Raw genomic sequence first — 71,466 nt, forward strand, 5'->3', positions numbered from 1 at the left:
ATCATAAATAGGACGTCTGAAGCCGACCTATGGAATCTGACTCAACTCCAGAACAAACCTCTGCGATCCTGCATCGAAATGTTCAAAACGACCAAATCAAAGATTGCTAACCTATATGAAGAGGTTTCCCTCGCAGCCCTCCGCAATGGCTTATGGTTCTCCTCTAGATTCCGCGAGGAACTCATAGTTCGACAACCAGGAACCTTGGACGACGCCCTCCATAGGGCACTCCACTTCGCTCAAGCAGAGGAAGAAACCGCGTACCTGGCCCTCAAATTCAAAGAATCCAAGGGACAGAATACCCAATTTATTGGGACCAAAAAGCCCTTCAAAAGGGAACAATCGCCCCAAACCCAAGGTCAACACACGTCATTTGCAATCGATAATCAAACCGAGGACGAGGAGGTCCCAGCTCCCAACCCCGAAAAATATTACAAATATCACAAAAAGAAAGGACATTCTATGGAAGAATGTCGAACACTATCCTGAATAATAGCCGCTGGAGACAAATCTAAATAAGCTCCCGCCGTCAAAGAGGCTCTTGTGCCAACTCCCGACGAGCAGGAGGAGGAGCAAGCACTAAAACGCAAAGCCCCCTCCAAAAGGGAATGGACACCGGAGAGCGACGAATCACCCCTTCCAGGTCCAAAACAATGCATAGACCTCGTCTTTGCCGACCTATTCCTTTCCGAAGGAGCGAACCAGGCAGCTCCCAGTCCACCCTTGTGGCGTCCCGTCCCGGACGTCTTCACGTCCGGCGACCATGGACACTCGTTCGTACCTCTTCCCGGTCGAACCTCCATATTTTTCACGATTTAACATAGAATTGCCTTTACGAGGCTTAATTCTATATTCCATTTCTTTTAACACAGCGGAAGTCTTTCTACCCTTGGTTTAATTCCAACCACCCCTTGTACCGGTTTGATCATCTTTGTCATTTAAACTTTAGATCGATTATTAACTCGGCCAAGACATGCAATTTGTTCGCTAATCATTCTAAGTCTAACGATTGCATATTCCTTTATCCTTAATCCAACGACCAATTCCCAAACGTCTATCTTAACTAATAAGTTAGATTCGTTTACATACCTTGGCCTACATGCGGATTCGATTCCTCTTCGGTCTGTCCATTGGTCCTTCTCTTAGCCCTTTTCGTCAGCTTATTCCACTCGTACAACGATTCTTAACCAATCATGTATTGATGGACCAATCTCTATCGATATTTAGCCATACATCCAACCAACCCCACTGGTCTAAGTCCCACGATAGAGATTGGGGATCGTACGTTTCCCTTGGTTCACGGTGGCTGAATCAAGCTCTTGACTCATTTGTCCATCCGTCCTCCAAACGTACGCCCCTTCGGTTTCATGGTGGATGATCAAGCCCTCGGCTTATCGAACCATCCATGTTTCCGATCCGGTCGTTTATCACTATGATCGCCCACGGTTTATTAACCGTTTACTCGTCTGGTCCATGGTGGTCGGTAAAGCCTTCGGCTTATCGATCCATCCATGTGATCCGAACAATATCATTATCACACCCAAGGGTCCGTGGATTCATCCATCGGATCATCGTAGGCTAGCCCATGAAATCATTCATCCGTCGGCCATTGGTTTGCTCGCGGGTCCAACATCCGTTTTGTCCAACGATTCTCACCGTGGACTTTCCCGTTGGTTATCCGTTGAGTCACCATTGGTCTTACCGATTCTCGATCGGTTTCACCAAGGCTGCGGCGTTTGATTCATAAAGGCGGCCGCGATATTTGATCCTTACATGGAAAACCACGTGCCTTACCCATTCTCGGTGCTTTCTCCCTTTCTCGGGAGATTACATCCAGGGCGACCCTTGGGTGTGTTCGGTTGCACTTATCCTCGTGCTTCCTCGAACACATTTGCCTTATACGCCTTCCCGATTAACTTCCCGTTAACCATATCATTCTATCGGTCTATCTTTTGATTCGTCAATACTTCCATATTCACAATCTGAGATTTGCCGATCCATTTCCTTTCCGTGTCCTTCTTTCGACGATATGATTTATAGAGCAAACGATCCATCGATCCCATAATCGAGCTATCGATCCGAACCATCAATCAAGTCATCAAACTCTCCGTCCATCCCACTCCTTGATCGAATTGTCATTCCATCCATCCGATCCATCGATCGATACCACGATTCGATCATTCGGTCGATCCGACCATCTTACCCGATCCATCCCGTCTCTTCGACGAACAATCCATCTGTTCCGATCAATCCATCCAAATATTCCATCGAACCGTTGGATCAGGAGGTAGCATGCGCATCAGTTCGGTTGAGGCTCCGAGAATCCGTTCCGATTCCGGAGATACTCGCCGAGCCGCAATCCCTTTTCGTCCAACAACTTTGTGGGTGTTTTGGGACTGTTTTTGGATTTAGATCGTGATTGTGAGATGTGTGAATGTGATTGTGAGGCCCTTGGACGTCCTCCCTTATATAGGGGCCGAATGGGTGTGTTTCCGAAACATCACATCCGTTCGTCGCACCCTTCCGATGGGTTGCATCTTTTCGATCGTAACCGCTCGGCCTTATCCACCTTTTGGCAAACGGAACCGTTCGTTTGTAACCGCCCAACCTTACACCTCTTTATCCCCGAGCAACCACAGTCCACCAGCTCGAGCGTCAGCTGACCGGACCACCCAGCTGGGTCAGTACTCGATCAGTTCACCGAGCTTGGTTGAGCTGTCGGTCAGCTCACCTAGCTGAGCTAGCTTGTCATGCAGCTGGTTCAGCTCACCTAGCTGAGCTACCTAGTTCATCCAACTTGTCCAGCTCACCTAGCTAGTTTAGTTCGAATGTTCTTTCACGTTCTTTCCGGCTAAGTTTTTCGGTCCATTTTCTCGGCCTTGACTACGCCATTCCCAATCTTTCCATGATCATTTCTCCATGATCACTAGATTATCCCGAAACCGTCTAAGTCATCTACACTTTTCATGACTTAAACGTTTCTTTCGTTCCTTAGGTTAACTTATTCATTAGTCTTTCTCGACCATGATCTAGTTTTCCCTAAAACAAACAGGCCCCCTTTAGGATCGCGGGACGCGGACTTTACAACCCCAGCTCCTAAAAAGAAAACGGCACCTTTTCCTCTGCGACTCCCTAAATTTTGTAGGAGCGTCACAAAACAGCTGTCCCCGTAGCGCATAGACTTCATTATGGGAGGTTCCCAGTTCTGCCGCGATTCGGTAAGCTCAATTAAAACGCACCAAAGGAGGGTAGAATCTAACGCAACCGGGAAAACGCCCATGCACGAACTTGACCACCAAATCACCTTCTGGGAAAGCGAAACCACTGAACTCGACAAACTGCATGACGACGCCCTCGTCATCCGAATCGACGTAGGGAACTGCAAACTGTAGCGAATCATGGTCGACACCGGGAGCTCCGTAGATGTACTCTTCTACGATGCTTTGAAAAAAATGGGACATCTCGATTCCGAACTGCAAAGGCAAGAAAACACCATTAACCGGATTCTCCGGAGAAACGACCTTCTCGTTGGGAACAATCCAGCTCCCCACTATCGCTAGAGGAGTAAGGAACCTTACGAACTTCATCGTAGTCGACAAAGTTGCTCCCTTTAATGCGATACTCGGACGACCTTGGCTACACGCCATGAAAGCCGTCCCGGCAACCTACCACCAATGCGTAAAATTCCCCTCTAACAGAGGAGTAGCAACCGTGTATGGCAGCCAAAAAATCTCCCATATATGTTATATGGGAGGATATGAACAAACCAAAAAAGCTGTCCCCTAGCAATTAATGATAGAGGAGGCTCGCTGAAAGGAAAGCCGCTAGGTCCTCTGACCCAACCCAACGAGGTCCCCGCAAAGCATTGCTTAACCAAATATGCATCGATGAAGCGAAGCCCAAACATTGCGTAGGCATAGGCTCTGATCTAGAACCCGCAATCCAAGAGGATCTCATTTCCTTCCTCAAGCAAAACAAAGATAGCTTCGCCTGGGATAGCTCGAACCTACGAGGGATAAGCCTCAAAATCACATCACAGGAACTCAACGTCGATCCGACCTTCCGTCCTGTCAAACAAAAACGCCACAAACTAGGTCCCGAAAGGGCAAAAGCCGTGAACGTGGAAGTAGATCGACTATTGAAAACGGGGTGAATAAGGGAAGTCAAATACCCCGATTGGCTCGCTAAACCAGTCGTTATGAAGAATAAAAACGGAAAGTGGAAAGTATGCATCGACTTCACGGATCTAAACAAAGCATTTCCCAAAGACAGCTTCCCACTCCCACACATAGAGCGATTAGTCGAAGCCACTGTAGGACATCAACTATTGTCCTTCATGGACGCTTTTTCCGGGTATAACCAGATACTCATGCGCCCGGACGATCAAGAAAAAATGGCCTTTATAACAGACCGAGGTACTTACTGCTATAAGGTAATGCCATTCGGCCTAAAAACGCCGGTGCAACCTACCAACGCCTGGTAAACAAAATGTTCGCCGACCAGTTTGGCAAAATGATGGAGGTCTATATCGACGATATGCTAGTTAAATCAGCCCAAGACAAAGACCACGTCCCCTAACTATGGGTATGATTCGAGATACTCAACAAATTCGGGATGAAACTAAACCCCGAGAAATGTTCCTTCGGAGTTCCCTCGGGAGAATTCCTGGGTTACATAGTCACCGAAAGAGGCATCGAAGCAAAGCCCAAGCAGATCTCTACGTTCCTGGAAATGCCATCACCAAAAACGGCACGTGAGGTACAATGACTGACCGACAGAATTGTCGCTCTAAACAGATTCATATCCAGATCCACCGACAAATGTCCCCCGTTCTATCAATTACTACGAAAAGACCGCAAGTTTGAACGGGACGACAAATGCGAACAAGCTTTCATTCAATTGAAAACATATCTAACCGAACCTCCCATACTGGCAAAACCAGAAGACGGGGAGCCACTCTACCTCTACACAGCTGTCTCCCAAACAGCAATAAGTGGTGTCCTAGTTAGGGAAGACCAAGAAGGGCAAAAACCCATCTACTACGTGAGCAAAACGCTAGTAGATGCCGAGACTCGCTTCCCAGCGATGGAAAAACTAGCTCTAGACGTTGTCATGTCGGCCCGGAAGCTCAGACCCTATTTCCAGTCACTCGCCATCATAGTCATGATATCCCAACCTATCCGGGAAATCTTGCATAGCCCTACCCAGTCGGGACGACTCGCAAAATGGGCTATCGAACTAAGCGAGTATGATATAGAATACCGAACCAGGACAAGCCTGAAGGCACAGGTCTTAGCAGACTTTGTAATCGAATTCTTGGCTACGGACCTGAAAGAAGCTAACCATAACAAACAGTGGCACCTCCATATCGATGGATCATCAAACCGACAAGGTTCTGGGGTCAGAATACAGTTCACCTCCCCTACCGGAGAGGTAATCGAACAATCGTTCCGACTCAGATTCAACGCCTCCAACAGCGAATCCGAGTACGAGGCCCTCCTCGCCGGCATAAGACTGGCCTTAGGCATGGGAATCAAAGCAATAAAAGCACATAGCGATTCTCAGCTCGTCACTAGCCAATTCCACGGGGAATACGAAGCTAAGGACGAGCGCATGGAAGCATACCTTGAACTGGTAAAAGACTTGTCTCGATAGTTCAAATGTTTCGAGCTAGTCAGGATCTCCAGAGGAGAGAACACCTTGGAAGACGCCTTAGATGCTCTCGCATCTACCTCCGATCCTTTCGTAAAAAGAATAATACCCATCGAAGGGATAGAAAATCCCAGTATCGACCTCGCAACGAAACATGTTGACACACTACCTCCTGCTACCTGTAATTTTACCCGCGTAACCCGACGAACCACTGTAGAGGTTAGAGCGTTCGCAGCTGCGGCGGAACAAAATGAACCACGAGAGGATCGTGCCCCCTTCGAACCTGAACCGTACAATGATTGGAGAATCCAAATAATAGAGTACATTAAACAAGGTATCGTACCACCCAACAAATGGGAGGCCAGGAAACTCAAAGCACAAAGTGCAAGATATTATGTCATGGAAGGCAAGCTCGTAAAAAGAACCATCTCCGGCCCCTACATGACATGCGTTTACGGGCAATAGACCCGAGACCTCATGACAAGCATGCACGAGGGAGATTGCGGTAGCCACTGCAGCGGACAAACCCTCGTTTTGTGAATCAAGAAACAAGGTTACTTTTGGCCAACAATGCTAGCAGATTGCGCATCACACTCAGCCAAATGCGACAAGTGCCAAAGGCACGCACCTATAATACATCAATCTACCGAAGAGCTCTCGTCGATATCCCCCCCCTACCCTTTCATAAAATAGTCTATGGATGTGGTAGGGCCTATGGAATCATCCGGTGGAGCTAAAAGACTAAAGTAATTGCTAGTCCTCACTGACTATTTCACTAAATGGATAGAAGTTAAAGCTTACCAGCAAGTGAAGGAACAGCAGGTCGAAGATTTCCTCTGTGAAAACATTGTATGCCGACATGGTATACCATATGAGATCGTCACCGACAATGGAACCATCCTCACCTCGGCTAAAATCAAGGCATTCTACGATAAATGGAAGATCCGCCTCACCATGTCAACTCCACGTTACCCTCAAAGGAACGGACAAGCAGAAGCCGCAAACAAAACAATACTTAGCAACATAAAGAAGAGACTCGATTCTAAAAAATCGTTGTGGTCTAACATACTCCCCGGAGTCCTATGGGCACATCGAACGACGCCTCGAAAATCGACCAACGAAACTCCTTTCTCCCTCGCCTATGGGCTAGAGGCAGTAATCCCTGCTAAAACTTCCGTGCCAAGCATGCGAAGAACGACATGCCCCAATAATCCGGGCCTAAACGACCAAATGTTGCAAGACAACATGGACCTCATAGAGGAACGACGAGACCAAGCAATGATCCGGGTTCCAAAATTACCAACAAGCCGCATCCCGCTTCTACGACTCCAAGATCAAAATTCGGAGATTCAACGTGGGTGAGCTTGTACTCCGAAAAGTATTCAACAACACGAAAGATCCAAACGCCGAAAAACTAGGCACCAACTGGGAAGGTCCCTATCGGATCACAGAAATAGTCCGTGATGGCGTCTACAAGCTCGAAAAAGTAATAAACGGGATACCAGAATTACGATCCTGGAATGCTATGCATCTAAAAATACTACTATTGAGTACTCAAAACAATCGAACTACGATAAGGTTTGATCCCTTTACAGGGTACGTAGGCAGCTCCCCCCAAGAGTGCAGCCACCACCATCATCGTCAACACGTGTACCTCCATCTAGAGAACATTGGCGGAGAGGAAGCCACCAAGCTAGCTACAACTCGACCAGCTCGCAATCAAGGGAATTTTTTATAGCTTATCTTATTTTCTATCACTTGTACATAAAACAAGTCTAATAAAGTCAATTTATTTTTACTCTACTCCTACTCATACATAATCGCGTTATTTCGTGCAAATAACCCACTCGTAAATCTTACAATACGACAAGCCCAATACTCGAAAAATTGGCAGATCCGTTCAATGATCTCGCTTCCAAAAGTCCCTAAAAACAAACGCAGCACGACCTGTTCAAGTTTAGACTCATCGGAGCTCACCTACCACAACCATGCCAGAATCCATGTCCCAACTCCTCGAATTGACAATCCTACTTAGCGAAAGGGGAAAGACACGGCGGTTTTAATAGCGATCTCGCAGCGTAAAAGCCCAAAATCTAAGGAATTGGCAGATCCCCTGAGTGATCTTACTTCGAAGTCCGCAACCAAGCAGTCTAAACAATAAAGGTTACAAGTAAGCAAAGCTTCCAAAAACGACTTCCCAAAAGAAAAAAAAAACATACCAAGTCTGAACGAATATGCAGACAAGCAACCTGACACCTAGAATCCAAGGTTTGCAAACAGGTCCGCCATAATATACTTACATATCAGGTAATTCCCTCCGTGGACCTCCAAAAGAAAGAAACAAAAAGTTGTAATCCTCAATATAACTTTAGCGTTTCGATTTTATCATTGCCCCGAATACTTCGTCATTCAATTTAAAAAAAAAAAACATGAAAGTAACAAAAGAGGCACTAATGATAAACAAAATTGCATCAATAAAAAAAAGGATAAAAGCCTTCTCAGGCACTAGATCCAAACGATAAAACCGAAAGAAAAGAAACAGAATTCAACCAACAAAAGCCTTCATAGGCAGCAAGGTACGAAAAGCAACAAAAAACAATGAAAACAAAGGAGGGGAAACAAAGAAATGCGCATCAGTCGTTGAGCTTCTCGCTGGGCGTGCTGAACAGGAGGTCGTTTTCCACCTGAAGGTTCCGACGGATATCCTCCCTGTTACTCTCGAATTCGTTTAGCCCCACTGGAGTTCCATTCTCATCGACATCTATTGGTTGTACCTCCGACGTCTCCGATATCTGAGGTAGGTCCAGTTTGCTCACAAAGAAGTCCGACACCGCAGTCTAGGCGCATTTTGCATTGAGCTCTACCAACTGCGCAGCTAGGCGAGGCTTCTCGACCTCGAGGTCAACCGTCTCCTTCTGAATCTGATCAATCAGCATCAAGTTCGACTCGACCTCTGCCGCATGTCCCTCGTGAAGGGAATGATCCTTCTTGGCGACCCACTTCTCCTTGATGTTACTCAAAACCTTCGCATATGCTGACATCAATCCCGCTTTGGCTTCTCAGACCGCTGCCTTGACCTCTTGAACCCTAGAATTGGTGAGAGTCATCACCCTCTGAGAGAGATCCGCGTTCTTGTTCTCAAGACGATGGACCTGGTTGGTAGGTATGTGCTTATCTGCCTTCAGGCTCCGACCTCCTCACCTAATTTGGCGATGTCTCGCGTCAGGTTCTTCTCCAAGTCCTTCGAGGAGAGCAGCTCTGCCTTCAACCTGTCGATATCCTCCTACAGCAGGTATTATGGTACATCAAGAACCGGAGATTGATTTAATAAACGTACAAAAGGAAATCTAAGAGCTACAAGTATTGCGTTGATTAAAAAAGACATACCTGCAGCACAGCATCACGTTCCTGATCCATCTTGACTGCAGTGGTGAGTTCAGTGACCAACTTGCGAGCTTCCTCGATTTCACAAGTTGAAGGGACCTTGCTCAATCGCTGCTCAGAGAAAGCAACAATCTTGTTTTGAGCCGCAAGAGCCTAAACAAACAAACGCATTTAGAGCAAAGTTTGACCAACATAAACAAGAGTAATGATATTACCCAAATACGTACATGTCCATTCTTCACCATCATCTCGATGAAAGCCTCAGTTTCCGTCAGGTTCTTGACCGTCGGGATTTGACAGCCGTGGCCCTTGATGTGAGGAAGCAGATAAGCTACCCCAGATTCATCCTCAGTAATCGGGTAATCCCGATTATGGTTGTATGACCAATGGAAGGGCCTGCTGGCAGTTGATCCACCACCAAAGTCAGTAGGCTGTCTCACATCTTTAGAACGAGCCAGCCCACCCCCCCCCCTCGAATTCGGGGTGATCAAAACTAGCCAACGAACTCAGCAGGAGCACACCCAGGTGAATGACTACTATGGAGAATGACTTATCCCCCCCGTGCCAAAGTTAGTAGGCTGAGAGCTACAGGTATTGCGTTGATTAAAAAAGACATACCTGGAGCACAGCATCACGTTCCTGACCCATCTTGACTGCAGTGGTGAGTTCAGTGACCAACTTGCGAGCTTCCTCGAGTTCACCAGTTGAAGGGACCTTGCTCAATCGCTGCTCAGAGAGAGCAACAATCTTGTTTTGAGCCGCAAGAGCCTAAACAAACAAACGCATTCAGAGCAAAGTCTGACCAACATGAACAAGAGTAATGATAATATTACCCAAATACATACATGTCCATTCTTCGCCATCATCTCGATGAATGCCTCAGTTTCTGTCAGGTTCTTGACCGTCGGGATCTGACAGTCGTGGCCCTTGATGTGAGGAAGCAGATGAGCTACCCCTAATTCATCCTCAGTAATCGGGTAATCCCGATTATGGTTGTATGGCCAGTGGAAGGGCCTGCTGGCAGTTGATCCACCGCCAAAGTTAGTAGGCTGTCTCACATCTTGAGAACGAGCCAGCACCCCCCCCCCGAGAGCTAGATCTCCCTCTTCCTCGAGATCCTCGCCCCCCATTAAGGGACCTGTAGTCGGACCTCCTATCATTAGAGGACACAACCTGGATAACTTGTTGATCCAAGACAGGAGGGACAACATCTGGAGAATACATACCTGTCCATTCTTCGCCATCATCTCGATGAATGCCTTAGTTTCTGTCAGGTTCTTGACCGTCGGGATCTGACAGTCGTGGCCCTTGATGTGAGGAAGCAGATGAGCTACCCCTAATTCATCCTTAGTAATCGGGTAATCCCGATTATGGTTGTATGGCCAGTGGAAGGGCCTGCTGGCAGTTGATCCACCGCCAAAGTTAGTAGGCTGTCTCACATCTTGAGAACAAGCCACCCCCCCCCCCCCCCCGAGAGCTGGATCTCCCTCTTCCTCGAGATCCTCGCCCCCCCATTAAGGGACCTGTCGTCGGACCTCCTATCATTAGAGGACACAACTTGGATAACTTGTTGATCCAAGACAGGAGGGACAACATCTGGAGAAGCTTCCACAGATGAGGCACCTGTGCTAACCCTCGCTTTTTTCAGAGACAGGGGGATATCCTCATTCATACTTCGGTAGTCGGACATACGGTCCTGAGTCTCCTGGCCTACGTTTCCCTGAGGAACTGCAGTGGTAGCTGCAACAGTTGGATCATTAGTACCTTGAACTCCAGAGGCCTGAGGTGATGAGGTAGAATTATGCGGAGCAGCCAGAGCATTCATGGCCCCAGCCACTATGGCTGCTAGGTCACCAGTGCGAGCTCTCTCTTCGCAACCTCCGGCGGCAGCTCGTTGAGAGCGAAGACTAGGTCTCCTCATGATTAGTAGTTGATGGGAAGTTGAAAAAGAATCGGGAAGATTTTTATCGCGAGAAGCTGAGATTAAAAAAAAAAATAATAATAAAAAATAAAAAAAAATGTGAACCTACACAAGACAGCAATCGTAGATGTGGCGTACCTGAAACCCGAACAAGAATTTCTCGGACCTCTAAAGGAGAAACTTGTGGAGGTGGACCTTGGAAAATTGGATCTTGAGGAGGGTCTTGAGGAACCGGATCTTGCTGAATGGCTGGAAGTGCTAAGACAGGTATTGCTTGGCCTGCTGGAACTGTTCCAAGGGCCGACCTAATACGATCTCTGGAGAAGGTTGCCCAGGTGTTCGTCTCCCTCTTGAGAAGAGCTGCTAATGCGAACTCGTCCTGCGTCGTTTTAGATGTATCTCTAGTTGTAGCTGCAAAGAAATGACATATAAAGAAGGGTTAGTAATAAAGCAGACTTCGTGTCACAAAGCGAAACAAGCGACAATGAGATGAGAATATCAGTCATGTCTGCGGCTGACCCAGACAAGAGGCCCAGGTGGTCGCAATTCTCGAAACGTTGTAATATATTTTGCTCGCCAATTGGTGTCCCGACAACTCTTCGTTCCCTCTAAAACCGCACAACCTAGTTTACCGGAAGGGTAATAGGTCCCTCTGTTGTTCCGGTTGTTGGTCTTGATGTAGCACAATCGGAGCAGCCGGTGATGATCAAAATCCCTACCTTCTTCGCGGGCCCTAGTAAATAGGGCCAGGATGTGACGGACGAAGTTCGGGGTCATCTGCGGGAACGCCAGTCGAAGGTGTCGCAATGTCTCAAGGACGCAGGTTGGGATTGGGAAAAACAGACCACACTTCTCGAAGAAGTTCATGTACGCGCAGCACCACCCCTCAAGTATGTTTTCTGGGTTGTGCTTCGACGATGGAATCATCATCTTGACCGCCGGCAGAACCTGACAAAGCTGGCGGAGGTTTGCCGAATCTGCCTCCCTTGTTTTTAGAGCCGGATGTTCTCTGACTAATTCGCGACTCCGTAGCCGCTTCCGGGTCACCGCCGCGGAGGAGGATGCTAGGTTCTCTGTCACGGCGGGGATTTCGACTATGTCGTCATCATCTGCGCGACGCGACATGGAGGCCTCCGAGGATTGCATCGAACTATCCTCGCCGTCGCCGTAATTGTGGTGGCTCCGATTCTTAGAGTCTTCGAGATCACTCATCGCAGGAAGCGAAGAAGAGAAAGAAAGGAAAGAGAGGTTCGGAAGTGAAAAGCTTTTGACTCGGTAACTCGGAAACGAAAAACAAGATGAGGGCAGAAGTGCAGAGACAAAGATAAAAAAAACTTTCCAACTTACTAAGGTAAAACGAGATCTAAAATTATAAAGAAGAGAGTGGTTACCTGGGAAGTTGCGTTGTGATGAGTGGATAGAAGTGGGAGACGTGGGCAGCTATTTAAAGAACCCATAATTACTGGCAGTTCCCAGATCTGCGAAATCTCTATCTCCACCGTTCAGCTGTGAATCCAAGCGACGCACCATCTCAACCGTCCACGTCATCATCCATTAAATGATCTGCCTCGCTCTGCGTATCTAACTGAATATTCTAAAGAGAGATCTCCGAATCTGTGCCGTATATCTACAGATCCGCGTAACAGAAAATCTTTGAAGGATAACTTGAGATCGGGGCTGTTTACGAGAATATTTTGCGAATCATATCTGACTTAGGTTATCGCACATCAAGTTCGAATGCTCACTTGATGGGCTGGGGGGCAACTGTTGGATCTGGATTTCGCACCTGCAAATCCATTAGCAAAATATTAATGGGCCTTCATCACAACAAGCCTAGCCCAGTATGAGAGAAGAATAGCGATGCGACCTGATAAGAATGATTGATTAGGTCAACTATATTTTCGGAACATACATGATTTCTAGGAACGGCGACGTGGATTTCGAAGGTAGCTGACCTAGCTTGAAGACCTATATAAAGAGAAGAATGACGACTTGGAAAGGGGATCGCCTACTTACTATTTGACCTAATACTTACAAGCATTTGTATTTTCATACTTCTCACTTGTAAACTGTTGATTCACATCAATAAATCTATTCGTTCTTTTGGCAATTCAACTCTCAAAGCATCATTGAAAATCTAGTCCTCTTTACCCATAAATCTAAGAACATATTTCTAGTGTGGATTTTATCACCCACAACTGGGTTAAGAAAGTAGCAACGACAGCCTCTGCTAAAACTAATCGCTGGAAAAAGAAGTGATTCCGATGTCGCCATCGTAATTTCACTTTTTTAAGCAAGTAGCGATTCCAACGCCTGTTTGGCATTTTTTCTTTGCTAATTAACTTGTCGTTGGCGACACAGTAACGAAGAAGACCGTAGTAACTGTTAAAAGTATAACAAATTTTTAACAACGAGTATTAGTAATATATCATTAACTTATCTTATGTGGTAATCATTAACTAATATAGCTTATTCGTTCATCTACAAATATGCAAAGAAGAAAGAAACTAGATACATACTCAACTTGCAGTAGCTAATATTCTCAGCTAATATTCTCAATTAATGATGCTTTTAGAGAACTTGCTTGAGAACATGCTAGCTAATGACAAAACCAAAAAAAGATAATGCTTGTTTATATGACCTAACTAGATTTTAACCCTCGGTACACCGTTATTTTGTCCCACTATTTTAGAGAAATAAAAAAAAAATCTATAATGCATGTTTCTTATCATATAGTATCTCAATATATATATCAAAAGCAAAAAATGCTCTCTCCTCTCTCATTGTTCGCCCTAGCCGTCAAGCAAAATTTCTTCTCCGATGGCCGGCGATGGGTGGCTTCCACAACACCGTCGTTGGTACCGTTTCCTCGTTGTTTAAGATGCTTCTTTTCTTTGTTGGTTCTTGTTTGTCTCTTTTGATTTGACAAACCGTAGCTTCGTCGACTCCTTCCTTCTTCCTTTTCTCTCGGCGATTGTGGTTCCTCCCAGCGTGGTGACTATCTCAGCGATTTGGTGGCGGATCGGTGATGTTCATAGAAGGATCTGTTCCCCGGTGGTTCCTTCTTGTCTGATTTGGTCTTGAAGTTTTATGGTTCCCGATCTGGTTCTAATTTCTCGACAATCTGGTTCATTGGCTTTGTTCTCGTTGGATTGGGAGTCGGTGGTGTCTTGTCGTATGCTTTGGTTGCTTTCGAGGTGGATCTGAAGAGGTTTGTTCTTGGAATTTGTTGGCTTTGCGGTGGTGCTGTCTCGTTTGAGGCTTGTATTTAGTTAGCTTTTGTTTCCACGAATTGGCTACGAAGATCCATTTGGTTTTGTGACAACGGCTTCATCGTTTTGGGTTATTCCTCTATAGGTGTTGAGTGACTTCTATGGTTTGTGTTGTGTTTTTCTCTACTTGTTGTGGTTAGAAGCCTTAGGTTCTGCTTTTGGGAAGGCTTGTTTGACTCTTTGCTCGGCCTCTCTCTCTCTGTCTTCCGTCTTGGTTTGTTGTGTGGTGATTTGGCGAAAGGTTCTGTTTTGTCGGCTCTTCTTTCGGATACTAGCCTCCTATAATGGCATCTACTAGCTCTCTCTTGGAAGCTCGTTTGGTTTCCTGGTAGAGTTCTAGACGTTGTGGTGGGTCGATCTCTTATCCTTCTCTTTGCGTGGCGTAACCAATCATTAGTCTGTAGGTGGTTTGGCTGGCTCTACGAAGGTCCGTGTGTAAGGATGGGTGGTCCTATTTGGCGTTTCCCCTCTCAGATTTCAAGGATTCTCCTTGAGCCTCCGCCTTCACATTTTCATTGGCACTAAAGTGGTCGTGGTGGTTAGGTTTTGTGCTTTGATCTTCTTGTTCGTGGTCTTCGTTTCTGCTGTGGATGTGGTTGTATGAGCTCGGTTTTATTGCCTTCTCGGTTCCGAGGCTCCTGTCAGTAACCTCTCTTCAGCGCCAAACTGTTATATAGAAGTGCTAGTCGGCTGCTTGTTGGGAAGAGTTTGCAGTATGTTTGCTTTGGAGTCTTTAGCTTTTTTCCATTTAAATGTTTTCCATGTAATCTATTTTCTAAGGTTTTTCTGTTAGCTCGCCCTTTTCGGTCTTAGTCTCTGGGGGTTTCTATGTACACACCGACCCTGTTTTCGAAAAGATTTCAATCTTTGTTGGCTATGTATAATTCAACCGCATTATATCAATGAAATCTGCAGACGAAAAAAAAAATCCTAATATATAAATTTAACTTTGTTACGTATGGTTAGAAAATCAGTCACGTATATTCCATGTGTGGCTGATAACAAAAGCTTCATTTTTGTCCACTAATAATGATTTTTTTTTAAATAGATGATTATTTTGAAATGGACCAAAACGTTTTTGTCGATGCAGGAATATCTGATTTTTTTTTCTTGCATTGATTAAGAAGTCCGCTAGAAAGAACAATAATATTTTTTTTTTTTTGAACACCAGAACAATAATATAAAAATAGAGATTTATTCGCTTTTATTTTATGGGTAACTTTGTATTGTTGTAATATGAAATATTTCTTCTGTTTCACAAATTTCACAAAGAGTGTTATTTTACACTTTTTCACATATATTAAAAAAACTACTAAATTTTTTACTATAGTCCTAATCAATAGACTAAACAAAACTATCTCTCTTCTTAATACATTTAATAAATAAGATTAAAATTGGATTTTTATTCAAAATTTTGCATTGAAAATACATAACGACACTTTTTGTGAAAAAAAAATAAAACTTTAAAACGACACTCTTTGTGAAACGGAAAGAGTATATACTGTTTTTGAAATCAGTGATAATAATTAGCGATATTAAAAGCGCTTTACTAAATTTTTTAATTATTACTCTCTTTGTTTCACAAAGATTGTAGTTTTCTGTTTTCAATGCAGTTTTTAAGATAAAAAATAGTTTATCCCCAATATTTCATCTTATTAATTAGGGAGAGAATATTATCTAATGTATCAATAAATGGTAGAAATAAAATATGTTTACTTTTCTTAATTTGTGTGAAAAATGGTAGAATGACACTCTTTATAATGAGAGTATATTTTATCGTTATTTTGTATTCTTTCTATTTCAATTTATTTGTACTTTAAAATTGTTTGCACATTCATTAAGAAATCATAAAAATTCATTAAGTTTACATTTTTTACAAAAAAAAAAACATTATTAATTACAACCAATTCAACCAATAGAAATACATAGTGTAAAATACAATTGCTCATAAAATATTAAATATATTTAATTTTTGCATAAAGTTTGAAAAAAAAATATTGATTTTGCAACCAAAACAATTTTCTTTAAAGTACAAATAAATCAAAACAGAGGGAGTATCAATTTTAGTTCTACTAATATGCTACTTTTCATTAAAGCGTACGTTTCGTTTTGTATCACTAAATCTGATTGGTAACATACAACGTTTTTCATGAGTAGAGAAAACTGTACGTAAATAGTTAAAAATAGAATAAAGTCATGGATAGAATCTCTGTTCTAAAAATCCCCGCCTAACCCCGATTACTCCCCGCTTAATAGCTAGGCCCACCCTCTCCGCTTCGATTAATGACTAATCCCCTAAAAAATCAGTAATCCGATTATTCTCCGCCTAATCCGATTACTTCCCGCCTAATCCGATTATTTTCCGCCTAATCTTACATACCCCGATTATTTTTTAGATTGCAAGTATAAAAAAAAAAATTTTATTTTTGTTATTCAATCATTTGAATTGGGAGTTTGTGATGTTTTACATAACTTGTGTTCAAATTTTAATAAAAATCATAAAAAATTGTTTTTACTGTAATTTTGAAAACAATATTGGATTAATATATTTTAAGCATATTAAAATAACCCTAAAACTAATCCCCGATTAATCCCCGATTTTAATCCGATTTTCCGATTAATCGCTAGGTCCATGCCGAACGCCCGACTAGCGCCTAGCGATTTTTCAAACAAGGGATAGAATGAGCCTTAAAAAAAGTTAGAGAATTTTTTATATCATTTTTGATACGTGATTGGTTATAATGAAAATTGTACCCCTTCTCTTGTAGCAGGACGAGATTACCAATCATAACCCGTGTTCAAAAAATCGCTAGGCGCTAGTCGGGCGGTGAGGGTGCGCCTAGCGGCTAGCGCCTAGCAAAGAAATCGGAGATTACACGGGGATTAATCGGGGATTAGTTTTAGGGCTATTTAATGTTTTTAAAACATATTAATCCATTATAAATAAGAAATTTATATAATCTTGTTTTTAAAATTGCATTAAACACATGAAAACAAGAATTTAAGGTCAAACTTATGATTTTTATACAAACTATGAATATAAGTGGGATGTTTTGAATTTTAGATAAAAAAAAAAATGTAAAAAAAAAAAAAAAAGGGCTAGGCGCCGTCTAGGCGGACGCTTTTTAGAACAAGGATCAGAACATATAATTTAATTGGTAACTCCGTATTGCTGCAATATGAGACGTATCACTTTCGTTGTTCATTGTGACCCAATCAAAAATTAGGATTAAATGTGATACTAAAAAAAATCTTGGATCTGATTAGTAATACAAAGCAGTACAAGGTTATTAACATATAGAGACTAGTTAGTGATACGTAAATAATTACAAAACAATAGATAGAAGAAAGCTAAAATTTCTTTATTTCATTGTAAATAACTACTTTCTAATTTTTATGTACAACTATCTTTTACCGTTTATGTATCTCTTTTCGTTTCTATGTAACGCTAAAAATCTAGAGAATATGCACAAAATAGCCAAATTTTTGAGGATAATTAAGAAAATAGTCATGAGTTACAGTACCTTGTCTGTTTGATGTTGGAAAGCACGTGTAATTACATACATGCCCTTTATAACATGTTTTTTTCTCGAATTACATGTGATAGAATAATATATCTCTTTTTATCATATTATTTTCCGGTATTACACATTATTTATAAAGAACACATGGTATTTTTTGAAAAAACACTCTATTCAGTTTAATATCTTTCTCTATCATGTTATTTTGTAGTAATACACGTTTTTTATTATGATCACATGTGATTTCTTTAAAAAAAAGATTTTTATTCTCTAGTAATTCACGGTTTTTATTAAGATCACATGTTATTTCTTTGAAAAAACACTCTATTTAGTTTAATATCTTTCTCTATCATGTTATTTTGTAGTAATACACGTTTTTTTATTATGATTACATGTGATTTATTTTAAAAAAAGATTCTTATTTTCTAGTAATTCACGGTTTTTATTAAAATCACATGTTATTTCTTTATAAAAAGATTCTATTCAAGTTTAATTTTTCCGTAACAATGTTTTTTCTTAAAAATTCACTACGTTTTTTTAAATAGCATGTCTTTTAGTTAAATATAACATGTGAAATTTAGATCTTACGTGCTATTTTGAAAAATATCACGAAACAATGTCGCCTACTGTAGATCTCAAAACAAACAGAGGATGGTTTTGTTATTTCACATCTTCATATAAGGTGGGTCCATGCTGTTTTCCAACAGAAAATTTTATCTCTGCTAGTTTTTTAATTTATGTGTCAAATTTGGCTAGTTAGTAATATTACCCAAAAATTTATACCCCTTCGTGTTATCAATCGCATCTAATATATCATATATAAATACAAAAAAATAAAACTAAAAAAGAAAAGAAAAAGGAAGTGTTAAGAATCTGAAATAAACTAGAAGAAGTTGGATATATATTCCATCTTTAAGACAGTGAGGGTCCTCTTTTGCGTGACTGTCAAATCTCATTCTTCTCTTTCCTCTCATCTCTCTCTTCGAGAGAAAGAGAAAGAAAATCTGAGTTTCCGAGAAAATAAAATCTAAGAGTTATATAAAAGACAAAGCAGAAACTTTTGTCGAAGAGATTCCGATCGGTGTTCTTTGTCTCTCTTCTCTGTTTCTGTCTTTCTCTATATCATATAAGACTGTTGTTTTGCAGGTATCGTAAATCTTCTCTCTTTTTCTGCTCATAATTACGATTCTTCATTGTTTTTTTTTTGTTTTTTTTTTTTATTTAAGAAAGATTCATTGTTTATCATTGTGATTTATGAGTATTTTAGCTTAATAAGTTCAGTTTTAAGACTTTTCTTTTGAAGATTATATGAGTTTGTTACTGTTTTTATATTTGTTGATTTGTTCTTAGCCTTTTGTTTGTTTTCTTTTTCTTTTTTACTTTTATTGTTGAATTTGTTTCTTAAAACAAAACCCAAAAAGAGTTATGAGTGAAGAAAAATGTTTGATTTTTTCAGTTTCAGATGCGAAACATTTACTCTAGGCTACAACTTAAAAAAAAAACTCTCTAAAAGATAAACTTTTTAAGAAATAATGGAAGTGGGTTAAAATCCATTACCAAAAAAATACATTACTTACATTTATTCTTTTTTTATGAACTGAAACTTTTATTAGTTTTTTTCTTCGAGAAATACATTACCAAAAATTTCATGATTTATGACTAAAAAGCATCAATGATTAAATAAAATTGAATAACTCTAGAATGTAAAGTATCTTGAAAAAATGATTACTTACCTTTGATCCAATAACATATACTATGTTTTAAATAATTACTTAAATGTCTAATCGAATAAAGACTTTTTTTTTTACATAACTAAATACATACATATTCAGTTAAATTATTTCCTTCAATAATTAAAGTTTAGAGCTTGAAAACTATCATCAGCTATCAAAAATGGCCGTGATTAAATTATAATTAGATAATGTCTCTATGTATTAAAATATATTTTAATTGAATGGTAGTCCTGAAAATGAAAATGTATTAATTAAATTAAATGGTAGTTCTGTTTTCATGGTTTGATGGGTTGTGAATAGTAATGAGGATTGTCTGAAGCAAGTAGCAGAACCCACAAATGTCTCATCCTCTCTGCGCATTGACTGCTAACTTTGGGTCATCAGATTCTTTTTTTGGTCCCAAAAATAAAAATCACAGATCCTTTTTGCTACTCTTTTTTTTTCCTATAGTCTCAAATGGTCCACCATTTTTATATTAAAAAAAAAAAACAAAATCTCATTTTATTTGGCAAAAAACACACATCATTTTTTTGTTCATATTGTTTTGGTTTTTTTATTTAAATAAACTAAACTTCATGGACAAAATGTTATATTATCTTTAAATAAGAGTTTTTTTTTTGTTTGGTTTAAGCTTTTTATATATATGTTACAAAAGCCAAGAAAAGTTGCTCTTTGTAGAATTAGTCTAATGCGTTATTTTTGTCTGCACATGATAATCATACATCATCTACACAACGACACAAAGTGATAAAATATCACATGGTTTTATTTTGCATCATCAAAATATAAATCTTTTCTCATAAGTGATAACCCTTGAATTTGTTTGATCACCAGAAAATAATGGAGAGAGACACAACTTCTAGGATGATGGGAAATGGAGTTCAAATGGATGGGAAGATTCTTCAAACGTTTGAGAAAAGTTTTGTTCAAGTGCAAAACATATTGGACCACAACAGATTGCTTATAAACGAGATAAACCAAAACCATGAGTCCAAAATCCCGGACAACCTCGGACGAAACGTTGGTTTGATCCGAGAATTGAACAATAATGTGAGAAGGGTTGCTCATCTTTATGTCGATCTTTCCAACAACTTTTCAAAATCCATGGAAGCTTCTTCTGAAGGAGACTCAGCAGGAGGAGGAGGTCACATGAGAATCAGGCCTGCTTAAAATGAATGAATTTAAGTTTACTAAAGATTCGGGGTTGTTTCTGCAAAATTAGTTTTTAAGGTGGGCTAAATTAAAAGAAAGTTTATTTTTTTGTGCACCTAAAAGAAAGTTAAAGTTCGTGGTAATAGAGGCAGATTTCTATTATTCTGTACTATCTGGTTTTACTTTGTTGTCAAATGTCAACAGTTTATTCCTTATCAGTTGTCTCCATTATCTCCTTTCTCAAGTGATTGGCGATAATTGGTGATTGTAACTGAAAAATAAGATTTAGAGGTAAAAGATAAAAGACAGTACTCTAATAAAAAGATAAGTTTATTAATAATTTTAGCCGGTGATTTTAGGGACAATTTCATAGGTAGACCATAAACATAAACTAATTTGGAAGTAGAACACAAATTAAGAGTTTGTATATATTTTAATGTAATAATTAATTATATTCAAAGAAAAAATAACGTTTTTACAACAATTATAATTTTGTTTTTAAAAAATAAATCTATTTTAATTGAAAGACTAAAGATATTTAATGGCTAGCTTGGAGCCAAAGTTGAGACCCTTCATCGTATCTCCTATCTTCTATCTCCTATTATTTGAATGGTTGAAAGCTGACTTTGGACAAAAGACACTAATAAGAGTTAGAAACATGGCGGTGAACATATTTTTCTAAAGTTTAGCATTATTAATTTTAAAGTTACTTAAACGACAAAAGATACTAAACTAAGTGAAACCATATAAATTTGTATTTCTTATTCGTATGGGAGAGAAGTTAACTTTTATCTTCTCCTATGAAAATAGAAGAAAATCGATCCACACACTAACATGCATAAAGATAGAAAAATTACGTTTTCTGGATTAAAAATTTATGTGAAATAGATGATTTGAATTCCAAAAACAAGAAGCAAGATTATGTTACACGGTGTGACACCTATAATTATCGACTTCATAGAAACAAATAATTCATTTCACTAATGTAGCATCAAATTTCATAATTTTTCTCCAAAACGTTATTCATAATTTTCTTCCAAAACGTTTGTCTAAATATGTATAAGCTGTTTTTTTTTTTGTGATTAAAGGAAAAATATGTATAAGTAGTTGTTGTGACACTTTTTTTTTAAAAAATATTTGATAAAATGCTGTTGTGACATCTTTGAGGTATACAATTAGAAAGCTAATGTGGGAGGATGATCTAGGTTTTTTTTTAAAAATTTATGTCTCTATATAATTTAACGAAAAAAACCCGCTATTCCTTAATAAAGAAAAAAAATATAGAGAATTTCCTTTGACAAAATAAAAAAAATATAATTACTTTGATAAAAAAGGGTTTTCCATCTCCGAAAATGCAGATTAATCATACGAAGTCCAAAATAATAGGCAATATAACCCTTATATCTATATTATAAACGTTTATTCAGTCACATACATTAGTTTTTTTAAATTCTAAAAGTAGAGTTGAACTCTTCATCGCGAGGGCTTCGATTTGACATACTATTTATCAAAATTTTACGAACTTAACGGTAGCGAATAAAGGTTATATTGCGTATTATTTTAAATTTTGTATGATTAATCTGTATTTTTCGAAGATAAAGAATAAAGTTGCAAAAATGGCGAGTTAGAAGTTTTTTAGCACAAAATCTAAAAAAGAAAACAAAAAATATAGAGAATTTCTTGTTCTAATTCCCGGATTTTTGCGTCATCGCCGCTACATTACTCTACATGTAAGTCGGTCACAGTTACGAGTCCAGGGCAAATTGGTAATTTTAGAATTGTCAAGCCAAAAATTCAAAATTGAAAAATCCCCATAAACTGTTTACGACCCAAAACAACATCTTTAAGCTTCTCCCGCAAAATTCAGCAAAGCTTTCAGAGGAATCTCTCACCAGTCAGTCACCACCACCGTCTAGGTCAAATCTCGTCTTCCTCACGCTCCATTTCTCCGTAGAATTTTTCCTAATTTCTTCTCCGGTTTATCGATTTTTCAATTTTCTAGGGTTTCGCGCCGGGATCTAGAAATCATCATTCATCATGCCGGTGAGTTTGACTCCGAACGCAATCACGGCGATAAACGACGGCGACGTGAATTTGAAGCCGTTGCTACAGGTTTTAGAAATCAAAATGATAGGAAGAAGTCAAGAGAGAAGCCAAGAGAGGTATCGTTTCCTCATTTCCGATGGTGTTTCAGCTCAACATGCTATGGTCGCGGTTCAGCTTAATGATCGAGTCAAATCAGGACAAGTTGAGAAAGGATCCATCGTTCAGCTGATTGATTACATTTGCAGCGATGTTAAAGGCCGCAAGTAATTTTCCATTTTCTCTCTCGTTAGATCTAGAATATTTTCGACCACCATTGTGTTGAATTGCATAGTTTCTGATCTCTGATTTGTTGTTTGGTGGAATAGTATTTGGATTTTTAGTTCAGTAAGTGGCACTCGGAGGCTTGATAGGTGTTACTGATTTTGTATCAAGGGGAAAAATGTTAGTCTATGTGTTTTTGTTGGACGATTTTGTTTGGTAATCTCATCTTTAGTTTGGTATGAGAACAATATCTGTACACTAGTTTTGGCATTGGATACAACTTTCTGATTCTGTGATGTACCAAGTTTCTCATACTGTGCCTTGATACCGAAAGTAAATGTCTGGTTATGTTATTGAGCATTCCTAATTCTGTATTTGGTTAGTATGTGTAAGGTATTTGTTACAATGAGTTTGCAAAAGCAATGATAGCTTCGCTTTTGGTAGAGATGTTTCAATGAGGTTTGTTGTATTGGTGAATGCTTTTGGTTAAAATTTACTTGTGCCAAAGATTTGTGTTGTTGTCTTTGTAGGTCTTGGTATATAATGGTTGGGAGGCAGATGTTCTGGACAACTTTCAGGGATGAAATTGAGACGATTTTATTGAGTGCTTTTGTAGGAAATATATTTACACATTTGCTTGGTTGAACATGCCATATTTGGAGGAGTTTTGCTCTCTTTGATTGTGATTTTCTTATGCCTCTATTCATACTGTGTACAGGCTTATTGTGGTGCTGAATATGGAGACAATAGTACCACATTCTGAAACCATCGGGAACCCCACAATATTTGGAGAAACAGATACAGAAGCCCAGAAGCCGCTTTCAGCTGTGGGTAATATACCGCCTCCGAACAGGGTTGTTTTTAATGAACCAACGGCTCAGCATTCTGTTAATAGAGCACCTCCCAGGGGCGTAAACATTCAAAATCCAGCCAACAGTACTCCAAGTTTCAGGCCATCTGTTCAACCTTCATATCAACCGCCTGCAAGCTACAGAAATCATGGACCCATAATGAAGAACGAGGCTCCAGCTCGAGTCATCCCTATTGCTGCTCTCAATCCATACCAAGGTCGGTGGGCTATTAAGGCTAGAGTAACTGCGAAAGGAGATATCAGACGATATAACAATGCAAAAGGAGACGGAAAGGTTTACTCGTTTGATCTGCTTGACTCTGATGGAGGGGAAATTCGGGTTACCTGCTTTAATGCTGTTGCTGACCGATTCTATGACGTTACTGAGGTTGGTAAGGTATATTTGATTTCAAAGGGAAGTTTGAAGCCTGCACAGAAAAATTACAACCACTTAAAGAATGAATGGGAAATTTTCTTGGAGTCAACATCGACTGTGGAGCTTTGCCCTGATGAAGATGGCTCCATACCAAGGCAGCAGTTCTCCTTCCGTCCTATAAGTGACATTGAGAACGCCGAGAACAATACCATACTCGATGTCATTGGAGTTGTGACTTCTGTGAACCCCTCAGTGCCAATCTTGAGAAAGAACGGGATGGAAACCCATAGGCGAATCCTGAATCTGAAGGATGAATCGGGAAAAGCTGTAGAGGTAACGCTATGGGGAGAATTCTGTAATCGAGATGGTCGGCAACTGGAAGAGATGGTTGATTCAGCTTTTCACCCGGTTTTAGCAATAAAAGCTGGAAAAGTAAGCGACTTCAGCGGGAAATCAGTGGGGACAATATCTTCAACACAGCTCTTCATAAATCCAGATTTCCCTGAAGCTCATAAACTACGAACCTGGTTCGATCACGGGGGAAAAGACACTGCTTCCTTCTCCATCTCCAGGGACACTATGCCTGGAGGTGTTTCCAGGAACGAGATAAGAAAAAGTGTTTCTCAGATCAAAGAGGAAGGTCTTGGAAGATCAGATAAGCCTGACTGGATCACTGTGAAAGCAACCATATCATTCATCAAAACAGATAGCTTCTGTTACACAGCTTGTCCTTTGATGATCGGAGATAAACAATGCAACAAGAAGGTAACACGGTCTGGAACAAACAGGTGGCTTTGTGACCGGTGCAACCAAGAGTCTGATGAATGCGACTACAGATACCTTCTTCAGGTGCAGATACAAGACCACACTGGGTTGACTTGGATAACCGCGTTTCAAGAAACGGGAGAAGAAATCATGGGATGTCCGGCTAAGAAGCTTTACGCATTGAAATACGAATTGGAGAAGGAGGAAGAGTTCGCAGAGATTGTTAGAGACAGACTGTTTCATCAGTACATGTTGAAGCTAAAGATCAAAGAGGAATCGTATGGGGATGAACAAAGAGTGAAGATGACTGTTGTGAAGGTGGATAAGATGAATTATACATCAGAGAGTAAATACATGCTTGATTTGCTCGTAAGGTAAAACAGGGAGAGATTTCAATTAACTCAGAATATCAAGCCCAGTTTAGTACACGACTATATTATGAATTGATGAATTCTATTGAATCTTGATTCAATGAAGCTTAGCGTTATGATGTCAAATCTCATTCGTTTTTCGAATTCAGGAAACAACAAGTTTTACTTTTATCCAAAAGTTCATTGCTGCAACATTAAACGAATACACAGAAGGAGAACAGATTACAATAATGATGTAAGAAAGATATGTAGTTCTTAGGTTCTCTTGACAGGGTCAAAGTTGGAGACGCCAACGACGACACCAATGATGACGGTGAGGACAAGGCCACCAGAAGCAATGCTAAGCAAGAAATTCTTGAGGGAAGGAGAGATTCCAGAACCAGCAGCTTCAGCTATCTCCGGGATCACCATCGAAGCGGTAAGAGCAGCTGCGGAGATTCCGGTTAATGCCTTGTCCATCTTGAGCGCCTTAACTTGAAGCCTCTGTGCTCTGCCTCCTGTTGCAACCAAAGCCTTGGATGGTTTCAGAGGTAATGGCTTGAGGAAAGGCGACGAACGGGTCTGGCAAAGTGGTGTGACCAATGACATCGCGGAGGTAGAAGCCATCTCTTCCGATCTCTTTTGGTCTCTCTAGATTGATCTTGTGGGATTCTCTTTCGAAATGTGTGAAGTTTCTGGTGAGAATGGTATTTGAGAAGGAAGGTTTGAGGTAAGTGAGGTTCGGAGATTGGAGATGTGAGATATGAGTCTTACGTGGCAGCTTCTGAGCTTCCTAATGGCTTATTGGATAGATAACGTTATCTTCGTTTGAGATTACTGTGGTTGCTATTGGGCGTGATCAAAATATCGCACATCAAGTCCGGTTCGATAATTGACAAAACCGAGTTGAGAGGTGTATAGTTTCGGTTCGATTTGATTTGGAAAATTTTAAGATTTAAGATCATCTAACAATTTTGGTTCTCAATTCTCACACCCTTAAGTTGGTTATATACAAAGTGTTTGAACAATAATCGGTTTATAATTTAGGGCTCAAATTATGAAATTATTACAAACGCACCCCCAAAACGTTAACATATCGTTTGCAACATTTGCCTTTGAAGTTGAAAAGTGATCAGCCTCAGTAATAATATGATACAGAAACCGGGAAGGCTTCACATTTTTCGAAGGTTGTCCAACCTTGCTTGAAGGTCACTATCTATACCTCCGCTGTCCTCAGCTCCGGTCGCTTCAGCTTGCACCACCTTGTTCTTTGCGGCTGGTACAGCTACCGCACCAGATGGAGCATTCACCAGCTGAAACATAGATAAACCGGTCAAATCAAGTTACGTACCTCATAGTTGAAAAAATAGAACTAGGAATGTTAAATATGGTTTTCGGTTTTGGAAAGTATGGTAACCGATGTAAAACCGAATCTGATGTGGAAGCAGTATTGGTTTCAGTTCTTAGCCAGATATTTTAAGGGACTTTAAGCTATGGTAAGTTTTTTTTCCATTTCGGTTCGGATTGGTTTCAGTTTATTGGATATCTGACAAGTATACAGTTTTCAGATAGGGTTTTTTTGGATTCGGGTTAGATTGTTTCAGTTATCCAGATTTACAAGTGAATGGTAGATAAGATTTTGATGTTTTACCTCCTGGTTGATGTCGATACCGATCTCGTCAAGGACTTGGCTAACAAGATCTTCAGTCTCTTCTTCTTCCTCATCTCCTTCCAAAGCATCATCAATAGCATCTCCCATCACCTCAGACACCATCTCCATTTTCTCGTTCTGCCTCTCAAATTCTTGCATGATTTTCTGCAGAGATGGCAGGTTCATCTGCCTGTTCATTTGCCCCATTGCTTTAGTCACACCTTTCATCGCCTCACCCATCGCTTGTGTAGATTTCAGAGTCTGAAATAACAAAGTGCAAGTTTATTGCCTTGCAGGAAACAAGTATAGCGTCTAATACTATTTCATTCGACTTTCGGTAAAATAAAGCATACCTGGATCCTGAGAGATACACCTTGAAGTTGGGATTTAAGCTTGTAAAATTTCTCAATCTGGTGCCGCGTTCTGATAAGATCCTTTGCCATCACTTTAACGGCTCCCTGTGAGAAAGTAACCAACAAATGATAGTCAATTTACAGAAAATGTCCAACTGCAAAAGAACACAATCTATTCAGTATTAATAATCTGTTGGTGAGGACTAATTACGTTGTAGTTTTTCTAAAGCATCCACCGTTATATAATCTATTAGTTTGTACCAACCCCTTGCAAAGAATTTTCCAAACTAGTCAGAATCCTACTTTTAAGATCACTGTAATCATTTAGTGATACAGGAATTACAGAGGGATACGGCATAAACAAATCTGATACCTATAAACAGACAAGGAGCAGTATATAATTCAGCTAGTCATTCAACCTCGACATATCGTTTTAACTGCCTACACAATGGTAATGAAGAAAGTAGGCAATCAATACGAAAGAGAAACAAACCATCTGGCCCTGCTTTGCGGTCTTTTTAATCTCGTTAATGAGTTTCTTTTCTTGTGTTTGAAGGCCTTGTCTCTCCCTCTCTATCTCCCTGATAGACTTATCGAGCATCCGCTTGTTTTCCCGCAGAAGTTCTGCAACCAACAAATCATTTTACACGAGCTATACATGATCTAAAATCACTCTTAAGCTAACAAAACAATGCACACTAATCGACATGGACACAATTCATCTCATAATCTTCAAACCAATCGAATGCTATATAAATTCAACAACATCATCCAATTATCCTCAGAATCAGCACATTAAACCTAATTGGACCCAATTTCAATTCCAAAAACTACAAGATCAAAAGATGCGATCATCGAATTGACGGTAGTTGTTGATGCAATCACTGGCCAGGAATATTTCACAAAGAAATCGAGATCCAACAAGAGACGAAATCGAGAGATACAAAAGAGAAGAAGAACCTGCGGGAGTTTTTCGCTTTCCGAAGATTGAATTCATCATGATTCTTCAATACCAAATCTGGGAATTTGCAGAAGCTTGAACGAAATTAAGCCGACGAATTAGCAAAACCTTTGATCGGACTGGAAAAAATATACAAGAGACGAAGCTTCCTTTCGATGCGAAACGCGTAAAGGAATGATTTTTCTTTTCTTGCTTTTCTTGAGAAGTTTATTTAATATCAAGTATAGCACCAATCTTTCTCATAATTAACATCCAAGACCACTTTTACGAACAATTCTTGGGTTCACCCCTAGTATTCACCATCTTTAGTTTTAGCCAATTATTATGTCATGTCATATAATATTAAATAGAGATTAAATTAAACAAACAAATAAAATAAATTAAAAAATAAAATTATTAACGAACATATTATTTAGTTGCAGCCTCCCCGTCTTTTTTTTAGGTTTTTGACATCATACGGTCGTCGCCATCTTTTCCTTCCATCTTTCTCGCTAATCTGACCTGTTCAATTTTTTGCTTGTGTTTCAAAAAACATTATTATTGCTTGTGTTTCTCTTTCTGATTTGTTCATTTTTTTTCGTACATGTTCCTTTTTGAAAAACAGGATATGATGGAGCCTGAGAAGACAATTTTTTCTTCAAGTCAAATGAAGCATGCATCATTGTCAAGAATAAATCCAAGACACCATAATACTTGATGTTACGAATGATAGATGGAAGGAAAAAATGGCCACCGTATGATGTCAAAAAAACTAAAAGGAAGACGGCGAGCATGTAACTAATTTTTTTTTTTATTAATAATTTTATTTTATTTGTTTGTTTAATTTTTAATCTCTATTTAATGTTATATGATATGGCATAATGATTGGTTAAAATTAAAAGGGGTGAATACTTGGATTCACCACTACGGTGAACCCAAGAATTGTTCCATTTTATTATTATTTTGAACCCCTAAATAGTAAATACTAAATACGCCTTTCTTTTTGTCATACTAGGATGTTGTTTGTCATGTGTATCTATTGCTCGATTCTGTAATATTATTTTTTGCTTAACAAGTACTTTTCATTAACCAAAGTAACAAAGTCTTCTACATCTACTTCTACTAAACCAACGGTCAATTTAACAAAAACTGCAGCATTCTCCATCTGCCACGTGTCATAAATCTTAAATTCTTTACTTTTACTTTTCTATTTTTTCTCTCGGTTCTTTTCTTCTTAATTAATTTTTATATCAATTAAAACTTAAAAGAAAGTTTCCTCAATCCCTTATTCCACGATTTATGGGATTTGACAAAGAGTGACTTATAAAATTTTCACTTGATCACGGAAACTGCTTCAGGATATTTACTTCTATTCAAATATTATAAAAACAATTATTAAAGCAAAAATCTACCCTTGGGTTTTCGGGGCATTGGATTCTCACCAATGTTTGCGTTACTCAAGCCGACATTTCCCACGATCCTTTTCAATGCAACCGTTCCTCCACCTACCACTAGATTGATGCAGATAAAAGTTCATGTAAATCCATATTGTCATCCAATGCGCCTTTACAGAAACAAGTTTTACTTTTGATTCAATGGTTGCAATTTCAAACGGATTGATCTTTTATTTTCTTCTTGAATTTTGATTTTTAATTACCAAGTTTTTTTTACTGTATCTTTTTTTTTGTAGGTTCTACAAAACAGATTTATAACGAAATTAGTCAAGGATCACCATTAAAGGACTTTATCGAACACAAGAGTAACCGTCAATCGTCTTTTCAAAATTCAATGGAGTTTGAACATCTGCGAATATACAATTTAGCTTATAATCAATTTTTTGCTACCAATTCTAGGTTTCTTCCATCGTCTTCAAATCTTTGGATTTTCTTTTTTCAATGACTTGACTAACAAATTTTCCAATCTCTCTTTTTTCCTTTTTAATTTTCGTCCCCAACTACTTGCAATTGTAATTCCAATTCCTTATTATATTTTAATGTTGTCTTGTGTCAGGAACGAAGCTATGGCTAATCTGCTTAACTATGGCTAACTTAAACATCTTCATATCTATTGCATCAGTCTATTATCATGTGCAATGCATCGGGTCATGAAGAGCCTGAGTTGGATTCTAGCTGAGGTTAGTTTCACTAATAAACACGAACTGTATAATTCTCCATATATCCTTAACATTCTTTCTTGATTTCATGTCCACTTTTATAATATGGAAACTATTTCTACTCAGGAGCCTTGCATGGTCAAGAACTAGATCATGGCCAATTCCATTTGATCATCGATCTTATGAGCATTTGATTGATCTCTCTATTTGTTTTTTTTTGGGTGTAATCTAACTATGTAAGTACTCAACTTGCGTTTTGTAAGAAGGCTTAAAAACTTGTGTTTTTGTAAGAAACATTTAATTTACCAGACTATTCAATATTACTTTTAAAATTATCTATCTAACAATAAAGTATTCATATACGTTTATTTCTTTTAATTTTTGTCCGTCCTTTATTTTACCAATCGATCAATTTATGTATGGAAAAGATCTTCCACTATAAATTGAAATTTCTCATATTTATTTCATCTTACATTATTTTAATCAATCTTTGTATATATAGATATACTAATATTATATGTTAATATTTTAATTTTCTTTTTATTTATACATAAATTATATTTATAATATCAACTAATTGCTAATTAACAAACAAAATAAATAAAACCCGTGCAAGGCACGGGTCTTAACACTAGTTAGTAACAAACTCGAAGTTTAGAGAGAAAGAAGTGTTAAGATATAATCAGATTTTCTCATTAATTAGTAACGAGGGGTTATTGGTTCATGCATTTATAAGAATTTATAAATTTAAACAAAAATCATTTTTTATTCAATTATTGATTTTAAAATCTTAACTAAAATTATGTGTTATTGGTTTTATGATTTATAAATACTCATTAAAATCCTATGTTATTCGTTTAGTCATTTGTTATTGGATTTCAAAATATAAATTATGTTTAAAATAGATTTGAATGGATTTTAAATAGTAAAATAGAAATATTCAAATTCATGAGTAAACACATATTATTTCAAAATTCATATGTCTTAATTTCATAATTAATAAAGATTTTCAAATCCTATATGAATTTACAAATCAATAAACTAATAACAATGTAGAGTATAGTTTCTTTATATACATATCTAATCATATGCTAACATAAGCTTATCTAACTATTAACATAAGCTTATCTAACTATTAACATAAGCTAAGTATGCTAATGTAAGCTGGTAAGTGATACTCATCATACAAAAAAGTACTATATATACTAGTTTGGAACTTCGATAAAATTTGCATTAATAATCTATAAGAATTGCATTCTTTGAGAATCAAACCTTAGAACTAGAGTACCTACGCTTTTCTAGCTCCACGAGATTTTTAATCCACATTAACACTATAGAATACAACTTAGGATCATATTTCATAAAAGAAAGATATTACCTCGCTACTCTATCGGCCACTCCGTTTCCTTCTCGATAAGTGAATGTGAACATCACCTCCACAAAGTGCTGGATCAGTTGCTTAATGTCCCGTATGACTAAAGACATAAAAATTAAACAATGATAGGTTTTCAAAATCTTAGGGTTTGACTTACCATGTAAAATTATGATTCATTTTCATGCATGTACAACGTAATATTCCATTGATATTACGATTAATTTACATGAAAATTAATAGATATGATAAAAAGACGCAACCGTATAAAAATATATGCTACCATAGAAGATATATCTACAACTGACTAAAATTTCTACATCATTGATCATTTCAAAAATATTTAGTCATATCAAGAATTATAGGAATTCTTTAAACTTTAAATAATGTATGTTAAAAATAGTTTAGAGAATATATAATTAATAATGTTGGTTACGAAATTCAATTTTTTTGGATTAATCTTAAACCGGAAAAATCAGTGTCAAAAATAATAAAATGTTGGTAATTATCTAAGAAGAACGTTTAAATAGATTTGAACTGTTTGTTAAAGAAAACTATTGGAACAGAGAGTTGTGATGAAAAACACGAATAAAGCATAGCGAAAGACACAACTCTAAATGAACAGATACAACTTTCGGAAAAGACACAACCGTCAAAAATATATTTCAAATTATCAAAAATTAAAATATATATTTTACGAAGAGTTACGATAAAAAAATGCAATCGTAGAAGAAATTAATACAGATTGTTATTATTATTATATAATAAAAATATATATAGAGTTAAAAGGCATGAACGTTTAAACTTTAAATAGACATAATTGTTTGTAAAAGATACAACTATTGGAAAGAAGAGTTGTGGTGAAAAACACGAATAAAGCATAATGACAAGACACAACTCTAAATGAATATATGTAACCTTTTGAAAAGACATAACCGTTAAAGGTAAATTTTAAATTATTAAATATCAAAATATATATATATCTTACGAAGAATTACAATAAAAAAACACAACGGTAGAAGACATTTATTCGGATTATTATTATTATTTAGATTACTCAGATCTCTGTCCAAATTCACAATCGAGGAACCATGCTTATGATCCGTTGCTTCCTTCGCCAAGCGTCGCCACTCTTCTGCCTTCTCTCTCATTTTCTTTCCCTTCTCTCCATCTATCAACTCTTTAACCACTGTCTCAATCTCTTCCCTCCTCACATCTTCACCAATCTCCATACCCACCTCCCATTCGTCACAACAGAATTTACAATTCGTTTGTTGCTCTGCGAAAAACGGCAAACAAACCATTGGAACTCCGCATGAAAGACTTTCCAACGTCGAGTTCCATCCACTATGTGTTAAGAACACTCCGATCGAGGGATGAGAAAGAACTTTCTCTTGAGGACACCAATTTGCTAGCATTCTCCGGTCTACTTTCTCAGTTAAAAAATCCGGGGGAACTACCGCCTCCTCTCCCACTACTAAATCTGGCCTAATCACCCATAAAAATTCTTTCCCACATCCCGCCAATCCCCAAGCAAACTCTACAAGATGCTTTGCGCTCATTACCGTTATGCTCCCAAAGTTGACATAAACAACGCTGTTTCGAGTTTTAGTATCAAGCCAATCTAAACAATCCATCTCCTCTTTCCATAGATTTGATCCTATCTTTCCTACATCACTATTTTCATCAATCTCCTGGTTCATTATCAGATGAAGTGGTCCAATTGAATAAACGGGAGGTAAAATGGATTGCATAGACTGGATGACATCATGTTCAAGATCATCAAATGTGTTTAGAATGATAGCAGAAGCGTGCTTGGCACTACAAGAAAGACGCCGGTTAACGTCGGTATATTGAAGTCAATTAGTAATCCGACGTTAAACTTTCAATTAGAGAAGTATTTTGCGTGACTTAAGAAACCGACTTAATCATTTGCGTCACTTATTAATACTTCGATTTTTTTTCATTTATCTAGAAACTAATTGTTTCTAGTAACAAAACTTTCCGATCGCTTATGATCTCTTCCATTTACGAGGTTCTCTATCTAAGCCTATCGTCGTTGTGGTGGAGTTCTGATTCTTTGATTTCAATATCCATTTGGATTCAAGCTCAGAGGCGGAGAAGCAGATCCAAAATCGATGATCTCTGTAACCAGATTTAGACGAAACAAGAGCATCGAAGCTCGTCGAAACCACCAAATCAGGTATTGATTCTAACTTGGAAACATGATCGGAGATATTCGCCGTTAGGTTATCGGACATTGACTTATGATAATGGAGAATCATGATAGTTTGCTGCGGAAAATTGAAATGTCAGTGCTTGAAATCATCGGTCCTTTTAAGAGAAAATTGGTTGCTCGATTCCAATGTCAGTGATTGAGTTTCGAAGTAGATGCTCTCAATTTGTATAGAGGAACTTCCCATAGATGAATTCACGGACCTGAGTTTAAGAGATGATTTGTTCGATCTGCACAGACAATGTGGATCTAGAGTAAGGAGTTGATTCTAGCCAAGACTGATTCGAGTCTTTGTGTTCTACTACCTCAATAAGTTGAGAGTATAATCTTTGAGGATCTTGAAGAAGCATATGGACTTGTTCCAATGAATCATTGAATCGATTACAATCACAATCTGGTCTTGTTTTGATTGATTTATCATCTGGTTTTGGCAGTGATATGTTTTGTTTGATCATTAAGAAAAGCAACGACACATTTTACACTTCACAGAGGTAGATGAATTGGCAGTACTTGGGACAAACTACAATAGGTATGAATAACAACAAATTGCATAATGTTTGATAATGATACTGAGATATGAGTTTAAGACTGTTTTTAAGTCTGATAAGTCTGATACTGAGATATGAGTTTAATCCGGGGACAATGAAAATAAGTGTGTGTAAGTAAGTCAAAGAAAAAAAAAGAGCTTGGAAACGAAACAATATACATAGAGAGATACATAGAGAGGATAGGATAAGGTGTTACTTATCTTTGACTTCTTTCTGCAAAAAGTTTCAAAATTTGAGTCATTTTTTGTTTTTGTGTTTTGATTTTTGGAAACTGATCCATTGTCAGAGATGGAGGCTCTTTCCATCAACGCACCAACTCAGGATTCTACTTTGCCCTCCGGAGTAAAGTAAGTTTCTTCTCCTATCTCCCCTGCAATTTTATTGCCTAGGATTCAAGAAAGAATGAAACCAACGTTGGTGTTATATTAGTTGATCTCTTGGCTAGTAGTTTCTTCCAAAAGTTTCAGGTCAGATGTGCTTCTCATTCTCTGGAGCCGTTGGGTGAGAAGAAGACAATTTCTTATTTTTATACATCAAACAAATTTCTTGTAATTTTCATTTATTTTCTAAACATTAAAAAGATAAGGGAAAATTAGATTGGGTACCACTTTTCAGAGAAAGTTTAGGCTTAGTACCACATTTGGAAAAATCTTTTGAAATGTACCACATTTCAATGCCACATGCTTAAAGCCGGACGAAATTGCCCTTGATGGAGAGAGAAGTGTGTCAGAGAAAGGGACAACTTGGGACAGGAGGGAGCAGTCTGCATTTAATGCTGCACGTTTACAAAATTTATGTCGTCCTTTTTGTCTCTCTCCTGGCACATTGGTAACCGTTTTCGTCCCTGTCTGGTAAAACGAAGTTGTCCCCGAGTAAATCCAGATCTTCGTCTTCGGCTCTCTGGCAGAATAAAATAAAGATCAAGTTGTCCCCGAGTTAATCCAGATATCTGGCTGGTAAAACCACACCATCTGGCGATGGATAATTAAGAGATGTTGTCCCCGAGTAAATCCAGATCTCTGCAGGCTGGTAAAACCATATCATCTGGGATTCATGATAATAGAGCAAGCTGATGAAATCGGGGACAAGATCTAGACGCAACAGAGAATTTTCAATCGGGGACAAGAGCTAGAGACAAAACGAAAGCGTTTATTATGAGACAAGATCTGAAGAAGAAAGAGAAAGGGAAAGTGAGAGAGAGACGAAAGTGTTTTGTGTTTCTCTGAGGGGGATAATGATGTGGGGTTAAAGTGCACAGATCTCGAGGGATGAGAGATTAATAGGGAATAGAAAAAGTGGATATTGTGAAGTAGTAAGGGCAAAATGGTAACTTTGCATGTAAATGTGGTATGATTTGAAAGAAGGATAGGAATGTGGTAGATTTTGAAAGAAATTGGAAAAAAGTGGTACATTTGGCAAAAATCCCAAAAGATAATGTGTTCTTTTATTATTTTGTGACAATTATGTCTTGTCCTTAATATATAATATATGATTTTTTACTATTGAGTCTATTGTCGTTTAAAATTTTTAACTAAAATTTGTTTTATTCAATAAAAAAAAAAAAAACTGTATTGTGGACAAAAAATCATAATAAAGAAAACTGTAATAAAGAAAACTGTAATAATTGTTTGTCCAAAAAAAAAAAAAACTGTAATTGGTAAATGCACATTACGTCGGTTTTAAATCATTGTATAACTGACACTAAAAATCAACAAAACTATCGTTAGACTTTTGACGTTAAAGTTAACATCAGTTTTACAAATGAAGTTAACTCCATGGCTCGCTCGGTCTCACGGAGGGCGTAGTTAACCATAATGTCATCAGGATTAGTGGTGCGAATGAAGCTAGGAATATCCTTTAGTGTTAGATTCTTCATAGACGGTATCCAATCTATAACTGTATCTAAGTACTCCTTCGTCAAGTAACTTTCATCTGCCAAATCCATCACCATTATTTATTTGTTCAGTCTCTAGTAAAAAACGCATGACACAAAATTTGACATTTACATAAGCATATATATATATATACATATATATATGTCTATATGATTCAATATTGGACACGACATCAATAGAATAACTTCAAAGTCCGAAGGGATTGGCCTAAAGACAGTTGTTGCCTCGATAATGATAGTGGCCTAATTGCATTCATATGACCGAAAGACAGTGGCCTCGATAATGATATTGGCCTAATTGCTTTTTGGTAGGAATGATATTGGCCTAATTATATTAATGTTTAAGCGTGATTTATTTTTATTTTTTTAAATCATCTCCAAGGATTTTTTCGCATTTCGTTTTGAAAATTTCGTTATCTTTTTCTCTTTTTTCTTGGTCGTCATCAAGTTTCCATGTTTTTTTTTTTGTTGTTAAAAGATCAAGTTTCCATGTTTATGCATTTTAGGTTTCAAAGATCATGAACAAAAATTGGAACCCACACAAAAATAAACCTTTACACAAATTAAATTAGTGAGAGACTCAATGGGTCTCTTACCATTGCACATGCTCTTACCCTAGTCGTGGTACGTACCTAAAGCTTTTTTAGGTTAAACTTAGTATTATAACGTCAATTATATCACTAACATGTACCTTTTAATGGACACAGACCCTTCTCGATGAAGAGATGAAAGTGTAGATAAGCCATGAAGCCACAAGCACTTGTGGTCCAGAAAAGAACCTCCGGTACACCAAGCTCCTCCGCAGCGTCAAGGGTAAAGCTCATTGTACCATCTGACACAATGCAGCTCACCGGAGGAACGTTCTGTTGGGAGTTAATCCGCCGGAGAAGCTCCTTAAATGGAGTGAGACAGTTCTTCTTGACAGCGTCGCACAAGGCACTGATGTCTTGCGTGGCGTCCACGTTCGTCTCTGGTAAACCGTCAGGGATGGACTCGAAACGGAACGAAGGAAGCCCATCGAGGGCGTTTGGGCCACGGGATCTAAGAAGACGGTTGTGGTTGTAGATGGTGTTGACGAAGGTGACGTGAAAGCCTCTGACGTAAAGGATTTTAGCCAGTTTCAGCATAGGGTTGATGTGGCCTTGAGCCGGATAAGGCACGCAAACTACGTGGGGTTTCTGTTCGTTATAAACGACATGAGATTCCATTTCTTTCTCTATTCGTCAAGACAATTGTGTGTGCGTGTGTGTTTTTCTGTAAAGAAGAAATGTGATTTTGCATTGGCCTAAGCTTTGACATACGCAAATTTATAGGAACAAATGTTTGTTTTGTTTCTTGCACGTTGTGGTTGTTGACAAATCTACGTCACATGTCCATACTTGCCATGAGCCACGTCGATATTTTCAAATAATATGATATTTTTGATGACATGGTTAATAAAGAGTACTTATGTCAACCAAAGCATTTACAAATTGATGAATGACATAGAAAGTGAACCACTTTAGGAAAAATAAAGTTTTTGGTTATAATTCATACGTTTGTCTTTACTTTTTTGATGTTACTCAAATGTCGATGCTTTGATTGGTGACTAAAGATGTTACTGAAAAGGATTGTACACACCTCACTTCCGGTTAGGAATCGTGAACCATGCTCTTTTGCTAATGTATCTAGGTGGTCACCAGTGTTCCTAACAAAGATGTTCATGGAGGCTGGTGACCTGCTCGGTAAAGGAAGATAGGTGCCCCTTCATATCCGCAAACTCAAGTCTTCAAATAAAGTTGGCGTGAGGAACAAGTTGTGAAAAAGCTTTATGACTCACTTAAACTGAACGGAACACGATACATGATAGTATGATTTTTTACTCAGGAAGTATCAATTCCTAATACACATGCCATTGTAATATATTAGGTTATCAATCCAATCTCAGTGTGATTGCAAGTATTCAAGATATGAAACAGAAAGCAAGTAAGTCAAGCCAATTGTAAAAGGGTTTTGTGTGTTTCTATTGAACCTAACACTACAAGAAATATCTACATTGATAGCATATGACGATAGCTCATTTTTCGTAACTGTTATGATAGATGAATTTTATTTTTGATTACTATATAATAGTACTGAAACAATGCTAAGAAAAAAAATCACCAAATCAGAAGCGAAAATCACTTATTCCGCCAATACTTAGATGAAAAATTCACCTAAGCGCTAGAAACTTCAGATCCAAAAATTTGAAGTGTTATTTTTTTGTTTGGTAGAATTTTTTTTTAAGTATTATAGTGTTTAGCCCAAAGCCAAAAAAAATTTACTATCTTTTTACGACAATACACAAAAAAAAAAAAAATCCCCCAAATCGAAACCTAGGTCTCATCGACTTCGGCTCCACTGTGAGCTCGTCGCCGGCGTCATTTCGCGTCCCTTCATTATCCTTCAGTCTACAGCTTGGTTCACAAACTCGGTCGATTCCTCTAATGGAGACAACACCAATCTGGACAAGGATCGAGACCGAGATCAGGAACGAGAACGTGACTGCGACTGGGAGAGAGATAGAGGGCCAGATCGATACTGCAATAGGGATAGAGACAGAGAGCAAGAGCGAGAGAGAGACCGTGAGCGTGGTCGTCGTGAACGTTATCGTGAACAGGATCAAATAAATAGAGATATGGTTCAAGAGGAGGAGGCTAAGGCTAGGAAGAAGGTAAGGGTTGAGAAATTGGTTGAGAGAGAGAGGGAGAAAGAACTCATTTGATATGAAGGTTTATGAGAAGATTTATTTGTTTTTTTTTGCCAGATTTGTGTTAGTTTCTCTAGCTCGATGCTTAGGTTAATTGTTGCTGTAACTTGTCTTCGTTTTATGTTCTTACTGTGATAGGAAGCTTGTTGACAAGGTTGCAGAAGTTGGATTCTATGTCGTGGTTCCTGATGTCTTCCATGGAGATCCATTGTTAGTTGTTGATTGCAAAGCTAAGAACAAGACAATGACTTATCTCTTTGTTGGATAATAAATAAACCATGGTCCACTGACATGAGCTTACACATGGCTTTATCTTTCCTGTTTTGTGTTTAATCTCAGCAAAAGTTGCGGTGGAAATGGCAAAACAGAAGCTTGTTGACGCTACTGTTTTATTACATCCTTCTAGTGTGAACAAAAGATTAAAAAAGAGTGAGAGTCATCAATCTTGCTGTAAAAGATGGTAAAACACATAGAAGCTTTCTTTTGATAAACTCGGGACTAGGTACAATAATCAGTTGTGCAGTTTGTAATTGTTGTTGTTTTGCCTTTCTTATAGGTGAATTAATCTTTTGACGCTAGAGAAATGGAGTATGTGTGGTTAGTATCTTCTGTTTGTTTGATACATGGTGAGATCACATTTGTTTTGAAATTGTTTCCTAATGGTAAGTTTGATAATATGGGTTTTGTTTGTATTGCTTCGGTTATATCTTGGCACGATTAGTTTTATGAAAATATTGATGGTGTTTTTGTTTGATTGCAGGTTGGAGTTTGTGGAAACAACGTCATGAATAACCAAGTAACAAGTGATCTCATGTATGAGTTTCTGTTTTTTTTTTTCGTATGAATCTATAAATTATTTTATGGTTCAATATATGTTTTGTCTTTAGTGAGGGTATTGGATAGAAAGCTTCGATTCATCTTTTGGTGAGGTAAGCTTTCACTGGATCTCAGATATTCTTAAGAAAAGCTTTCGGTGGATCTTAGATATTCTTAAGAAATTTCTGATTCTAAAAATTCTTGTGTTCTCTGTGAAGTATGTTCTTCATAAGCTATAATTCAAATTAATGGTCTCTAGTTAAGTTGTATTCTTGTTTTTCTCAGATTCAGCTGTGGTAGGTATTGGTAAGACACTTTGCTGCTCCAAATACCTTTTCTAGCTTATCTTTCCTTCTTTCCTCACGCTTTTATATGTAGTCATTATCTAGTAGAAGCATTTGAAAAACTCACTTGCTTTACTTATACAAAGACAGCCAACGACAAAGAAAAGAACCAAACTGCAGAGAATATGGAGAAGGCAGTGAAGTGTGGACATCAACCTAAGTTCTTGGAGGGAGAGAAAGAGCAAACCAATGTAATTCTTCGTTTAGTCCATAATTGCAGTACTTATGATGTTGTTTAAGACCTTTTTTTAACAAATGGTGTTCAATGCTACACTATGTAACTTTTGATGATCTATGGAAAGAAACATGTTTTTAATAAATTGGTTCTGTAGCATATTATTAATTGGATTTCAAATCTATATATTTTAATTGCATATAATGTATTCTAGCATAAAAATGCGCTATAAAAAATCAAAGCATTTTAATAAAGTTATGGTAGAAAGCACCTATAATAGCACGAAAAATGAGTTATTACATAATTAAAAAAAAATATAAAGTCGTTATACCAAAGCGTTTAACTAATGCTATGGTAGAATACTCTACCATAACATACGGAAAAAACGCTATCGTATGTGGGGGTCTACCATAACAGGGGCATAAGACAGCGTTTATGAAAACGCTATTAATGACATATAATAGCTCTTTTCTCTAGCTAATAATGTAGATATTTCTTGTAGTGTAAGAAACCAATTAACATGCAAGTACCAAATTCAAAAGCATGAGAAAGAAAACTAAACAACAAGAAATGAACTACATACCAGGAACTATCATGCATAAGCTTTAAAAAGAAAACTAATAACCTATCAATGCATTGAACTATGCTAGACCAAACACATCAAGCAAATATGTCGAGCTAAGCAACAGAGACTAACAAAAACGAGATTTAAGCAATTTAACAAGGCAAGCTCTTAAGAATGGGGTTATTGGTTATAATGGACTCCTCAATCCCTTTACCTAGCTAACAGACTCAATCAAGCTATCCCTAGACAATAGATTCAAAGGCAGATCAATCCACTCTCATGACAGAGATTCTCAAGCAAAATCACTTTCAAACTCAATTTTCATAGATGAAATATAACAAAGCAGGCATTAAGATTCAGTCTAATATAGTCATAAACTTTCTAAACATCCAATCTCTTGGGCTAAAGTATGTAAATCTCTAGAATAGTTGGTTCAGACATTTTATCAAACACCTTGTGGGCATGGAAATGTTTGAGATCAACTTCCAATTGATCAGAGAAGAAAAAGCAATAAGAACTACTAAACCAGAAGGGAATCATGAAATACTATACTTATCTAGCTAAAGAAACAGAGGAATCCACTAAAAACCTTTGTCATCCTTAAGAACTTTGCAGAACTACTCAAGAACACTCAAGAACATCATAGCTATAAACCCAGAAAATACTTCAAACCCAGAAATCATTAAAAAACAAGTATGTTATAGGTTAGAAGCATATCTACAACTTTGATGAAGAAAAGAAATGCAAAAATTCAAAGATTCAGCAGGAAAAACGATTACAAAATCTAGGATTTTAGAGAGAACAGCGGAATATCTACTGGACAAAAAGAATATCCGCTGGGTAAAAGCGTGAACCCCTATTTATAGAAAATACTAGATTGCCCTAATTGGCAAAACGTTAAAATAGAAAGTCGGCTAGAGTCCAGCTCGACGTCAGGTCGAGCATATACGTCGAGTGGGTGTGTTCTTCAAAGTCGGTTCTTTTTTTTCCTTGTTTACTCGACCACAAGTCGAGCTTGACTCCTGGCTTCATTATTTTCCTCCTTGCTCGACCTCCAGTCGAGCCCAGCATGTCGAGCTTGGCTCTGAATCTTGTTGAATGACCTCCTTCCTTCTAACTCGACCTCAAGTCGAGCTCCCACGTCGAGCACACTCCTTGGTGACTTCGTGATGCCCTGCTCGAGCTCTGGTCTTCTTCCTTCCCTGCTCTACGTCATGTAGAGCTTATAGGTCGAGCACAGCTCCTTCTGCCTTTCTTTGCATTCCAAATCGAGCTAGCCATCTTCTATCACTCCTTTGCTCCAAACAAGGCTCAGAAGCGCTTGTTTTACCTATAATCAACTCCATATGCAAGAATGTATGCTATGCTAATGCAGGATGCTCCAAGTGACAGAAAATGATGCAAAGTGACTAAGAATGACATGAAAAAGAAGCAAAACTAAGCTAAGGTATGCTTAATGTATGCTTAAAAGAGGTAAAATACATAGACATCAATACAGAGATATTGAATTACGTCTAAACTGAACGGAACAAGCTAAGCTACACAGACACAAAAATTATTAATGTTAATTATTAAACTGATATTGTAGATATATAAAACTAAGATAAACCCACCCAAGAAAAAAAGTTTGTTACCTCATAGTTTCGTTGTCATCAATGCACGGCCGGCCCTGAAACAAATGGGGCCTAAAACAAAACAGAAAACGGGGGCCCTTATTTCACATCTTAAAACCAAAATCAAACACATCTAGTTTCAAATATTTGGGAAAGCCCATACAGCTGACTATGCTCCAGTGGTAGTTGAGAAATGGGAAAATATTGAAAAGAACTAACCCAGGTTCGATCCACGCTGGAAACAAAAAACTCATTTGTGTGGGAAGTCTGGGCTTGGACAAAAAGGCCCAAGCAGTTTAGCTGGTAGTCCAGTAACAGGTGATCTAGCTACCACTGGCATTAGTCGGAAAACATTCCAAACTCGGGACAGACAGTGTGGTGGCCCTTCGGAGAGTAGTCCAGTCTGAAGCACTTCGGTGTGTTTCTACCGGGGCTGGCCGGATCAGCCGATACAGTTTATAAAAAAATACTAGATTTTAACCCGCGGTATACCACGAGATGATTTAATTTTAAAGTTAATATAAAAATATTTATTAAATTATATCTCCTTATAATATATTTATTTATATTATAGTTTACAATTGTTATTAAGTAATCGTACACCACGAGTCCACGAGAAAATTATTAATAAACCTAGGATTTAACCCATATTAAAGCGGTACATAAATATTGATTCAAATTCGTCCTCCATATAAATCATTTCCGAAATATAACCCGTTCCGTAATTTCTTAACCCGTCCGGTGATTTATTTTTATTTAAAAATTTAATGATTATTTATTATATATAAAAGTTTACAAATCATGCCATCCTCTAAGACCACGAGACATTATACCACGGGACAATTTTTGGTTTTATACAATCTTTTCTAAATGAGACTGATTTAATATGTCTAATATTTATGGTATTAAAAAAATAAGGATTTAATCCGTATTGAAGCGCCGGATTAATGATATTTAAATTTTTTTATTATTGTTGATTCAAAAACCCGTCTCGCCAAACCCGTCCCACCAAAAAACTCATTTATTTTATTAATGTTCTTATTTATGATATGATTCGGAATCATTGCCTAAATATTTTAATCGATGTAGAACATTGAATACACATTTTTGTCAATTGGATAATATATGTCCGTTTTTAAAATTTCGAATCACAGTATATGCAGAAATTTTTTATTTTTTTTTACTTTATGTATTATATGATGATTCAAAACAGTTAAAAACAAATCAAACAAAGATGATAGGAGAATCATAATTATAAATCTTAATCAAATCTTTTAAATATCTAAATTATTAAATATGGAATATCCGGTGTATGAGTTGGGTTAAATATAACCCGATCCAAGTGTTTTATTGTGAAGGAATTTTAAAAACGGGTCGGATATCCGATATACCCGAAAGTGTTGCAAAAATACTATTATAGATTATAGATATATATATTTGGGAAACAAAGAAGAGGAAGAAAGCTCAAAGGTCGTGGGAGAGAAAAAATAAAACAAAAATGGAGCTTTTATTAATTCTATTGAGTTTTTTTTTTGTTTTATTGGTTGGGAGTTGGGACCACATAAATTCATTTTATTTATTTTTAAAAATATTCTTCTCCAGTCAGCATTTAATTTACTCGTTGAGTTTTTTTTTTTTCTATATGACAGATACAACTTTTTTATAAAAAAATATAGAGAAATTGCACCCTATAACCTAAAAAAACAACAAAATTAAATATCTAACATCTAACCCCCTATTCACTCTCTTTCTCTTCCTATCTCTCTACCTTCTTTCTAAAAAACTAATTTTTCTTTTTTTTTGGGTTATTCACCTAAATCACCCAAAAATATAAGCATATAAAAATTATTTGGAAATAGGGGCCTTTAAAAATGGGGGCTCAATGGGAATGATGCAGCAACTGACGGATCCAGAAAAATATTTTAAACAATAGTTTTTTTTATAAAAATTTTTTTTTGTCATCCGAAATTAATTAAAAACTTAAAAGAGCCATTCTTGTGAAATGTTATTTACAAATGTGATATGAAGCGGTTCTGTACGAATTTTTTGTGCCAGATGATCCGCTTTTACATTAGCATTGCGGGAAATTAAAGATAAAGAGAATGATGAGAATTCTTCCTTGTCGCTCTGAAATTCCCCCAAGTACACTGAAAACGCCGGCCATTCGGTTGGAGAAGACACCATCTTAACCAGATCAGAACAGTCTATAAGGAACTCTACTTCTTGATTATCTGCACCTATCATACACTTCATCGCCCAGAGAAGGGCCTCGAACTCGGTATGTAATGGAGATAAACTTCGACGGAGATTTGCAGCTCCCATGGTTGGCGGCTCTCCGTATTTAAAATACCTAATATTTTTATTTTTTTATTTTATACCTAATATTTAAACACTTTATGATTAACTAAATGAAATATAAGAAATACATTAATTTTTTTGCGAAAAATAAAAAGAATATTTAACCACAGAAAAATATGAGAAGAATATATAACTAATTTAATGAAATATTTGGAGAACAAATAGAAAATGAAAGAAAAAAAAAACACATCAAAGAAGTAAAATTTGCTCAAACTAAATTTTAGAAACCTTTAGAAAAACTCAACCAAAAGAAGTAAAATTTGCTCAAACTAAATTTTAGAAACCGTTAGAAAAACTCAACCAAATATTCTAATTAGTAACTTTATCAAATACTTTATTAATTACACACAAAATTATAAATTAATATGGGGCGCATGCTCCACCTTCAAACACCTTACGTCCGCCCCTGGCAGTGGCTGCGCTAGTGTTGAGGGAGTTGGGTGTAGGTCAGTTAACCCCCATAACATTTATAAATTTTCAAAATTGTTTGGAAAGAAAAGCTATTCATAAGACTTATTTTTTGTAGAATTGTTTTCGAGCACATCTCCTGACTACTAATATATACAGGTTTTGATCGCTTGTTGGCAAAAAACAAAAAAAGATCGCTTATATTGAGCCCGCGTTTAAGGCCTACTTTGGGCTTCGTATTTTATGTTTTTGTGGTACGAACAAGACATAGGCATTACGAAGTGTCCACCGAATGTCTTTTTCCACGATGACACTTTCGTTTAAATCTTGTAACTTGTAATGAATTTATCTCTCCGTCTTCTCAATTATATAAAGGCAGGCCCGTTTGAGAAATGGAAACTTTGGCCTACGACCTTTTTCAAAGAACAAAACTTGAGGAATGCTAACCTTTTTTTTCTTTAATAAAAACAAAAGAATGCTAACCTTTTTTTTTTTTTTAATGCTATTGTAAAATTAAGGATAATATGAGTTCTGAGTTCCTTTAAGTTTTAATTAGTTAGCAAAAAAGTTATGAGGTCAAACTATGATAATAAAAGATGAGATTTAAAATTATTGTTAAATAGAAACTAAAATCATAAATTAGCTAGAATAAAAAAAAATTAGTGTAATTACGAAACTAATTCACTAAGACCTGACTATATTCAGGAGGAATCCAAACCTAAAAAGCCTTTAGACCTGAGTTATCAAAAAACAAAAAAAATAATAACTAAAATCAATGGAAATTGTGATAATATATTGGGTTCCCTTTCTTCTATTAATTTAGACTAATTCGGAAGTTCTTTTTATTTTCTTAAGTAGTAATGAAGTTGACTCCATATGGAAAGTGTTCATTTTCCTTCAATATAAATATCAACTTTTAGATGATTCTACATTACAAGTTGTTGGGGTCGGATTCCATCTTTTGGCGCCGAGCCAGACTTAGAGCGCCTCGGGAAACTTTTCAGAGATCACCTCGGGGCGTCGCATCATCCACCTCGGGTTATCCATCTAATCAGTTCGGGTTATCCATCTAATCAGTTTAGGGTGTCCTGTTAGCTCGGGTACCCGAGCCCAGTCGTCTCGGGGTACCCGAGCCCATCACCTCGGGGTACCCGAACAAGTCATCTTGGGGTACCCGAGCCAGCCCTTCCTGGGTACCCGAGCCGATTGCACAAGTTCTCCGAGGCGAAGTCTTCATCATCACCTGAAGCAAATACTTGATAAAATATTTACCCTTGAAGTACCATTTCCAAGCAAGCCACCATTTCCGAAAAAGAAGGATTATTTCCGATATATCCGGAAATGATAAGGGAAAATCTCGAAGGATCAATTCAAATCAGGAAAACTTCCGAAAACCCCGAAGAATAAGGAAACTATCCTAATCCGCGATATTCTAAGCCGACTTCAAGATAAATGAAAATCTTCCGAGAATATCGATGGAGAGGCGGTTTATCATCACTATATAAAGAGACTCAAGGCTCTCATAGAGAGGAAAGAATATCGCTCTAGAATTTAGACTACACAAAGTTCTCAAAGCGCAAACACTTTTTCTTTTATGATCAAACTCTTGTACGATCAAAGTTATCTTTTTCTTAATAATACCAAGAACACCATCTTTGGTTTCGATCCATTTTGTTGTTTTTTGAGAATTCTCGCAAGTCGTATCCCTAAATTAAAACCCTAGACAAATCTCGATTGTGTTAGTTTCGACTTTCACAGTTTGGCGCCGTCTGTGGGGAATACTTTAGAATTCTCTTACCCTAAGAACGCGAGACTCGAATACCAGAGAGGATGGTGAACGAAGACAATCGTCAGATACAGCCAGCCGGAGGGAACCCCGATGCTCCGAAACCTCAAAATCCTCAAGCCGATCCGACGATTACAGCGGCCCTAACTGAACTAAAGAATATGATGGTTCAATTCCAGAAGAAGGCTGACGAACAAGAGAAAGTTAGCAAAACCTTGGCGCAGCAAATCGACGAGATCGCAACCCGTGGGCAACAAAAAACCACACGTTTCCAGACTCGGCCGCCACGAGCCCGGAGGGACATGCCTGGTCTCAACCCAACAAGACTCACGTTCGCGACATCAACCGACAACACCAGAGTCGCAACCCGAGCCGACCCTGCCAGACGCGAGCATCAGGATGATCCCACCGAGCTAGACGCAGTGGACCTGACGAACGAGCCGGATGATTTGCAAGACGAGCGTACCCGAGCCAGAGCTAGCTCTGCCGAGCGAACTGATCTCACAGATGACGAAGAAACTGAGGAAAACATAAAATGGGCCGAAGAATCCGAAAGAGAGGACGAGCTTAGCAGATCCGAGCCTCCCTAGCCAAGGCGGAAGCTGATATGAAGCTCGTCAAAACCCAGATACATAGCGTTTCATCCTTTGCACCTAACATCGACCGAATTTTGGAAGAATCTTGGAATATGCCTTTCACCAAAAGAATTTCCGAAACGACGATGTCCAATCTTGGGAAGTTCAAAATCGACTCTTACAACAGATCAACTGACCCGAAGGGTCACATTAAATCATTCGTGATATCCGTGGCCCGAGCCAGGTTCAAGCCCGGGGAGAAGGATGCTGGTCTATGCTTACTATTCGTGGAACACCTCAAAGGACGAGCTGTCGACACTTTTCCTTAAGCAGTACTCCATGCTCATCGACCCCAGAACCTCCGACGCAGATCTGTGGTCTCTGTCTCAACAGCCCACCGAGCCGTTAAGAGATTTCCTCACAACTTTCAAATCGATGCTAGCCAAGGTCGAAGGAATCACAGATGTAGCCGCCCTTTCGGCTTTGAAGAAAGCTCTCTGGTACAAGTCAGAATTCAGGAAAGAGTTGAACCTGTCTAAACCAACAACAATTTGCGATGCGCTGCACCGAGCCTCGGATTTCGTTGCCCATGAAGAAGAGATGGCGCTGCTAGCAAAGAGGCATGAACCAACGAAGCAGATGCCCCGAGCCAAGAAGGCCCAAGCAACACCTCCGGTCCAGAAGAGGATGCGTGAGAGCGGGACGTATACGCATCACGAATGACGCAATTTCTCGGGATACCATAACTACCAGATTGACACGCCCCGAGGCCGAGGTCGCGGCCGTGGGCGAGGAAGAGAATCCTTCACCTGGACAAGGGATCAACCACCGAGCAATGATCAAGAATATTGCAAACACCATAAAATCTTCGGGCACCACACCTCGCGATGCCGGAGCCTAGGGGCTAAATTGGCGTCAAGATTCTTGGCAGGAGAGCTCGGGACGAACGTCACACTGAAGGACCTAGAGCCAGAGCTAGTTCAACCCAAGCAGACTGACACAGAAAGGGATCCCGAGCCAAGGAACCAAGAGTCTTAGAAGAGAACCCGAGGAACGCAAGATGAAGACCGAGACAGTACACGGCAAAAAGTCCTCACCATAATGGGTGGATCTCCGTACTATCCTGACACCGTAGCGGCAATCAAAGCGTATCAACGCCGAGCCGAGGCGCCTAGCAACTGAACAAGACCCTTCGATCGACCTAATGACGTGGTCACATTCGAGGAAAGCGAGACGAACGGGCTCGACATGCCTCATAACGATCCACTCATCATCACGTTAGCGTGATAGGAGACCATGACATTTATCGAGTATTAGTCGATACCGGCAACACCATCGACGTGATCTTCCGCAAAACGCTCCGGCAAATGAACATCGACATGTCGCAGGTAACTCCGACCCCGAGGCCTGTCCTCGGATTTTCAGGGGAAACTTTGATGACGCTTGGAACCATCCAATTACCAGTCCGAGCCGACGGGGTGACAAAGATAGTCAACTTCTCGGTCATCGATTAACCTACCATCTACAACGTCATAATGGGAACGCCGTGGCTAAATCTAATGCGAGCTGTCGCATCAACGTATCATCTCTGTGTCAAATTTCCGACCCCCAATGGCGTGAAAACGATCTGGGGAAGTCAGAAAAATTCACGGATGTGCTTCATGGCAGCACACAAACTCCGAAACCCGGTCACTGAAGCGAAGGCTGAAGCTGACCATAAAAAATCGAAACTTGGCCGGAGCGAAGAGAAGGCTATATCTAAACAGTTATAGCAATTACAGATCGAGGAGGTACGCGAGGAGACGAAGCCTACCTCGGACCTGAACGATGCATGGAAATCGGCAGCGACTTAACCGGGGAGATCAAGGCCGAGCTCATCAAATTCCTCAAGGAGAACATCAACACGTTCACCTGGTCGGCCGAAGACCTACCTTGTGTAAGCATCGACGTGATCTGCCACGAACTGAATGTGGACCCATCTTTCAAGCCCATCAAGCAGAAGCGAAGGAAGTTGGGCCGGGATCGCGCAGATGCCGTGAATGCCGAAGTAGAAAAGCTCCTGAAGATCGGCTCGATCTCCGAAGCAAGATATCCAGACTGGTTAGCGAAACCTGTCGTGGTAAAAAAGAAGAACGGCAAGTGGAGAGTCTGCGTCGACTTCACCGACCTGAACAAAGCTTGTCCTAAAGACAGTTTTTCGCTCCCACATATCGATCGCTTAGTGGAAGCAACTGCGGGAAATAAGTTGCTATCGTTCATGGATGCTTTCGCAGGATACAATCAGATTCTCATGCACCCCGACGATCGCGAGAAGATAGCATTCATCACAGACCGAGGCATCTACTACTACAAAGTCATGCCCTTCGGGCTCAAGAACGCCGGCGCGATATACCAACGGCTCGTTAACAGGATGTTCTCCGAGCAGCTCAGGAAAACGATGGAAGTTTACATCGATGACATGCTAGTCAAATCCCTCGAAGAAAACGATCACATAGCCCATCTACGCGACTGTTTTTGCCAGCTTAATCAACACAACATGAAGCTCAACCCGGCGAAATGTCGTTTCGCAATAAAATCGGGCAAATTCCTGGGATATCTAGTAACTCACCGAGGCATCGAGGCGAATCCACCAAAGCAAATCGATGCTTTACTAAACATCCCCTCGCCGCAGAATAAGCGAGAAGTTCAGCGCCTCACCGGGAGAGTAGCAGCCCTGAACCGATTCATCTCCCGTTCGACCGATAAATGCCTGCCTTTCTACGATACTTTGCGTGGAAACAAGGAATTCGAATGGACCGATCGCTGCGAAGAAGATTTCCGAGAACTAAAGAAGTATCTGGCTAATCCGCCAGTGTTAGCAAAACCGGTCCCAGGCGAACCGCTGTTCCTTGACATCGCCGTCTCGGACACAGCAGTAAGTGGAGTCATAGTCAGAGAAGACAGAGGGGAACAGAAGCCAATATTCTATGTTTCGTAAACCTTCACTGACGCAGAAACACGCTACCTGCAAACTGAAAAGCTCGCTCTCGCCGTAGTGATGTCAGCTCGGAAGCTACGGCCGTATTTCCAGTCACACTCAATTGTCGTCATGGCACCCATATCACTCCGAGCCATTTTGCACAGTCCGAGCCAGTCAGGACGTCTGGCCAAATGGGCAGTAGAACTCAGTGAGTACGACATCGAATACAGAAACAAGACGTGCGCAAAATCTTAAGTCTTGGCCGACTTTATCATCGAGCTGCCATCAGAAAATGCTCGAGAAGATTCACCCGACGCCGTCTGGACCCTCCATGTCTCAAAGCAAGGCTCGGGCGTCGGGATCCGTTTAGCATCTCCGGAAGGAGAAATTCTTGAACAATCTTTTCGGCTAAATTTCGACGCAACTAACAATGTGGCAGAGTACGAAGCGCTGATAGCAAGGCTAAAGCTGGCTCGGGGACTTAAGATCAACAAGCTACGAGCCTTCTGCGACTCCCAGCTCGTGGCTAATCAATTCAACGGAGAATACGCAGCTCGAGATGAACGAATGGAAGCATATCTTGCCCTCACGCAAGACTTAGCGAAACAGTTCGGAGAATTCGAGTTAACCAGAATCCCGCGAAGCGAGAACACGTCAGCCGACGCATTGGCGGCCCTAGCATCAACCTCCGATCCAAATCTGAAGAGAATCATACCAGTTGAGTTCATCGAAAAGCCGAGTATCGAAGACAGTAGCAAGGATCGAGTACTGACAGCTCGAGAGACGGAAGACCCGGAAGAAATGGACACCGTACCTGTAGACCAGCAAGCTGCAGACACAACCGAGCCCGAATACGGAAGCGATACCAAATGGATCAGAGCTGTCTGAAGCTACATAGCTGATGGAGAAGTTCCTACCGAAAAATGGGCAGCTCGGAAGCTTAAGGCAAAAGCGGCTCGGTATACTCTGTTTGACGGAGAACTCTTTAAATGGCGATTCTCCGGACCCCTGCTAATCTGTGTCGAAGGAAATGAAGCTCGAAGAATCATGGAAGAAGTACACGGCGGATCTTGTGGAAATCACTCTGGCGGGAGAGCCCTAGCAATAAAGATCAAACGCCACGGGTATTTTTGGCCGACGATGGTTAAGGATTGTGAAAAATTCTCTCGACGATGCGACAATTGTCAGAGACACGCATCAACGATTCATCAACCCGCCGAGCTCCTCTCTTCCATCACGTCGCCTTACCCCTTCATGCGCTGGTCCATGGATATTATCGGACCACTACACAACTCCAAGCAGAAGAAGCTCGTCCTCGTACTAACAGACTACTTCTCCAAATGGATCGAGGCGGACTTCTATGCCACCATCAAAGACGCATAGGTCAAGAACTTCGTCTGGAAGAACGTCATATGCCGCCACGGGATACCTTACGAAATCGTCACAGACAACGGGTCGCAGTTCATTTCGGCTCGGTTCGAAGGGTTCCGCGAGAAATGGGGAATTCGCCTCAGCAAGTCTACGCCTCAGTATCCTCAAGGAAACGGACAGGCAGAAGCAGTAAAAAAGACGATTCTCGATGGAATAAAGAAACGCCTCGACGCGAAGAAAGGCCGCTGGGCCGATGAATTGGAAGGAGTACTATGGTCGCACAGAACCACTCCAAGGCGGGCCACGGGAGAAACACCTTAGTCTACGGCACAGAGTGCGTGATTTCCATCGAAGCCGAGATCCCGGGAATAAGGAGACGTTTGCTCCCCGAGCATGAAAATTCCAACACTCAGATGATGCTGGACGAGCTGGACTTGATCGACGAGAGAAGAGATTCGGCTCTTGTTCGAATGCAGAATTACCAGAACGCGACGGCTCGGTACTACAATTCTCACGTTAAGCATCGCCGCTTCCATGAAGGAGATCATGTGCTACGCAAAGTCTTCCAGAATACCGCCGAACAGAACGCAGGTAAGCTCGGCGCAAGTTGGGAAGGACCTTACACGATCGCAAAGGTCATCCGTCCCGGCGTCTACGAAACTCATCAACATGAACGGCAAAGCGGTACCTAGATCTTGGAACGCAATGCATCTAAGGAGATATTATCGCTAAAAACCTAAGGTACGCATGCACTTGAACTACGGGGTGGCTTGTTCCCTGAAAAGGATACGCAGGCAGCTCATCCTCGGACGAGTTCAGCTACCCCCCCTAATTAAAAAAGGGGGGAGTGGGTCCGTATACATACTCCCACTAAATTTTCTAACAGCATTCTCTCTTGAGTTTTACCCTTCGGGTTTAACATTTTGTCCACCTCGACATCCATCCCGAAATTCATCTCGGGAACCTTTACAGCCTTCTTATCGACCCAAAAGCCGACAGTTCGTTCGGACGATGGCCACGTCCACGAACAGAGAGCTCATTTCACCGCTTCGGTTACAGCGCGCTATATAAGCATTCGAGACAATTCGGTCGGAGATATCTTGCCATAAAGAAATTGTCTTCAGAAAACCCAGTTGACTTCGACACTGGTACCCCAGTTCGCTTATAAGCACTGACAATCGACTATATCAGCTCGGGTTGCAACCGATAAAGATTAGTCCTACGTGACCGAAACCCAGTTACCTTAACACTTTCAGCTCGGAAGTTGAAACGGTTCGGGAGAATTAACTTCTTAACGTCACACTTGCAAAAACCCAGTTACCTTAACACTGGTACGCTATTCATCGTCATGATTCGGAAGTTAAAATAATTCTGAAAGTTAACTTCTACTGAACCTTTAGACATTTTTACCAAAACCCAATTACATTGACATTGGTGCATAATTCGTTTTCTCGGCTCGGAAGTTAAAACGATTCGGAAATGAATAACTTCTCGATGAACAAGTCATATTTATTAAACCCAGTTACTTAGCACTGGTATCGAATTTAGTTCGGAAATATTTCAAGATAAACAAGACAATTCAAGTACTTAAGAAAGAACATATGGATAAAGCCGTCCAGGCATGTCTTACAAAAAGGCAAAAGAGGATAAAAAGACATCTCGGGATCAGATCGAATCTTGGTTAACCGGCGAGACTCGAGCTGCCTCGGTATCTCGGTTCGAACCCGTTTGGTCAGTAACACCTATTGCGGCCGCGGTGCCCTCGATCGATCGGTTCCTGAAGCTGTCGTAGATAGAGTCCGGGGAAACCGGAGGAAGCTTCAAGTCCTCTCGCAGCTCGGTCCCGAGACGGACGTACTCTTCCTCGGCATCCCCATACTCAGCCGTCCATTGAAGGACCTCTGCCTTCTCATCCTCCACCTTTTTCCCTTCCTCCAGCTCGGCTATCAGCTCGGCATTGGCCCGCGCTTACACCAAGTACATATAGCGCGCGGATACCTTCCCGTACTGGTCCATCTTCGCCTCGATAGCCCTGACCTTCTCGGAAAACTCCCTCTTGGCTGCCCTCCGTTCCCTGACGATCTCCTTCTCCTGGAGAGCCTTCTCTTCGGTAAATAACCGATGTAGGCGTGCAATCTCGGCCTCGAGCTTTCTCTGAGTTTGCAGGCTATCCTCCGACGCCCTCAACCGCTCCACCTTCTCGGCCTTGGCCAACGCCTTGGCTTCCTGTCTAGCCACAATCGCCTCGGAAATCCTAGCCTCAACCTCGGCTCGGGATATCTCCGACCTCTCACGAGCCAGCTCGGATTTCCGAGCTCCAGAATCATAGGCTCGAACCATGGAATTCATCGAGTTAAAGGCCTGAAATGGAACGGGAATCATCAGCAAACGAATATGGAAACGATAGTAAAACACGTCAGGAACGAATCGATACCTTCAGAAATCCAGCAGCGGTTTCACGGTAGCTTTGAGCCTCCAGCAAGGCCTCGGGAGCAGAAAGTGGTGGACTCGAACAAGAAGCGATAAGATTAGCGGAAGCTATCTTATCCTTGTAGATGGGAGCTTCACTACGGCTCCTCTTCTCCTTCCTGCGTCCTCCCAAGCTATCACCTCGGGGCCTCTTCCCTTTCGTCTTAACCTTCGCCTTGGCACCCAGAGCTACGACCGCTAAAGCCCCCACAGCCTCGGGAACTTCTGTATTCGGCCGAACGTTATCAGAGGCCTCGGGTCTAGTCAAAGCTGCAGCGTCCCGAGCCTCCTCAATCGCCTCGGTACCATCGGCAACCTCTGGATCGTTGTTAATCTCAGGTGGAGTTGGCGGTCTGAAAGTCGCCTCTAAAACCCTTTTCTCCTCGGCCGCTTTTCTTTCGGCAGCTTTCTTCGCCCTCAAAGACTGCGCGGCTCCTTGCATTTCGATGAGATGATCTAGGCGATGGTCAGATGATTTCGAAGAAGACTGGCAAGGAGCTCCGTGCAGCAAACACAAGGCTCTCTCAATTCTATCTCGGGAGAAGTGTTTCGTCCAATCACACTTCCGAGCTATTAGTTTGTCGTGGAGATCTAGAAAGCCTTCGGGAACGTCTTCGAGAAATGACGGGTTCCGATCTGCATGAACAAGAAAACGGTCAGTGAAAATATTAAAGCAAAACAAAACAGCAAATACGGCTTCGGGTGTAATACCAATTTTTCTCCATTTTCCAACAATTTTCCCTAAGTAGTCCTCGTGGACACTATACTCATCCAAGGCTACGTAGAAGAAGTGGTCGGTATACTTCTCATCCTTGCTCGGGAAACCACCGATAACCCTCCTATTTGGCCTCGGAGATATGTAAAACCTCTCAACAGGGCCTGGTATGCGTCGGATCTCTAGGAGATTCCTTAAGTGGCTAAGGTCGACAATATTGACCGTCTCAATACTCCGGACCAGAATCCCTATAAGATGGCGCAGGCCTCAGGTCGTGATCTGAGATAAGGCTATCTTGTACGACCATAAAAATGCCAAAATTGGCCGCGGAATTGGGAGCCAAAAGTAGCAGTGGTAAAAAAACCCCTCGTAAAGGGTGAAAAACCCCTGGGGTGGATCCTCTACTCGCTCATCCCGAGTTGGAAGCCTCAGTTCAATCCCCTCGCTAAAGCCGAACCAAGCCTTAAGATCCCGAAGGGAATCTTCCGTATATAGGGTGGAACCCGGAGGATGGGGTTTCTTCGCCTTCTTGGCTCATCTTTTCTTCCGCTAACCCTTGGCTGCTTGAAATTTCGCCTGAAGCAACCTTGCTGCCTCGTCAGAGTCATAGTAGACCTCCTCGGCCTTTATAGAAGGCAAAGGTAGCTCGGGCGCACCTTGCCAGCGAGAGCCCCCGGCTTCGTCAACCACTGGCGGACGACTTTTCCTAACAAGTGCCTCCTCGGGTTCTTCCGGTAAGTCAAGCTCCCGAGCAATATCTGCCGCGACATCCTCCCAAGCCACGAAACGGCTCGGATCTTCTTGAATGTGAGAAGATTCAGCGTCGCTATCCCGACACGTGATGTCCGCTTCGGAGTCACTCGAAGAACTCCAAACCATCTTCCTCTTATAGATAGGGAGAAGATTGTCGCCTCGGGACGAATCACTGGAATCAGAGAGAGACATTTTCTGGCTCGGGCAACTGAAGTAGTTGATCGGAAAAACAAAACTTGGCAGATCGGAGAGATCAACCTAGATCTAATAACGGCGGCGCTACGACGGAAGTAAAATGGAAAAAGTGGAAAATGGAAGAAATCAAGATCAGAGAGAAGAGAACGAACCTTGGAAAATTTTCCTTTGCAGTTGCGAAATGAGAGAACGAGTCGGAGACTTAACATTTATAGGGATTTAGGGCGCGTCGGATACGTACGAGCCAAATAAAACACATCGTGTCCGCATCTAAGGCGCGTCGGGCACGCGCGAATTGAATAGGATGCTTCACATCCGCACGAATCTCGGGAATCAGCGAAGGACCTTTTCACTTCTCGAGAAGGAATCCCAACCGTCACACGCCAAGAGAAGATGAAACGATAAAGGAATTCGAATCGCCAAAAACTCTACATCATAAAAGGGACCAAACTGTCCGAAGTAAACGGCTCGGCCCAATTGTCATAAAGCTCGTCACACTTTGGTTCTCCAAACTAACAAGCTGGGGGGCTAACTGTTGGGGTCGGATTCCATCCTTTGGCGCCGAGCCAGACTTCGAGCGCCTCGGGAAACTTTTCAGAGATCACCTCGGGGCATCGCATCATCCACCTCGGGTTATCCATCTAATCAGTTTGGGTTATCCATCTAATCAGTTTAGGGTGTCCTGCCAGCTCGGGTACCCGAGCCCAGTCGTCTCGGGGTACCCGAGCCCATCACCTCGGGGTACCCGAACAAGTCATCTTGGGGTACCCGAGCCTAGTCGTCTCGGGGTACCCGAGCCCATCATCTCGGGGTACCCGAACAAGTCATCTTGGGGTACCCGAGCCAGCCCTTCCTGGGTACCCAAGCCGATTGCACAAGTTCTCCGAGGCGAAGTCTTCATCATCACCCGAAGCAAAGACTGGATAAAATATTTACCCTTGAAGTACCATTTCCAAGCAAGCCACCATTTCCGAAAAAGAAGGATCATTTCCGATATACCCGGAAATGATAAGGGAAAATCTCGAAGGATCAATTCAAATCAGGAAAACTTCCGAAAACCCTGAAGAATAAAGAAACTATCCTAATCCGCGATATTCTAAGCCGACTTCAAGATAAATGGAAATCTTCCGAGAATATCGCTGGAGAGGCGGTTTATCATCACTATATAAAGAGACTCAAGGCTCTCATAGAGAGGAAAGAATATCGCTCTAGAATTCAGACTACACAAAGCTCTCAAAGCGCAAACACTTTTTCTTTTACGATCAAACTCTTGTACGATCAAAGCTATCTTTTTCTTAATAATACCAAGAACACCATCTTTGGTTTCGATCTGTTTTGTTGTTCTTTGAGAATTCTCGCAAGTCGTATCCCTAAATTAAAACCCTAGACAAATCTCGATTGTGTTAGTTTCGACTTCCACACATGTTGATCAAACTTTTATATTATATACGTTTTCTAATTATATCATTTCAATTTTAGGCAAAATATATAATTTAGTAGTTTGTGTTAATGTTGTTTTTAGTTATTAAAATGTTCTAAACACACAGAATGTGCATCTTATAAAAAAGAATAGAAAAGTAATAATTTGTGCATATCCAATATCAGGTGTAAGTAACGTCAAAATAAGTAGCAAAAAAAAACGATAGAGACCTAAAGACAGCTGTGAAGGGTCTGGCTTCGAAGATACCACTCTTCGATACATTGCTATTTATGTATCAAAGACAGCTAATTACTTTAAACAAAAACCTTCAAAGTTCCTATTCTCTTATCCCAACTTAAAATCAATCTTTCATTAATTAAACAACTAACCAACGTATTGTCTCAATGTAAATGTTATAAGCAGGAACAGCCAAATTAACATGGATTTAATTGAGTGGCACCCATGTGTCGGTTTTAATGGTCGGTCCATTATTCTTTTAGTTTATATTATAATCTTCCTGACATTAAGCTGAAGTTAATCTTACTTAAAAAGAAGATCAAGTAGTCGTGTTAAGTCAAGACAGTCTCAAAACGGTAGAAATTAGTGTGCAAAGTCGTTGACTTTTGAAAACCTTTTATTAAAACAAAAATGGTTGACTTTTTTCTATTTTCTAAACCTAGTTTATTGTATTTAGTATTATTGCAATATCATACTATTATTTATTTTTGTGAAACAGTTACAAGCACGCATCTCCACTTTGGAATCTCGATACACATTCATGTGTGTAAGAATCTATAAATATTTAAATTATACTATTACTAATAATTAATAAACATTAATGCTTGTTGCTGCTGTAATTTGTGAATTTATATTATACATTCCTGATGAACACAGCGTATTAGTGGTAGCAAAGCAACGAATTTAACGGCTCTCAGCAAAAAGTATAAAGCCTCTAACTCACGTAACGATTTGAATATTAATATAGAGGAAAATAATGGCGATTTTTGTTTTTCTCATTTCTGTAGACATCTCTGAAGTTTGACATGCCAATAAGTAACTGATTTTCCATCGATTTTTTTTTTCTTTCAAAAATATGTAATATGCGGACTTGAACTAGAATGATAGTGCAACCATAAACCACAAATTTTATATTCTGATTTGTTAAAAAAAAAAAAAAAAACGAATATGATAACCGCTGATCAGTATAGCTTTAAGATAGTTTGATATTACACACAAATTCTAATTTTGTATGTTCTTGTATAAATTATGTATTATACTAGACATTCATTAATGTCCAATACAATTGACGTTGAAATTTTAAACAATTTCCATATCAAATAATATAAAAGTTTTATCTGTGAAATAGTTTAAGTTGCGAGAGGATTTCAAACCTTTCCAAATTCGGGTTTAAAATGTGAGCAGTGTCATCGAAACACGATGCTCGTTCAACACCATTAGAAAGAAAATTTGATATGCATCAAATTTTGAGATGACTAGAGGCTGTTTCCGTGATCAATTTTAACGCTCAAGCCAACACTAAAACTATGCCACTAATCGAAAATAGAAATGCTGGAGGTATTAGAATGTCCCACATTGCTTGGGATTAAAATCTTTGGGTAGTATATAAAGGATGTGGCAATCTTGAACTCTTGAGCTAGCTTTTGGGTTAAGTTAGGCCACATTCTCAATAGGAGGACGAAAATGACATATTTCTAGATAAGGTTCAAGCCCAATCCACATCCTAATATATATCATATTTTAAAGTAAATGTGACGCTCTTAACTTGGGGTAATTCTCTGGATTTTTTTGTAGAATTTACATTGATCCCAATAGATAAACCAAATTATTTAATACTATCTCTCAATTTTAAGTAAATAATATAGGGTTTAAAATGATCTGTTAGGAATTCATATTGGAAATTTGAAGAAGATGATCTTTTAGGAATTCATATTGGAAATTTGAAGAAACTAACATTAATATATAAAGGATAAGGATGAATCCACTTATTATTAATTTAGTTTTGAGTTGGAAGCTCATGTTAAACCCAAATTTGTTATGGTACAGAACCTTGTTTGTTGACCTCAATAGGGTGTCTAAAAAGGGTTTACTATCGGTCTTAAAATGTGACTCGGTTCGAGATGAACTGATAAGAATCATCATCTCGAAGGGACGTGTTAGAATCTTACATTAGAAGTTTGAAAGGACCAACACTAGTATATAAAGAGTAAGGATCAATCCACTCATTACTAATTGGTTTTGAATTGGAAACCCATGTTAAACTCATATTTGTCATGATCCAATGTGAATTAATAACATGTACAATTTATTATAAGTTAACTTCACATATGAATCTGGAGCGATTTATTTTGCGGTCTTTGATCAGAGGACTGACTAAATTTTGGTTGTCATTTGCAACGAAATGAGTTAGATGTTCAAAGTTTGGTATTTTCGTCAAAACTTGTGTATCTAATTTTGCTAAATAATTATTATTTAATTTGCATGAAATATGGTTATATTTCTTATAATTTTTTTTAATGTTTCTACATTTCAAAGTATTTATCGTTCATATTATTGAATCAAGCCATCATATGGAAATACTGTTTCTACCTTAAAAACATTTCTTAAATGATCATTACCGTATTGCTAAGAAAATTAGTTATCAATCAAAATCAATATGTTTATGAAAACATCGACCAATAGATAAACTATCAAAACCAAATAACGAAGCAAGAGATTAGGACATATATCTAGTCCTCCTGTAGTTCATATAATGCACTGCAATTGCATATAGGGACATCAACAAGAAGACAAAAGAGAGACAGAAAGCTAATTGAATGGGATCAGAAATAAGAAAAGAGAAAAAGAAAACGATATCTAGTTTTAGCAAAAAACAAAAAAACGAAATTAAATGTTAGAGAACTGAGAAACAGCTGGAGCCAATCTATGGTAGTGATTGGTGACACACAAAAAGCGGTTTTCCCCACTTTTTTTTTATCAAAAACGCAATGATTTTACCAATCATAATTTTTTTTGGAAATTTGCGTTTTTCGAAAAAAAAAAAAAAAAATTTGCGGTTTCTCCAACAGATTAAAGGGTGGACCGCATTTCAAGTCTGTACCCAGTGGTTTTTTTAAAAACACAAACAGATAATGGATAGAAGTAAAAATATGTAATATTTAATTATTAAAAATAGCCTATATATATGTTACATTTTCTATCCAGCTAAACATATCTAAAGATTTTTTTCCTTCCATCCATCGTGACCTACCTCTCTCTTTTTTTTTTTTTTTTTTTTTTTTACAGCATCTTTCCTTTCCTAATATTTCAGGTAATATTGTATTTATTTTATAATTTTTTTATAATCACATCAAAAACCATGGACGTGAATGTAAATGTGAAATATTTTTTCATAATTTTTTTCCAATAATATTAGCTTACTTATAACCTATTATAATAATAATTTTTAAACTTCATGAAACTAAAAATAGACTAATATTACATGTTTTTACTTAAAAATGTTTCAATACTTATAAATATAGTATTGTCTTTGTTAAATATATATCGAACAACAAGTATATATATATATATATATATATTTAAAATTTTTACTAAAAAAATAAAATACTTATATCTAATTTATTTATAAAATTGCAGAGTAATCGTTGGATTTATTTAATGTAGATATGTCTTCCAGCCGAACAGGTTCAACTCATCCAATCGAAATTTCAACTGCTTCCACTGAAACAACAATACAGATCCAAGATGATTACGATGAATTTAAAAAGGCGGAAGAGATATTCATTGCGCTAGACCTTCCTAAATATACTAGATTTTACTGGACATGCATAAGTACACTTAAGGAGCAAGCATTATGGCGTAAGTATTTTATTGACATAGCTGAAAGCACCGATGAAAATAAGCTACAACTGCTAGAAATTATAACTGGTGTTTTACGGAATAACGAATATATGCGAGAACAATTAGGTTCAAACCAATAATAGTATTTTTTTATAGTGTTGTGCTTTTTATGATTAAAATTTTTAGCAATAATTATGCCAAATTATTTTTTATTGATCATCAATATTTAAAGTTCACAAATATATGAAAATGTTTCTTTGTTATCAAAAAAACACTAATAATATTAGTATATTTATTTCTAACATATTTATCTATAATCGGTAATGCGTACCGCTTGTTACTTTTTTTATCATTCAAACATTTTATTGTGTACCGCAAATAGTTTTTTCACCAATCAAACATTATTCCGTACCGCTTATTTTGTACAAACCGCACTTGTCCCGCAAATACTTTTCTCCCGCACGTACCGCAGTTGAACCGTACCGCACTATAATACCGCTTTCCCCGCACAGCAAAAAACGCTGTTACTATTCGGATCCTATATGTTTGTTTGCAACACCTCCACTTGACTTCTTCACAGTCACTTCTCTTTTTGGCTCTTTCTTATTATTATTTATTGAGTACTAATATCATAAAATCTTTTTAGTTTTTATTTTTATTTTTATTTTTTTTTTATTTTTTAATCTTTTTAGTTTTTACAACTACAAATGTCTTTCTGGTTTAAGCCATTTAAAAAAAACAAAAAAAAACTATAGATGTCGAAAAATACACTAGAACAAACAATATTTAACTAACTATTTTTTTCTTTTCTGTTTTTTTCGTCAATTTAGAGAGATTATTTAGTTGCTTATTGCTTAACCCACGAAAAGAATATGTACAATCCCACAAAAGGGAAGAGACAATCCCACACGTAAGGAATGTTAACACACCCCAATAAAGAGTAACAGAATCCGTAAAGGCTTAAATAAGTATTCTCAAACTTAGAATGATACTAATTCTGATATATGGGATAGAGAAACCTTAAGCCAGACTTTAAAAACTCCTTAAGATCTCATTAACACGGTAATCAACCGCTTTAGGAAACGTCAGTGAGAAACGTACTCTGTGATTTCACCAGCTGATAATATATACCACTAAGCTACCAATGACTAACATGATATTACACATTACATAAACTATTAAACAAAAGATAAAAACAAACACAAAAAGCTTCATAAGTCACAACTAAGCGTCTCATAAAGAAACATGTTTAAGCATCCCGCAAAATGCCTCGACACGATTCGTTCTCCTCCACGGCTTCGAAAAAGATCGCCTAAGAGTTCACGTGGCTTCTCATGAGTCAAGAATCTGCCGCATTATATCCTCCATGTGTCAAAACCGTCAGTTTTGCACTAGCTAGTAAACTCCGTCAAAGGAAACTCCATCACGGCTAAGTACTGAAACTGGATGCTAGTGAGAGGGTAGAAATTTAACGGTGTAAATAAAACAAAGAAAGAAACAATTATGCGATTAAATAAAAAGACCTAGCCATTAGGATTTGATTTGAAGGGAGATTCGTTGGTTTCAACTTTTGGCAAAAAATAGGTAACCGTTGGGGGTCTAAAGCTAAGGTGTGAACACGGCTATAAATAGTAAATACGATCCTTTGTATCTTGAGATATTCTAGTTCAGTATGTGTGTTTCAAGTCTTCTAGGAGCTTATTTGGTTTAGATACTCTCTTTGGTGCCAAATCTTGTTCTCAAAGAGCTAGATAAGGAAATTTGCTTCTTTAACCGGTTTAATGTCTCTCGGGTTGCATGGCTGCCGGTTTTCAAATTAATCTTAACTGGTATGGGTCAAGTTTTGGGTGACCGTATGCACTAGACGAGAACATGCCTCTTGGCTTTTTTTCTTTTCGAAATATGAATGTATTTCTAGTTCTTATACTAAACCGCAGGACCGGCCCAGACGTAAAGCACAGTTAGCAGGTGCTTTAGACAGCAAAATATATTTTAAGTTTTAGGAACATCATAATTACAAAAACATTTTGTCGTGCAGTGGTATTTTTTTTCTTCATAAGCTCGAATGTGGCAAGTTTGAATCCAGATCTACGCAAATTTTTAGAATTTTTTTTGTTTTTCCTTTAGTAAAATGGGCATCAAATTTTGAGTGAGCTTTAGGCATCACTCCTGTTCTAAAAATCCCGCCTAGCCCGATTACTCCCCGCTTAATCGCTAGGCCTACCCTATCGGCCTCGATTAATGACTAATCCCTTAAAGAAATCAGTTACCCGATTACTTTCCGCCTAATCCGATTACTTTCCGCATAATCCGATTACTCCCCGCCTAATTTTACATATCTCGATTATTTTTAGATTGCAAGTATAAATTTTTATTTGATTTTTTTTATTCAATCATTTAAATTGGGCGTTTGTGATGTTTACAATAACTTGTGTTCAAGTTTTAATAAAAATCATAAATTTCTAATAAAATTCATAAAAATTTATTTCAAAATATAGTTTTATGTGTTTATTGCAATAAAAATATTAAAATAACCCTAAAACGAATCCCCGATTAATCTCCGATTTTAATCTGATTTTTCGATTAATCGCTATGTTCATACCTAGCGCCCGACTAGCGCTTAACAATTTTTCAAACAAGGGGCATCACAAAACACTGGACCGGTCCTACTAAACCACATCATGTCACGTATGAGTATAAGTTAGCCCGACTCCACGCACTCTTCTAGAATGATCATCTAATCTAGCTATAAGTCTATCATCTTTTTCCCATCATCCTTTGGTGATCTAATTTGTTTGTTTAGCTGAATCTACATTTAACCTTTCTGTGTGTGACAAAATATCCTACAATTTGTTTTCTTTTCCTTTTACAACAATTTTTTTGCTTTATCTTGAACGAAATATAAGTAAACAGGAGAAAAAAAAAAGAAGGGGAGAAAACACCTTAGGAAAAAAAAGAACGTACCGCTTACCAAAAAAAAAAAAAAAAAAAGATGAACGTACCTTATTTCCATAGACTTACATAAACTTTCTCCACTAAAACTTAATCCACCGTAACTTTATTCTTCATATGTAAATTACACTAGCTTATATTTTACATTTTTAAACTATCCATGTTTTTGAGATATTAGGATTTATCTATACTATTAATTGAGAATCACTAAAAATTAAATAACCTTATAAATGGTAGAATATTACAGAAAATGCCATTGGAAAAATTGAATATGAAGAAGGAAAAAAAAGAATCGCAAAAGGGTAAAATGGTCAATTTTATTTGTTGACCCGAACAAAAACGCGCGGATCCTTCATACCCGTTTGAAGCCGTTTTTTTACCCGACACTACCAATAATAAATAGACCGTATATTAATATAAGGCCATTATGCTTATCTGATTCAATTTATATCGGGCCAAATATATTTTAAACATTGATTTCCATTACAAGCCCATACATTATAAAGCATCATGATACGTTTGTAACACGTGAATCTTTACAACTTGATATTTTCATTATTTTAATATTATAATAGAAAGAGCATTTTACGTATATAAATCCTAAAATACAAACAGCTTTCCAGTTAAAACCAAAAAACCATAATCTTTCCTTCATGATTGTTGAAATTGCAATCACAAATTTTGGATATTAGTTCCCTATTAGAAACAACCTAACATCAAAATATTTAAATCAAAGCTCATGATGCTGATCATATGAACTTCAACTTCTTCAGCCCAATACACACAGATCTTGGACTGAGTTATTTGGGTCATGGAGCGGATTTTGATAGTAGCTATCCATCCGAATTAAACCAATTTTCATATAAAAATGAAACTAAATCAATTATTTTAGGAAATAAACTAATTACAAAATTAATTAGCTTATGTATTCTCCACATTTGATGGGTTGTTTCGAATAGTATCATTTAAGTAAGATCCTTTAAACAATTATAAAAGTTTAAATTTTGAATTTTTAGGAAAAAATAGATCAAATCATTAATTATTTTACGTAATCTACGTTTTTATGGATAATTTCGAATATTAGCATGTGCGATTAATCTTTTTATAAATTTCCAAATATTTGGCTTTACAAATTAGTTCACGTAATCTATAAATTTTACGGTAGTTTTCCATAAAATATATAATCGAAATAAATCATATATGCTTCAAAATAATCTTACCTAAAGATTGCTATCCTTAAAAATGAAGCATATTCTACGGAATTTTTTCAAAAATCTTCTATCAATTATTTTTCTTTAAATGCATTAACCCTAAAATATATTAGCTGACTCTCTTGACCCTATAAATATAGGGTTTGTTTGCATGTTTATCATCGCTCAGTACTCATCTCTTATTTTCCTTTCTATTGCTTTATTGTTCTCATTTTCAAAGATGGCTGCAAATCTTGACTTCACAAGCCTTGCTCATGTTGAACCTTTCAAAACCCAATGGGGGATTCAAGTTAAGATATTGCATTCGTGGACTCAGTATACTGGAGAGACCATGGACATGATTCTCGCCAATGAATATGTAAGCAAATAGATTCACATATAGTTATTTGTTTACATGGCTTTATATCTTAATGTTTTCTTTCTAACAAATTATATTTTAACATTTCTAAGGTACTTTGATTCATGCATCTTTCAGAAAGCAACTTTTGTAAGCTAAAGAGGTTCTATTCGAACTGGAGAATGGTGAATTATCGAAAACTTCACACTATCAACAGCTATGGAAAAGTATCGGGCAACCAAACATGCCTACAAAATATCTCTCATGAACAAAACCTAGAAGTCCTTGTGCTTCAATCTTAGATGATATGTATTTTGATTTTACTACCTTTGATGATATATATCTTGAATGAGGAAGGGTTGAACGATAATTTCTTGATTGGTAATTATATAAATTATAACTATGTAAATGTTTTGATAGAAGCTTATTCAATTACTAACATAACTTATAATTTTATTTTATTTTTCAGACTTATTCGGTCATGTAAAAAGTATTGGTAAAATAAAAACTTGTGACATTTCTAACAAGCCTACACTCTACACTATTAACTGTTATGATGTTTAAAAACAATAAGGATTTTCTATTGTAGTGGTGAACCTTTACATGGAAAGGTAGCCCAATTTAAAATGTATAGATATTTTTTTTACTCTTTAATATATTTGCAGGTGAAATATATCAATCAAACTCCTTTGACAGTTATCTTGTGGTTAGAGAGTTTATCTCCACATATGTAATAATAATCGATTCATAGTATAGATAGTATAATTGTTTTTGACAGAATTATAATTAACTATTTTTTTTATTGTAACATATTAGACTGCCTAAAGATGGATTAGCTTTGGATATCCAAGAAGATATCCCAAAGAAAATGCAAGTGTTGAAAAAGTAGTATTTCAATCGATTCCTTCGGAAACAATGTCTGAACTTTCTGAAATAGTTGTAGGATTTTTTAAATAGTGGTTTTAAATAAGATTATGTGTAAAATCAACAGAATTCATGTGGACTATTCTTGGTATTATTTTTGCTGTTTAAAATGTAGCAAGAATGCAAGATTGCATATAAAGGGCCAAAAGTTGAGAATTAAATTGTGAAGAAAGGTAACAAACGTTCATTTTGGTGTACGAGTGTTAAGAATACATCACTAATGTTATGCCAAGGAAACTATATTTGTATGTATGTTTAGCTTTGCAAACGAATTTTAAATAGTAACCAAATATTTATCATAATTACACAAATATTTACAAATTCGAAATAGGCCAAATAAATGGCTTTACTACAAGCCCATAAAATCTAACCCAAAATACATTTACTAAAAAAATGGATCACTACGTTTAAAAGTTTTAACATAGTAACAAACACTGATGTTCACATATCCGATAGTTCAACACTTATAAAATTAAAATGTGTTTCATCATTGACAACAAGCCTTTTAAAGTATCGATAGTCGAAAATAATCGAACTATTACTTTGATACATAAAATAAAAAATTTTATATAGCACTACTTTACATCAATCTAACCTATAATATATTTACATCTAATACTATTTTTCTCTACTCTTTAGTTTCAAACTCCAAACTTTATCTCATGAATCACTACTTTAGCTATTGTATTATAAAAAAGATACATTTTTTATGTTTACATTATAATATATACCGTACAATATGTATCACAAAACAACAAAATAATCTAAATCGAATTATAATTTATTATAACAATTTCTTAAAATATAAAATCCCGTACATACGTGCGGGTCAGGATCTAGTTAATGTGTAAGTGTAACTATCGTCTAAAATTTTTCGGTTCAAATTGAAATTGACACCAATTGATATTGTTGGTTTAAGTATTTTTTTTTGAAAAATATCTCGGATTTAATTAACATATTTCAAAAAATATTTAGAACTTAATTTAAAAATATAATTTGTAAGTTTGTGTAGTTTATAGATAAGAGAAAAGTTTCAGGTGAAATGAACTTGATTGGGTAAAATTTGAATAATTCAAAAATGTTAATCGTATATTTGTGTAATTTACGAATGTATTAAAGTTTAGTTGAGAAAATTTGTGTAATATACGGAAAAAAAAAAGGAAGCATGTGGGTCTAGTTGATATTGTTTGAAACAAATTCACGTGCCAATTTCCCATGTAAAACCTTCTCCCATGTTACATTTTTCTTCTCATCCTTCCCCACTCTTTATTACTCCCTCTGTTTCACAAAGAGTGTCATTTTAGAGTTTTGCACACAAATTAAGAAAACATTAAATTTTTTGTTTTTTTCTAAACAAAAACATTATTAACTATATACCTAAACATAATCTGCCCAATAGTAAAACAATCTGCAGAATACTAATGGTCATAAAACATAAAAAATCATTAAATTTTGCATTGAAAACCTAAAACGACACTCTTTGTGAAACAAAAATAAAACCTTAAAACGACACTCTTTATGAAACGGAGAGAGTATCATTTATTAGCCATTATCCATTACTACTACTATATCCGTTCCTTTTATAATTCAGCCATTCTTGATACGAGAACGAGATTATGCAGTTGTTTTAGTAAACTTTTCGACGAAAACTCGACGAAAACTTTGATGTACTTTAGTAGTTTATCAATTGCGTTTGTTAAAACAATCAAACATGTTTGAACCGCGCCTGGTTTGGCTCAAGATGTTAGTCACCGATTTGTTGCTCATTTTATTTCCAAACTATTCACTTAGTTCTTTCCATTAAAATCTCTCAAAAGTTGCATATAATATATTTTAAAATAAATGTTGAATAAATTTTACATCCATTCAAAAATAAAATAAAAAATAACAATCAATTATTGTAACTAAATATTCAAATTTTCTTTTAAGGTATACTAATTATTTCTCTAATCTTCACTTCCATTAAAACTGTCTAAGAGACCATAGAGCGCAACTGCGACAATAACTTAATAACTAGATTTTAACCCGCGCTACACCGCGGGATGATTTATTTTTAAAGTTAGTATAAAAAATATTTTTTAAATTGTATCTCCTTATAAAATATTTATTTATATTATAGTTTACAATTGTTATTAAATAACAGTATACCACGAGTCTACGAGACAATTGTTAATAAACTGAGGATTTAATCCGTATTAAAGCGGCATGTTAATGATATTTATAAATATTGATTCAAATTCGTCCGCCATATAAACCCGTTCCGAAATATAACGCGTTCCGTAATTTCTTAACTTGTCCCGTAATTTATTTTTATTATAAAATTTAATGATTATTTATTATATATAAAAGTTTATAAATCATATCATTCTCTGAGTCATTTATATTTTAATAAACTGAAGATTTAATCTGTATTAAAGCGGCATGTTAATGATATTTTAAAATTTTATAAATATTGATTCAAACTCGTCCACCATATAACTTCGTTCCGAAATATAACCCGTTCTGTAACTTCTTAACCCGTCCCGTGATTTGTTTTCTAAAAGTAGTAATTTTTAAAATTTAGCGATTATTTATTATATATAAAAGTTTGCAAATTGTATCATTTTCTAAGATATTTATATTTTATAGTTTACAATTGTTATTAAGTAACATTATACCACAGGACAATTTTTGGTTTTATACAATCTTTTCTAAATGAGATTCATTTAATATGTCTAATATTGGTGATATTAAAAAAATTAAAGATTTAATCCCTATTGAAGCAGCGGATTAATGATATTTTAATCTTTTTATTATAGTTGATTCAAAAAACCGTCCCACCAAACCTGTCCGGCCAAAAACTCATTTATTTTATTAATGTTGATCTTATTTATGATATGATTCTGAATATTGTCTAAATATTTTAATTTATGTAGAACGTTGAATACACATTTTCATCAATTGGATAATATATGTCTGTTTTTGAAATTTCGAATCACAGTATATACAATTTTTTTTTTTTTTGACTTTATGTATTATATGATGATTCAAAACAGTTAAAAACAAATCAAACAAAGATAATATGAGAATCATAATTCTAAATCTTAATCAAATCTTTTATATATCTAATAATAATATGGAATACCCGGTGTATGAATTGGGTTAAATATAATCGGATCCAACAAATTTTTTATGACCAAAATTTGTAAACGGGTCGGATATCCAAAGTATCCGAGAACAATTTTACCCACCCGACTCAAAAGTGACTGCAAAAATACTAGTATAGATGAGTTAGTGTTTCCTCTTAACCATTTTGTTGTAAGGCTTACTATGAAGAAAAAATTATCAACCGATATAATTAGTTGTGAATAATGTTGCATTCGATCAACCACGTTGGACGATGGGATAAAACACTACCTTGCATTGGAGAGAGCTGTCGTGAGAAGTTCCCTTATGAAATTAAAGTCATGTGCGTATTCCCTAAAGGATTCGACCATTCATATTGGCATGTTTAGTCTCTTAAGTTTGTAACTGATTAAAATAAGCATGCAAATTATAGAGGCCTTATTATAGTATAAAGAGAGCAAGCTAGCTAAGACCCTTCTCTTCTGCTTGTGAATTCTTCGCTTGATCACCTATTCAATCTATAGTTCCTCCCTTACCATTACTGCCTTCGTATTCATTATTCGTTTCTGGTTGCATCTTTTCGTTTATGGAAAAATGTGCTCTTTCATCATCTCTTGTTGGCAATTTTCCGTTGTCTTTTCTAGCGCCAGTGCATCCTTGACGGATATAGATTTTTCCGTTGTCTTGGAGGAATACATGACATGAAAGACTTAAAAAAAATTTTATATATAGCTTTAAATTATTATTTTTAATTAACAATAATACACAATTATATTATTTAGAGACATAATTTTCATATTTTCATTCTTAAATATTAAAATACGTTAAACGTTTTATTGCAGCATATATGGTAAATCACATATGTCGCAGTAAAATATAACTTTTACATATTCATAAATACGTTTCACGGATTTTATGCGAGTACGTTTGGAAGTCCCTCGTGCTTAACACACAATCAAATAACAACTTATTATGTTATTTTGAAAATTCTACACCTAGTTACTTCTTAACCACGAGTGAAAAAAACACAATGAGTTTGATGATAGAAGTATAATAAATACATTTCAACAAAAAAATATTAAAAAAATAATAATAATAATAATAAATACATGTCTACATACATAATAAATTAATAATACTTAATAATCATAATAGAAAATTAGAAATTGGTAAGCCATATAACAACAATACAGATGCACATGTGGGTGTTTCGCTATCATTTGATTGTCACAAAGTTATATTGTATGATTTAAATTTGATCCGAACGTGCACCTAAGCAATGGAATTTTAAAAATACGGTCGTTGCATTTTTGAATAGAGTCTCACTCTCTGTTTAGATATATATTTCTATGTTATGTGTCATGTTTGATGTTTTAGAAGTTTTTTTGGTATAAGAATATGTTTTGTAGATTCTATGTAAATTTACTTGACAATTTCAA

The 71,466-nt window shown here is 37.8% G+C and overlaps 6 protein-coding genes and 4 long non-coding RNA genes across 12 annotated transcripts; 6 read left to right on the forward strand and 4 right to left on the reverse strand.

Annotated features, from left to right (window-relative positions):
- Positions 1-18,661: 18,661 nt before the first annotated feature.
- LOC9321886 (protein ELF4-LIKE 3) lies at positions 18,662-20,863 on the forward strand. The gene is made up of 2 exons (XM_002883691.2): positions 18,662-18,896; positions 20,318-20,863. The coding sequence occupies exon 2, from the start codon at positions 20,324-20,326 to the stop codon at positions 20,651-20,653; it is 330 nt and encodes a 109-aa protein (XP_002883737.1). The 5' UTR covers positions 18,662-18,896; positions 20,318-20,323; the 3' UTR covers positions 20,654-20,863.
- Positions 20,864-22,439: 1,576 nt separating this feature from the next.
- LOC9319805 (replication protein A 70 kDa DNA-binding subunit A) lies at positions 22,440-25,409 on the forward strand. Of its 2 annotated transcripts, XM_002883692.2 has the most exons (3): positions 22,440-22,551; positions 22,638-22,944; positions 23,661-25,409. In XM_002883692.2, exons 2-3 carry the CDS (start codon positions 22,673-22,675, stop codon positions 25,309-25,311), a joined length of 1,923 nt encoding a protein of 640 aa, XP_002883738.1. In that variant the 5' UTR covers positions 22,440-22,551; positions 22,638-22,672; the 3' UTR covers positions 25,312-25,409. The 2 variants fall into 2 exon arrangements, with proteins under 2 accessions (XP_002883738.1, XP_020888860.1); XM_021033201.1 differs by lacking the exon at positions 22,440-22,551 and having other exon boundaries at positions 22,857-22,944; positions 23,473-25,409.
- An 11-nt stretch (positions 25,410-25,420) lies between these two features.
- Positions 25,421-26,133, reverse strand: LOC9319806. The gene has a single exon (XM_002885774.2). The coding sequence runs from the start codon at positions 25,908-25,910 to the stop codon at positions 25,560-25,562; it is 351 nt and encodes a 116-aa protein (XP_002885820.1). The 5' UTR covers positions 25,911-26,133; the 3' UTR covers positions 25,421-25,559.
- A 114-nt stretch (positions 26,134-26,247) lies between these two features.
- LOC9321887 (vacuolar protein sorting-associated protein 2 homolog 1) lies at positions 26,248-28,494 on the reverse strand. The gene is made up of 5 exons (XM_002885775.2): positions 28,248-28,494; positions 27,781-27,911; positions 27,288-27,392; positions 26,935-27,195; positions 26,248-26,596 (listed from the first exon to the last, which is right to left on the reverse strand). The coding sequence occupies exons 1-5, from the start codon at positions 28,285-28,287 to the stop codon at positions 26,456-26,458; spliced, it is 678 nt and encodes a 225-aa protein (XP_002885821.1). The 5' UTR covers positions 28,288-28,494; the 3' UTR covers positions 26,248-26,455.
- A 1,022-nt stretch (positions 28,495-29,516) lies between these two features.
- Positions 29,517-30,672, forward strand: LOC110230414. Its single transcript, XR_002333521.1, has 2 exons — positions 29,517-30,361; positions 30,467-30,672. It is a non-coding gene; the product is annotated as an uncharacterized LOC110230414 (long non-coding RNA).
- Positions 30,673-31,714: 1,042 nt separating this feature from the next.
- LOC110230107 (UDP-glycosyltransferase 85A1-like) lies at positions 31,715-33,771 on the reverse strand. Its single transcript, XM_021032099.1, has 2 exons — positions 32,737-33,771; positions 31,715-31,815 (listed from the first exon to the last, which is right to left on the reverse strand). Exons 1-2 carry the CDS (start codon positions 33,464-33,466, stop codon positions 31,715-31,717), a joined length of 831 nt encoding a protein of 276 aa, XP_020887758.1. The 5' UTR covers positions 33,467-33,771.
- A 999-nt stretch (positions 33,772-34,770) lies between these two features.
- LOC110230343 lies at positions 34,771-35,918 on the forward strand. Its single transcript, XR_002333448.1, has 2 exons — positions 34,771-34,843; positions 34,958-35,918. It is a non-coding gene; the product is annotated as an uncharacterized LOC110230343 (long non-coding RNA).
- A 189-nt stretch (positions 35,919-36,107) lies between these two features.
- LOC9321888 (UDP-glycosyltransferase 85A2) lies at positions 36,108-37,519 on the reverse strand. Its single transcript, XM_021032972.1, has 2 exons — positions 37,082-37,519; positions 36,108-36,428 (listed from the first exon to the last, which is right to left on the reverse strand). Exons 1-2 carry the CDS (start codon positions 37,515-37,517, stop codon positions 36,220-36,222), a joined length of 645 nt encoding a protein of 214 aa, XP_020888631.1. The 5' UTR covers positions 37,518-37,519; the 3' UTR covers positions 36,108-36,219.
- Positions 37,520-60,926: 23,407 nt separating this feature from the next.
- Positions 60,927-61,635, forward strand: LOC9319807. Its single transcript, XR_002333692.1, has 2 exons — positions 60,927-60,968; positions 61,322-61,635. It is a non-coding gene; the product is annotated as an uncharacterized LOC9319807 (long non-coding RNA).
- Positions 61,636-65,843: 4,208 nt separating this feature from the next.
- On the forward strand, positions 65,844-66,417 carry LOC110229628. Of its 2 annotated transcripts, none has more exons than XR_002333002.1 (2): positions 65,844-66,019; positions 66,112-66,417. It is a non-coding gene; the product is annotated as an uncharacterized LOC110229628 (long non-coding RNA). The 2 variants fall into 2 exon arrangements; XR_002333001.1 differs by having other exon boundaries at positions 66,137-66,417.
- The last annotated feature ends 5,049 nt before the right edge of the window (positions 66,418-71,466 follow it).

The sequence above is a fragment of the Arabidopsis lyrata genome (assembly GCF_000004255.2).
Source record: "Arabidopsis lyrata subsp. lyrata unplaced genomic scaffold ARALYscaffold_3, whole genome shotgun sequence".
Classification (NCBI taxonomy): domain Eukaryota; kingdom Viridiplantae; phylum Streptophyta; class Magnoliopsida; order Brassicales; family Brassicaceae; genus Arabidopsis; species Arabidopsis lyrata.

Coding starts and splice junctions, on each gene's coding strand:
- LOC9319806 (XM_002885774.2), bottom strand. CDS start 25,910: ATGGCTTCTACCTCCGCGATGTCATTGGTCACACCACTTTGCCAGACC.
- LOC9321887 (XM_002885775.2), bottom strand. CDS start 28,287: ATGATGAATTCAATCTTCGGAAAGCGAAAAACTCCCGCAG. Junction 27,393..27,780: donor CCGCAAAGCAGGGCCAGATG/GTTTGTTTCTCT, acceptor ACTTTCTCACAG/GGAGCCGTTAAAGTGATGGC. Junction 27,196..27,287: donor GTGTATCTCTCAGGATCCAG/GTATGCTTTATT, acceptor TTGTTATTTCAG/ACTCTGAAATCTACACAAGC.
- LOC9319805 (XM_002883692.2), top strand. CDS start 22,673: ATGCCGGTGAGTTTGACTCCGAACGCAATCACGGCGATAAACGACGGC. Junction 22,945..23,660: donor AGCGATGTTAAAGGCCGCAA/GTAATTTTCCAT, acceptor TACTGTGTACAG/GCTTATTGTGGTGCTGAATA.
- LOC110230107 (XM_021032099.1), bottom strand. CDS start 33,466: ATGCAATCCATTTTACCTCCCGTTTATTCAATTGGACCACTTCATCTG. Junction 31,816..32,736: donor TAATAATAATCCGAATAAAT/GTCTTCTACCGT, acceptor TTATGTCTTTAG/TCATACGGGACATTAAGCAA.
- LOC9321888 (XM_021032972.1), bottom strand. CDS start 37,517: ATGCTGAAACTGGCTAAAATCCTTTACGTCAGAGGCTTTCACGTCACC. Junction 36,429..37,081: donor GGGTCTGTGTCCATTAAAAG/GTACATGTTAGT, acceptor TGGATTTGGCAG/ATGAAAGTTACTTGACGAAG.
- LOC9321886 (XM_002883691.2), top strand. CDS start 20,324: ATGGAGAGAGACACAACTTCTAGGATGATGGGAAATGGAGTTCAAATG.